The 51,733-nt window shown below is 37.1% G+C and overlaps 11 protein-coding genes across 19 annotated transcripts; 9 read left to right on the top strand and 2 right to left on the bottom strand.

Annotated features, from left to right (window-relative positions):
* The first annotated feature begins 7,394 nt into the window (after positions 1–7,394).
* Positions 7,395–9,240, top strand: LOC115959655. Of its 2 annotated transcripts, XR_004084950.1 has the most exons (3): positions 7,395–7,479; positions 8,139–8,478; positions 8,583–9,240. XR_004084950.1 is itself a non-coding variant. In XM_031078151.1 (2 exons), the coding sequence occupies exons 1-2, from the start codon at positions 8,156–8,158 to the stop codon at positions 8,638–8,640; spliced, it is 381 nt and encodes a 126-aa protein (XP_030934011.1). In that variant the 5' UTR covers positions 8,090–8,155; the 3' UTR covers positions 8,641–9,240. The 2 variants fall into 2 exon arrangements, 1 of the variants encoding a protein (XP_030934011.1); XM_031078151.1 differs by lacking the exon at positions 7,395–7,479 and having other exon boundaries at positions 8,090–8,478.
* Positions 9,241–10,504: 1,264 nt separating this feature from the next.
* LOC115973909 lies at positions 10,505–11,383 on the top strand. The gene has a single exon (XM_031094151.1). It carries the CDS (start codon positions 10,505–10,507, stop codon positions 11,381–11,383), a length of 879 nt encoding a protein of 292 aa, XP_030950011.1.
* Positions 11,384–13,731: 2,348 nt separating this feature from the next.
* Positions 13,732–14,229, top strand: LOC115973908. Its single transcript, XM_031094150.1, has one exon. The coding sequence runs from the start codon at positions 13,732–13,734 to the stop codon at positions 14,227–14,229; it is 498 nt and encodes a 165-aa protein (XP_030950010.1).
* A 1,574-nt stretch (positions 14,230–15,803) lies between these two features.
* On the top strand, positions 15,804–16,250 carry LOC115973907. Its single transcript, XM_031094149.1, has one exon. It carries the CDS (start codon positions 15,804–15,806, stop codon positions 16,248–16,250), a length of 447 nt encoding a protein of 148 aa, XP_030950009.1.
* Positions 16,251–16,308: 58 nt separating this feature from the next.
* LOC115973906 lies at positions 16,309–16,683 on the top strand. The gene has a single exon (XM_031094148.1). It carries the CDS (start codon positions 16,309–16,311, stop codon positions 16,681–16,683), a length of 375 nt encoding a protein of 124 aa, XP_030950008.1.
* A 2,143-nt stretch (positions 16,684–18,826) lies between these two features.
* Positions 18,827–19,705, top strand: LOC115973905. Its single transcript, XM_031094147.1, has one exon. It carries the CDS (start codon positions 18,827–18,829, stop codon positions 19,703–19,705), a length of 879 nt encoding a protein of 292 aa, XP_030950007.1.
* Positions 19,706–21,428: 1,723 nt separating this feature from the next.
* Positions 21,429–22,307, top strand: LOC115973904. Its single transcript, XM_031094146.1, has one exon. It carries the CDS (start codon positions 21,429–21,431, stop codon positions 22,305–22,307), a length of 879 nt encoding a protein of 292 aa, XP_030950006.1.
* An 832-nt stretch (positions 22,308–23,139) lies between these two features.
* On the bottom strand, positions 23,140–25,349 carry LOC115959644. Of its 3 annotated transcripts, XM_031078131.1 has the most exons (3): positions 25,161–25,349; positions 24,811–24,916; positions 23,140–24,696 (listed from the first exon to the last, which is right to left on the bottom strand). In XM_031078131.1, exon 3 carries the CDS (start codon positions 24,687–24,689, stop codon positions 23,376–23,378), a length of 1,314 nt encoding a protein of 437 aa, XP_030933991.1. In that variant the 5' UTR covers positions 24,690–24,696; positions 24,811–24,916; positions 25,161–25,349; the 3' UTR covers positions 23,140–23,375. The 3 variants fall into 3 exon arrangements, with proteins under 3 accessions (XP_030933991.1, XP_030933983.1, XP_030934001.1); XM_031078123.1 differs by having other exon boundaries at positions 23,140–24,916; XM_031078141.1 differs by lacking the exon at positions 24,811–24,916.
* Positions 25,350–29,905: 4,556 nt separating this feature from the next.
* Positions 29,906–30,784, top strand: LOC115973903. Its single transcript, XM_031094144.1, has one exon. It carries the CDS (start codon positions 29,906–29,908, stop codon positions 30,782–30,784), a length of 879 nt encoding a protein of 292 aa, XP_030950004.1.
* A 1,651-nt stretch (positions 30,785–32,435) lies between these two features.
* LOC115973902 lies at positions 32,436–33,296 on the top strand. Its single transcript, XM_031094143.1, has one exon. It carries the CDS (start codon positions 32,436–32,438, stop codon positions 33,294–33,296), a length of 861 nt encoding a protein of 286 aa, XP_030950003.1.
* Positions 33,297–34,072: 776 nt separating this feature from the next.
* Positions 34,073–36,264, bottom strand: LOC115959604. 6 transcript variants are annotated; one of them, XM_031078066.1, is made up of 3 exons: positions 36,124–36,264; positions 35,899–36,001; positions 34,073–35,626 (listed from the first exon to the last, which is right to left on the bottom strand). In XM_031078066.1, exon 3 carries the CDS (start codon positions 35,617–35,619, stop codon positions 34,288–34,290), a length of 1,332 nt encoding a protein of 443 aa, XP_030933926.1. In that variant the 5' UTR covers positions 35,620–35,626; positions 35,899–36,001; positions 36,124–36,264; the 3' UTR covers positions 34,073–34,287. The 6 variants fall into 6 exon arrangements, with proteins under 6 accessions (XP_030933926.1, XP_030933943.1, XP_030933950.1 ...); XM_031078083.1 differs by having other exon boundaries at positions 35,932–36,001; XM_031078090.1 differs by having other exon boundaries at positions 35,932–35,997.
* Positions 36,265–51,733: the final 15,469 nt, after the last annotated feature.

Raw genomic sequence — 51,733 nt, 5'->3', positions numbered from 1 at the left:
TCTTTTATGTACTTGGTTTCCCCATAGGCTTGAGTCCGAGGACCATGCAAGGCCTTGGTTCTGTCCAAAACTTGTGATCTTTTTATTTGTTTTATTTTTCAACCACCAGCCCCTACACTAAGGCGGGGACAGTTGGCCTGAGGCTGGAAGCCCCTAGAGACGCCCGCGCCCTTAGCACTGCGAGGCGTAGTCCCTAGCAGAAGCTTACGTCGGAGCAACAACTATATGTCGCCGGAGACGGGGGAAATCCCAGAAATTTCTGCTTGCTAGAGAGCTGACTCCACCGCCACCTGCGCCAACGCGCAAACTTTCCCACAGACGGCGCCAATTGTAAGGACACAGTTCTCCGGCGGCCCAATAAGGATGTTGGGCTCGCACATGAAAGATCCCTCACAATATGATTTGTAGAGAGTGGGCTTGAAAAGCTAGCCGTTGGTCACGGGGCGGTGCCTGATCCTGGTTTTAGAGGAATTCATGTAGAAAAAGGAGTTGGGCTTGAACATTTAAGCCCTAAGGCATCGCACCCTATGGGATGGGACTCCTCGGAGTCGATCCGAGGACCATTGAGGCCTTATCCCGGTTACCCAACGACGGACTTTCTTCAGTGAAGTCCGGTGTTGTTGAGATGTTCTCCCCCATGTGATCTTTCTTTTTCGGAGGTGAGATAGGATCCCTCTAGATTTACTTACTTTCTTCTTTTATACTCCTCTGCGTTAATTGTCCTTCGTCCACGTGTAGGGTCAATCTTTGCAAGACGGATACTTGTCCCATCCGTCTAATCCCAGAATTGTTGGGGATGGTTGATAAGGCTGCAAAGTACGGCTCTGTCATGTGTTGGGTCTTATCTGGAAGGGTAGTAAGGGTAACTTCCCCAAGATATTTTGGATCTCCTTACAAAATTCGTCCCTATACCAGTTTTACCCCTTTATTCCGGTGGGGTTTTGGATCTGCCGAGGACCAAACTGTCCTCGGCTGCCTTCCAAAATTGTTTTGTGCTCTGTATTGTAGAGCTTGGGCCACAGCTCTCCTCGGATTGGGCCTTCGGATTTTCCAGGAGCAATCGGGCTTGGCCCTTAAATTATTGGGCCCCACACTTAGATTTTGCTAATAATTGTTTATTTGATAATATGTTTTGGGCGGCCAAAATTATAATTTCTACAAAGAAAATAACCTTAATAGATTATCAAAAACAAAATTTTATCATAATATTGGTTCAATTAATTATTGTTAAGTTTTTTAAATTTTTTTAGTTTACATTTTTTTGGTGTTTTGGATTGTTCCTGTATTACATTTATGATTGTTCCTATAATAAATAAAAATATAATTATGAAATACATTACTAATTATTAGATTAGTTTAAATTGTAAAATTTTTTTAATAAAACTACCATAAAAATAATTATCACACACAACGCGCGGGTTTGCGTCTAGTGAAATTAAAAGTGGAAGAGTTCAAGAAGTTGGAAAAGGGGGTGGAACCAAATCTCTTAATCTTCTGCATTATTGGCTTCATTGATAAGAAGATGGGAGACGTGAAGGGATAAATGAAATACTACTCATACAAAGCGCTACATGGCAGAACCTCATACTCTCCTATATGAGGTCTCTACTTATATATATATATATATATATATATATTGAGTTCGTATCTGGTACTGATTGTGTATATTCTTTTTAATTTTTAATTTTTTTAATGTTATTTGTATGAATGGGTACATGTATAGTATAAATATAACCTAACTTTATATAATTTCATAATTAGGAAATTTAATGTGTTTGTTACATGTTTGTGTATTGTTATCATGTTATTATAACTTTTTGTTATGAAGTTAATGATTCAAATAAATAAATAAAGTTAATGATAGTTCAAGCATTTGATTAGCTTCTTGTTCACTTATCATAAAATCAGATTTGTTAGGATAATGTGGCCCAACATGATATTTTATGATGTCTCTATTATCAATAATTGCTTATTCAAAATTTCTTGTGAAATTTTGCAATATTTTTATGATGTAAAATATTGGAATATTGAAATATGTCTACTTGATATTGTAGACTAAGATTATGAATCATTTCATTATAGTCCTTGACTTGACCATATCCATCATGATGTAGCCTATTCTGATAGGTACATTGTTGGACCATGATGGCAAGGAGGTGCAAGTTAAAATTGCTGATCAGACTATGGAAGACAATAAGGGCTAGTCTTTCGATGGTTAGTGCATAATAATCTCGGAAGTCCTTCCATAATGAGATTCATGCACGTTGAGTGTTGGCCTTAATAAATCTATCATGTCATTGCCAGTAACTTGGCCTTCTATAAGAGGTGTTGTCATTATAGTGATTCTGGATATGAACGATAGATGAATCCATGTGCTAGTATGGAGTTACAAAATTATTGACACATTAATGAACTTATTCATTAATGAATCTAATTAATGAAGTTGTTTATTAGTGAATGTAGCATATTTGTTACACGAATTGTTATTACAATAGAAATGATTTTATAACTGGTCATGTCCTTTTTGAATATTATAAATATTGTCAAGGCCACACTTGCAAGGGGTCTGAGAAGTAAGAGTCATCAAATAGCCCATGACCCATGGGCTGGCCCAGTAGCCCGCTAGCCCACGAGGCTAATGGGCAGTCCAGCCCGGTAATATTGAAGCCCGTGGGCAGCCCAGTAGCCCAATGGGACAGGCTATGGGTTGGTTTCTTTACCCATGGGCGTCCGGTGGGCCGGCCCGTTAGCCTAGCCCAGTAGCCTGACCCGTTAGCCTGACTTATTGCCCAAAATTTATAACAAAATAATTTGGTGGTTGGGTGGGTGAGGGATTGAACTTTAGACATTATAAAAACTTTAAGACCACACACCTAACCACTAAATACTTGGAATGATTGTGATACAATATGCATAATAAATATATATTTTGGTATTAGTCTAGTAGTTTTGATTTTTAAAACAAAGTTACTAAGATGACTGTTGCCCTACCTTTGTGCCTCTGGAAAGAAAGTCATTCTTTCCTTTAATAAATTCCAATTCTTTCCTTACAAGTTACAAATATAGAAGAAATTCCTTAAAAAAAAAAAAAGCTTACCGTTGGTTGGAAGAAATTCTTTCCTTAATGAGTTGATATTTGATTCTTCATATATTTCCTTTAAGAATTGATATTTTATTCTTCAAATATTTCCTTTAAGAGTTGATATTTAATTCAATGTACTTATTTATTCTTATCAATAAAAGTTAATTAATCTTATTTTAGTACCTTTTTAAGAGGTATGTCTTAGTATTTTTTTTAATAGAATCTTTTTAGTAGATTTAATTGTTCAATTTGATAGTTTGTAATAATATATAATTATAATTTTTTTGGTTAAATTTTTTATAACCCCATTGAAGATCTGTTAAAAATGCCCATGGGTAACCCATTAAACCCACCTCACTAGCCCAGCCTGCTAAAGCCCAAATGGGCATTGCCCATGGGTAGGGCCATGGGCTAGGGTTTTTCCATCTAGCCCGGCCCGACCCAGCCCATTGACTAGTCAACAACCCGTTAAGCCCAGCCCATTAGACCCATGGGCCAAATAAAAACGGGTCGGGCCGGCCCGGCCCGGCCCATTGACAAGGCCTACTGAGAAGAGAGAAGAGGAAAGAAAGCTCTTATTAATCCTAACCAGTTGGGGAGAGCATCCTAATTACTTGTGAGGTCCTTGAATAATATAATTTAGCAGATAAATTTCTCACATCTTAGTGTTGATTTTTATTACATATGCACATAATATAATTATTAATTGATAGATGTATTATATTTGTTTCTTTTAAATTATTACTTTTTAAGTATAATTCCTACAACATTAAATCATCAAGAACAGGAAAATTTTTTTCATATATTTGACCAAACTACTGTCAAATATATTAGCTTCTTGTTCGTGCTCACTTAAGTCACTTGCACCCATGCACCTTATCTTGTATTTGACCAAGCTACTGTCAACTTTGTACTTTTTATTTGGTGCTTACTCGCTCTCGCCTTATCTTGTATTTGACCAAGCTACTGTCAACTCTGTACTTTTTATCTGGTGCTTACGCGCTCCAGCAATGCCTTTCCTTCCGTAGTACAAACGAAAGGGAGCATCTAGGTTTATACGGATTTTCACACTCCACTTGTGGCTCATTCCAAAGTCATGTGGAACAGAGAAAACTTAATGGTTAAGGTGGATGCATTATTGGCCGCCGCAAGAGAATAGAGACCGTAAAAATGGCTTTATATGACTGAAAATGAGGGAGGTTATATTTACAATATTTTTACAGTATTTTCATGATAAATTTTAAATAACATGATCTTGGCATTTAATAATTGCCAAAAAAATAATTTCATTAATGAATTCAAAATGTGATGAAAATATTGCGAATGTAGCTCTAAAAAAAACATATATATGAATGAAGTACTGGATAGTGATGCTGCAGTCATTGCTATGACAGCAACGATTGAGAGATATGCTGATTGATCATGAAATCCTGGTTGGTTGCATTCTTTTGAACGCAACCTTGAATCCAAATTATACTTCAAAAATGACGGCCTTCTAGAACAGAGAATGTGTATCTTCTTCTGTCTTGTAGTTCATTGTTTTCAACACTTGTTAAAGATACTTGGTCTATAACCGTTTCAATTAAGCACATGTAATTATCAGATTAGATGATCCACTTTTATAGTCTTTATAAATAATTATAAGGACAAAGTTTAGTTATAAAATTGGTTGTAACCTAAAGCTATAACTTTCTTTAATAATATTAACATTACTACAAATTTTGAAAATCTAACTGTTGAATTGTATATTCATTACTCTTAATTCACATGTCAAATTTTGTGTTAATTGGATATTATTTACTATATAATCTATAAGCTTATACATAATTTTAAATAACAAAACTTATAATTTAAACAATTTATTGATGATATAGCTATTGATCTTTAATTTTCTAGAAATTTTGCAAGTATGGAGAATATAAGAAAAAAAATGTAACCAATGATGAATTTGTCAAAATTCACTTCTAATAAAAAGATATTGAGTAAGGTTGTAACCTTAAGTTACAACTAATTTTGTAACTAAATTTTGTCTTAAATATAATAAATAGGTTATGCTTCATTGCTTTAAGCTTATAAATCAGCCATTCTAAGATTCTATTCATTTTCCTTCAATTTTTCATATATATATGACTCAAAATCAATATTATACAAAGTGCTGTGAAGCTGAGAGCCTCTTCATAAATTTCTTAGAAGTATTTTTAAGTAAATTACGTATTTGATCCCTAACATTTATGCTATGTGTCAATTTGGTCATTAACCTTTTAAATGTGTTGATTTAATCTCTAACTTTTTTGACATTGTGTGAAAATGATCCCTACTGTTAAGTGATGGATAAAAAATGCTGATGTGACTAATGGACAAAAAATTATATTATTTCATGCCGCATAAAATGCTACGTTGGCATAGTATTAAAAATTTTAATTCAACTGTTAATTTTTTAAGGTTATGCTGAGAAAATTATGTTTCACACCTCATTGAGATTCCTTATGTCCACCTCACCCCCGCCAGATAAATTGAGCATATGCTATCTAAAGGAAAGAAAATTGATACACAGAATTGAAAATTAAATTAACCTAAATAAATATTAATAAAAATTCCTATTGTAAACGTCATTCAAAATCTAATATAAATGTAAATTTTAGTTTGTTTTTTCATACCTACTTTTGTTTCCTCAATTGGAAGATTTGCAAAATATACCTCAACACAAGTCAGTTTAGAATTTGAATCAAAATCATTATTATGATTAGGTTCTCCATAATCTCAATGAACTACAAATATATATTTCATTATTATTAAAATAAAGAAAACAAAAATAATTACTTCATAGTTATTAATGACAATCAAATTAAGAAACTAATCTTCTTCTTTTTTTTTGAAAAACTTATCTAAATACATAGGAGTTATACATGTAAGTTGATTTTTAAAATTTAAAAAAAAAAAAAAAAACATAAAAGTGTTAAGAATATAGTAATAAATTGGCAAAGTTGTATCCTCACTAACTTGAATGTTCTTAAAAGTTACACAGATTTCAATATTTTTCTTTCTCTATTATTTTAGTTAAAATTTGGGTCTATAACAAAAATATAGAGTATTTAGTGTGATTTAGGAAGAGAAAAAAAAGTTAAAAGATAGAAGAGAAAAAGGATTAGTGGAAGTTAGGGCTTTAGTGTGATTTAGGACATAAGTATTTGTAAGGACCAGATTTGAGTCCTTAGCTCAAAGGATGAATGAACTTAGGCCCAAAAAGCCCAATACAATGAATTTGTAGAGAGTGAGTTGTAAAACTGGGCTTTAATGAATCAAACAACAAATAAAGTGGATTCAGGTGACAAAAAAATGAAGATAGATTGGTTTAATCTAAAGAAAATTGTCCTCGGCACAGTTCGAGGAGATCAGTTCTTATATATATTTCTCTCAAGTTTAATTGCAAGTTCAATTCTTGATTGCTACAGTGTTTTTCTCTTAATTTCTCAATCCCCTTCTCTCAGGGTATTTCTTCTATTTTATATTATCTTCCCCTTTGATCTCCACCTTCCACGTGTAGATCAGATTGTTGATGTTGATCTTTATCTTATCAGCACCTTCCTGAAATTTTTGGGTAGTTGCTGTAAGGCTGAAAGTTATTGTTTAGGTATCCCTCCCTCATTAATGTGGCTAGAGAGTTAGCTGCAGAACATTTAATGCAGTGACAGCAGTTTTCCTTTTAGATATTTCATGACCTCCCTTTATCTTGTTCCTTCTTGATACTTATCCTCATTAGTAGAATCGTCCGGAACGTTACTCTTGATGTCAGACTGCATTTTCTGATCTCGACTTTGCCTAGTCGAGGAAGCATTCATCCTCGAATCACTTCCCTAGAATCATAACGCTTAAATCCATTCCTTTATTTATCAATGCTGACCTCTATCATATGTTTATCCCTCCTTGGATTTATGAGATGTCTTCGGATTAGACCCCAGGCCCAATACATTATACAGGGTATCCCTACCGTATTTTTTTTATAACTATTATTATAATTATGTAATATTGATGCCTTTAGAACATTTATTATTAAATTATTTTAAGAAAATTTTAATATTACTTTTACGATGGATTATTTTGCTTTTCACACCTGTGCAGCTTTCCAAAGTCAATGGCATGTGTGTAATGTCCATGACACGAACCTGACGTAGCTCTGAAAAACAAAGCTGACGTAGCAAGCTGACGTAGCTCTGAAAAAACAAAGCTGACGAAGTAATGGCTAGCATTATGCTGCAGTTTTTATAAATACAGTACTAAGTAGGCCATGCTTCGTTGCTTTGATCCTCTAAATCAGCCATTCTGAGATTCCACTCAATTCTCTCCAATTCTTTCTTCCTTGTTTGTTGCTCCTTCTACACCCAATTTAACGCTCACAAGTAAGTGGTCAAAACTATTCTTTCCAGATTTAAATTTTAATCTCAGTTTTATTTAATTTTCATTGCTTCTGGAAAATTAATTCTATGATTATGTTTAGGCTTTTAAAATTGATTCAAGAATTTTCATATTTCAATTATAATTTATTAAAAGATTTCTTATTAAATCATGTAATTGAGATCATCGAGTGAAGGTTTAGTAATCCATCAATTGAACTGGTTGTTTAATGAGTTATTAGAGATTTTAAATCTTAGAGCTAGCTTTCATATCTGATTTAATTGGGGGATTTTGTGTTGTGAGTATTTTATTAAGTTGAATGCTCAAAAAATGAAATTAAGCTTTCAAATTAAAGATTGGAACTCTCAATTTGATCAGATTATAACTAGATTATAGTGATAGTGATAACATCAGAACTATTTTCTTTTTGGAACCAGAACATTAAGTTGTTAATGTCCCTTATAATTAAGTGTTTCTTTAGATTATTAAGTTGTTTTGCTTTTTTGTTAGAACCTTTTTCTCTCTTTCTTGTACATGTGTTTGTTTCTTAAAATAAATAATAATAAAAAAATGTTTTGCTTTTGTTGAACCGTCAAAGTCAAGCATACATAGATGATCAATGCGCCTACTCTCCTCTGATTATTTTGCTCTCTCTCTCTCTCAGAGACTTGTATTAATTCAATGGCTAGCCTGTGGTCAAGGAACACTAAGGTTGAAAATGAGTCTAACGAAACTATGGTGGTGAAAGTGACCCGGGATCCTGGCAACTTTGAATTCAAAGAATTTATAATCCCAGCTGGTGATCACATATATATGTGCTACAACGATTTCGGCATTGAACATAATCCAGATCGTCCTGTCAATGTTAGAGTTTATGTGGGAGATGAACAAAAGTTATATGTAAGAGCATCCAGAATAAGGGACAGTGGGAAAATTGTATTGGGCTACGAGAATGGCATGGTCACCCCCACTTTTATTGACATATATATGGTTGCCAGGATTGGGTACTTTTCTAGACTAGCCTTTGAATTTGATTATTGTGTGCTTTTTTCTTTTTTTTTTAAATAAAAAAAGTTCATTGCTTACTTGCTTTATTATGGTTTCACAGATTAATTATCAAGATGAAAGGCGCAACAAAGAAGATTAAAAAGTTGTTGGGGAAATAGTTAAAAGGATAACAGATAGGAAAGGTTAGGAGGACATTGGAGAAACTTTGAATGTATATATGTATATATAATTTGGTCATAGAGCCCCCTTCTGTCCAGTCTGCCCTGTTGTAGATAGAATGTGTTGTGGACCTGTGTTGTACAGATATAGAATGTTCATTGATTTCTATATTTATTGCGATTACTTGGAAGTCATTTAATTCACACTAGACATAGAGGTGATTTTATTTATACTTCCCCAACGCTTAAATGAGTGTGGCATCAATAAGGAGGTCTTGTTGTAGTCTGTAAAAAAGCACAAAAGAACCTAAATTCACCTTGGATGTAGGCCACAATACCATGGCACCCGAAGGAAGTTGGGAGGAGTTTCTCTCTTGCTATGTTCGCATCCTTCTGTACCCAAACCAGCGCATTACAAAGGTGTAGCATGTGAACAAGAAGTCATACGATTTTTGTGTATTATGAGATCGGATGATGCACTTTACACAGGTTGCAAGACAAGTAAGATGGGTGTGAGAATGAACATTGTTGGACAAAATAGAGCTAGCAAGTCAACATTTCAAGGAGGATTAGAGTGCCTGATTATGTTTTAAACTTAAACCAGAGTGTTACATATGTACTTCTAAAATCTCATATATATATATATATATGGATCCACAGAAACTTCATAAATTTCACAGCAATTTTTTTCTACGAATTTGTGATTGTGGAACATATCTTTTAGGTCTAACTTTGCATGCTTCTGAACAAATCAAGACCGTTCTCAATAGTTTTGACATTTCCTCTAGTGCACTAGAGTAAGGTGGCATAGACAAAATGTAGCTAAAGTACCATTCAATAGATTGCATCAACAATGACAAAATGTTCCAGACTTATTTGGCTCGAAAAAATCAGCCTTGAATGACAAGTGCTAATAATATCCAGAACAAGGGAATAGCAAAAAAAGTATGAGGCAGCAATTATAATCCTGATCAAACTATTGTATCCAAAAAGTGTTATTGATTGGAAGTTGGCCTTGATTGGACTCTCCCCAATTTTAGTGTCCCCAACTAAAAGTAAGAGATCTGGACTTGTGACCATAGATTTTTCAAAGAGCCCCGATGATTAACCACCAAAGTTTCTGTCCTTACCAGAAAAAGGGAAATATAAATGAAAATTCTCTCTACTGGTCTCTACTTTGTAGAAAAGATGAATATTTTGTGACAGTGAGAAAGAGACAAAAAGGTCAACAATGAGTTTAAGGTTTGATTAAGTCTATTATCTTCCTTTTAAGACTGTATACTACATGAATAATTAAATCATTCATCTTCCAGAGGATCATGCAATGTGTGCAACTCAAAATATTGTTAATACCATAATAACAATATTTAATTAGTAGAAACAAAAATAAATGAGGTAGCTATACCAGATAAAAGCATGAATGTCATTAGTAATTTATTAAGTGTAGTGCTGTAGCCCCATGGTTCCCAACAAGGCAGGCAGGCACAACTGGATGGAGGAGCTTTGCCTTTTGTTGTAACATAAGAGATGGTGTGGATGTCGCTGTTGCATATCATATCGATCATTGTCCAATTCAATATGTGTTATCTTCTGCAAAGATGCTCCTGTGACTTTAGAAGCTTAAAATAATTGATATTGAGTTGGGAAGCTGACATGATGGAGACACTGCATAAACAATGCTGAGAGAGTGTCTAGATCCGAATCAAAATCATGTCACAATTCATTGATATATAAAAATAATGAGATTCCCTATGTCCACCTCACCCCCACCATATATATTGAGAAGATGTTAACTAAAGCAAAGCAAATTGATACACAGAATTTTAAATTCAACTGCAAGACGTCTTTCTTGTTTTAGGAAAACATGGCTGCATCTCCTGTCAACCAAACCTCCCTTCATCATTTTCGCTCCAAAAGTTTTCCCACAAGGGCACACCCACTCATTTCAGAATTCAATGAACAATTGAGCAGAGTGAGAGGTTCTGAAACAACCTCTTCATCATCAACATCATTAAGCCAGAAACTCATTGGCCTTCGAGGTTTGCATGACTGTGTTGAAAACTTGCTGTTGTTGCCATGCACTCAAGCCTTAGCTCAAGAGCAGCATCAGAAATGGTTTAATGAGCTATTGGATGGATCTCTCAGGCTCTTGGATGTGTGTGGTATTGCAAGGGATGCATTGTTGCAAACAAAGGAATGCGCACGTGAACTTCAATCAACCCTGCGCAGAAGATATGGCAATAAAATGGAGCTTGTGAGGGAGATTGAAAAATACTTGGCCTCAAGGAAGGTTGTGAAAAAGGCAATGCAGAAGGCCTTAAAAGGCATGCAAACTAAGTTGAACGGTAAGAAAAATGAAGATCTAGCCATGGTGAGCTTGTTAAAAGAGCTAGAAGCTGTAACTTTCCTGGTCTTTGAATCACTATTGACCTTTATAGCTGGACCAAAGTTGCAATCCAAATCAAATGGTTGGTTTGTGGTTTCCAAGCTGGTGCACCAGAAAAAGGTAGTCTGTGAGGATGAAGAAACAGATGCAAATGAATTTGACAAGGCAGATTCAGCATTACAATCTCTCAATAGTCACAAGACAAGCAAATCCGATTACTCCATTCTTGTTCAAAATGTGCAGAACTGGATGGGAAAGTTGGAGTCAAGCATTGAAGATGTTGAAGAGGTGCTTGAATGTCTTTCTAGGCATCTAGTCAAAACCCGAGTTTCCTTTCTCAACATCCTCAACCACTAGCCCTAAAATCATTATGGGCATGAATTTTGTCTGTAAAGTTTTACATGATAGACCTTCTCTTTTTGTACACATTAATGAATGAAATACAAATATATCGTGTCTTCTACATCTATGTCAATTCACTCTCATTAAGAAATAATTGAGTATTCATTCCTAGCACAAGAATGGTTCAATTTTAATAAATTCTAGAATATTGGATCTCACAAAATACCACGTAAAAGTTTAAGTCTCAATACCTCTGTACAAAATTTGGTAATAAAAATATAGTAAATGATCATCTCACTTGAATCCATTGGACCTTGTGAAATAAATAATAGGAGGTGGTTTGAGTCACTGAAATTTAAATTTGGTGCCTCAGGATGTTTTAACATTCTAAACTATGGGTTCCCTTGATATACACTGCATTAAGAGGATGCAGGGCTTGAATCTGGTTGAGGACCAAGCTCCTCCACTTAGAGAGCTGGAACAGAAAATCAGAAAAGAAAAACAAAAACAAGAGATATAAATGTTCTGACTGTTTCAAATAATTTGATTAATACACATTTAAAATCATTGACACTCACATGGTTTACTTGAATTTTGTATGCTTAAGCAATTAATAATCCTGACTGTCTCCCTTTGAGAGACAACCCATGTTATTAATGAATCAGCCTATAAAATTTTCTACATTATGAACAGAAATGGAGAAGTCTCTTATGCAGATCTTGCCTGTCTACGGCACAACAATCACATAGTCAAGTCAATAATATCATTAAGAAACGAACTATCATATACAGGTGTATGTGATTTAACTTATAAAATCACACGAGTACTTCCCTTCATGACATAAAAGTTTGATCATTGATATATAAAATATTCAACATACGTGTGGTAACAGCACCATGTTCTCAAATAAGAAATAAGCATTAGCCATTCTAACAATAGCTCAGCTTGAGTTTTTGGGAGACAAGATGGTTATGTCACTCGTGCGCACATGTATTATAAAATTACTATAACTGTGTAATATGTGTTACATTAATTACGATCAGGTTGTCTTGTCTGCTATATCCATTAAATTCTCATTAGAAATTCATAGATTTTTAAAATTTAGTTATGTTAATTATTTACCATAATTGCAAACCTATGTATATGCATTTCTTTCTAAATTCATATGCATACTTATATTGTAAGAAATATATGAATCCTTATGGTTTCCAGCAGCAAAAATTAATAATTTGCGTAGTACTACTGAATAAAGAAAGGTAGGACCATAATATTGGTGGTTAGTACAGTAAAAGGGAACATGGTGAAAGGCTTTTCTTGATGTGAAACCCACCTTCCTTCCAAGGATGTTTCCTTTTATTGTACTTGACCAAGTTTTCAATCCGTGAGAGATTATCAATTTATGAGAACAAGTGACAATGCAGTCTTGTCTATCATAAATGGATACACCAGCAAACAAATGGGGCATCACTCTCTCAATAATTTCTGCAACGTCTGGTTTATCTGTAATTGTTTTACAAAATTATATAAGACATAATATCTTATTATCAGGTGGCACTGCAATATTGTCTCCCATAAGTTCATTTCCCAGCTTCATATATAGCATCATTGGTGGCATAATTATTTATCAAACATTAGGTCATCTAACTTCAATTGCAATTTAATAACTTCATATTTTATCAATCATTTTCTAATTCAATATGTAGTGTTATCTTCTACAAAGATGCTCCTGTAAGTTAAGAAGCATAAAATAATTGGATGTTGAGTTGGGAAGCTCGCTAGAGGGAGACACTGTGTTGACAATGCTGAGAGAGTGTCTAGATCCAGATCAAAATCATGTTACTACTCATTGAGATTTGAAAATATTGTGATTCCTTATGTCCACCTCACCCTATCATATTTATTGAGAAGATGTTAAATAAAGCAAAGCAAAGCAAGCCAATTGCTACACAAGATTGTACATTCAACTGCAAGAAGTCTTTCCTGTTTTAGGAAAACATGGCTGCCTCTCCTATCAACCACCACTTTCGCTCTAACAGCTTACCCACTAGAGCACACCCACTCATGTCAGAATTCAACGAACAATTGAGCAGATTGAGATGTTCTGAAGCAACCTTTTCATCATCAACATCATTAAGCGAGAAACTCATTGGCCTTCAAGATTTGCATGACTGTGTTGATAACTTGCTCCTCTTGCCTTTTTCACAAGCCTTAGCCCAAGAGCAGAATCAGAAACGGTTTAATGAGCTGTTGGATGGATCTCTCGGGCTCTTGGAGTGTGTGGTATTGCAAGGGATGCATTGTTGCAAACAAAGGAATGCACTCGTGAACTTCAATCAACCCTGCGTAGAAGACATGGCAATAAAATGGAGCTTGCAAGGGAGGTTGAAAAATACTTGGCCTCTAGGAAGGTGGCAAAGAAGGCAATTAAGAAGGTCTTAAAGGGCATGCAAACTAAGTTGAACTCTAAGAAAAATGAAGATCTAGCCATTGTTAACTTGTTAAAAGAGCTAGAGTCTGGAACTATCTTGGTTTTTGAATCACTCTTGACCTTCATATCTGGATCAAATTTACAATCAAAATCAAGCGGCTGGTTTGTAGTTTCCAAGCTGGTGCACCCCAAGAGAATAGCATGTGAGGGTGAAGAAACAGATGGAAATGACTTTGAGAAGGTAGATGCGGCATTACAATCTCTTGTTAGTCACAAGACAAGCAAATGTGATTACTCCATCGATGTTCAGAATGTGCAGGACTGGATGGGGAAATTGGAGTCAAGCATTCAAGATGTTGAAGAGGTGCTTGAATGTTTGTCAAGGCGTCTAGTGAAGACCCGAGTTTCCTTTCTCAATATCCTCAACCATTAGCTCAGAAATTATCATGGGCATCCATTTTTGGCTGTAAATATATACAAGTCGATAGGCCATCTCTTTTTGTACAAATACACGAATGAAAAACACATATTTTCTCTTCTACTTTTAAGTCAATTCACTGCCTCCAAATATTTTCCCATGTCACTATTGAATTATATTCTAAGAGTATTAATTTCTAGTTCAAGAACGGTTCAATCTTTATTAATTCTAGGATATCAGTCTCACAAATTACCTCGTAAAATTTAAAATCTGAAGTCAGCTGTACAAAATTTGGTTATAAAAATATAGTAATTGGTCATCTCACTAGCTGAATACATAGAACTTGTGAAATTAGTTAACAGAATTTGAGTCATTGAATTTTAAATTTGGTGCCTTAGATTGTTTTAGCTCAAGGAATTGAACATAAAAACAGAAAAGGAAAACATGAAATCCTAGCTGTCAATATTTTGATTGTCTTAAATAAATTGATTAATACACATCTAGAATAATTGTGACTCATATGGTTTACTTGAATTTCTGTGCTTAAGCAATTGAAAATCCTGACTGTAGGGACAACCCATGTTTTTAATGAATCAGCCAATAAAATTGTCTACATTATGATCAGAAATGTAGAAGTCGCATATGCAAATCTTGCCTGCCTATGGCACAAACATGATGTAAATAAATTATTAAGTTGTACGTGTGATTTTAGACAGCTGTTGCTGCATGTGGACAAAGTGAAAGTCCAAAGAAGCTCCAACATGGTAAAGATATACTAAATACTAAACATTGCCACTAAATATGGGTGAAATTATAGTTTCATTAGAAATAACAGAGACCATGACATACTCTTATCTTGTAAACATGATAATTTTCAGGCCGAACAAAGAGTATGGAAGAATTTGATACACGTATTTATAATTAAAAATCTACAGGAAGTAAGTAGTACCAGGATGACCAACAGTTAATACACTGAAGAAAATTTTCCAGATTTTAGGAATTACTGCCTGATTGTAATAAACATTATTTTTCATTGCATGAAACTAATAATTTAATAATATTTATGTGTGCACGAGGGGTACAGACTATCTGCCTGAAAGGCAGGCGTGTAGGCTGGATATAATGGCTATTTCCTTTTCTTGTCATTTGTTATATCGTATATTTTAAATAAATGTAAGAAGATTCTCTTCTGATTTTTGAATTTAAATGTGATTGAATGTGAGTTGGAGAGCTGGTGAAAGTAGACATTGGAAAAACATTGCTGCAATAGTGAGTTAGAGTGCAGGTTCAATGCTTCTAATATGTAGTGTTCTCTTCTGCAAAGATGCTCCTGTAATTTAGATGCTCAAAATAACTGGATATTCAGTTGGGGAGCTGGCAAGAGGGAGACACTGCATAGACAATGCTGAAAGAGTGTCTAAATCCAGATCAAAATAATGTTACAACTCATTGATATTTGAAAATATTGAGATTCCTAATGTCCACCTCACCCCATCATATATATTGAGAAGATGCTAACTAAAGCAAAGCAAATTGATACACAAAATTGTACATTCAACAGCAAGACGTCTTTCTTGTTTTAGGTAAAAATGACTGCCACTCCTGTCAATGAAACCTGCCATCACCATTTTCGATCCAACAGCTTTCCCACTAGATCACACCCACTCATTTCAGAATTCAATGACCAGTTGAGCAGATTGAGTGGTTCTGAAACAACCTCTTCATCATCAACATCTTTATTCCAGAAACTCATTGGCCTTCAAGATTTGCATGACTGTGTTGATAACTTGCTCCTGTTGCCTTGCACACAAGGCTTAGCCAAAGAACAGCATCAGAAATGGTTTAATGAGCTGTTGGATGGATCTCTCAGGCTCTTAGATGTGTGTAAATTTGCAAGGGATGCATTGTTGCAAACGAAGGAATGCATACGTGAATTTCAATCAACCCTGCGCAGAAGACATGGCAATAAAATGGAGCTTACAAGGGAGAATGAAAAATACTTGGCCTCTAGGAAGGTGGTAAAAAAGGCAACATAGAAGGCCTTAAAGAGCATGCAAACTAAGTTGTACTCTTAAGAAAAATGAAGATCTAGCCATGGTTAGCATGTTAAACGAGCTAGAAGTTGTTACTGTCATCGTCTTTGAATCACTCTTGAACTTTATAGCTGGAACAAAGTTGCAATCAAAATCAAGTGGCTGGTTTGTGGTTTCCAAATTGGTGCACCCAAAAAAAATAGTATGTGAGGGTAAAGAAACAGATGCAAATGAATTTGACAAGGTAGATGTGGCATTGCAATCTCTCATTAGTCACAAGACTAGCAAATCCGATTACTCCATCCACATTCAGAATGTGCAGAACTGGATGGGGAAGTTGGAGTCAAGCATTGAAGATGTTGAAGAGGTGCTTGAAGGTTTCTCTAGACGTCTTGTCAAGACCCGAGTTTCCTTTCTCAACATCCTCAACCACTAGCCCAGAAATCATCATGGGCATCAATTTTGTCTGTAAATTTGTACAACATTATAGACCTTCACTTTTTGTACAAATACATGAATGAAATACACACATTTTGTCTTCTACTTCTAACTCAATTCATTGTCTTAAGTAAATATTTGCTATTATCACTTTTGAAATATAAGCAGTGATAGTTATATGGTGTGTACAGGATGCACAGTTGAAATCATGTTTTGAACACACGATTTAGAGTCTGTGTGTATAGTTGGGTGCAAGACAATGTGTGTAACAATATTTTTCCTTGAAATATATTCCAAGAGTATTCAATCCTAGTGCGAGAATGGTTCAATTTTAATAAATTCTTGGACAGTGGACTCACAAAATGCCTCATAAATTTAAAATTCTAAGTCCAATATACAATATTGGTGATAAAAATATAGGAAATGATAATCTCACTAGTTCAATCCATTACTACTTGTGAAATACGTTAAAAGAAGGAGGAGGTTTGAGCCTTTGAAATTTGAATTTGGTGGACTAGACTGTTTTAGCAATCCTGCCTATGAGTTCCAATTTCTACTTGCCCTAAATTAGGGAAATGTTAATGGATGTTCTAAGGGCATTTGTTAATTAACCATTTCTAAAATCTTCTTGTGAGAAAAGAAAAAACCAATTGACTTTTTTGACAACTTATTATATTTCCTATGAAAGTGGTATCAAAAATTTCCTAAAATGGTTCTTTAAAAAAATGTCCTAAGGGCATCCGTTAACAGGTTGAACACAAAAACAGAAAAGAAAAAACAAGACACTAGAGAGCTGTCAATATTCTGCTTATCTCAAATAAATTGATCAAAATACATCTAAAATCATTGAGACTCTGACTCTCATGGTTTACTTGAATTTCATATGGTTAAGCAATTAAAAATCCTGCATGTCTATCTTTGAGGGACAACCCATGTTTTTAATGAATCAACCTAATAAAATTTTCTACATTATGAACAAAAATAGAGAAGTCATGTATGCAGATCTTGCCTGCCTATGGCAGAACAATCGTGTTACTATCACATATAATAACCAATTAAATCATTAAGCAACATGCTAGCGTTTACAAGTGTACTATGTACACGTGTGATTTAACTTATAAAATCACACGAATACTTCCCTTCATGACATAAAATATTGTGCAATAATATATCAAATATTCAACACCCGTGTGTTATCTGCACCAACTTCTCTAATAAAAGATAAGCATTAGCCCTTCTAACAACAGCTCAGCCTGAGTTTCTAGGAGACAAGATGGCTGTGTTACTTGTTCACAGATGTACTATAAAATAACCACGACTGTGTAATATGTGTTACATTATTTACAATCATGTTGTCTTGTCTGATAAATCATCCATTAACTTTTCCTTATCATTTCATAGCTTTTTAAAAATCTTATATTCATCATTCCATAAAATAACATGAGTCACAACAAAATAGCTTGAAACCGGATCCATTCATAATGGTTATTGTTTGGTAATTTTGTGTCGGGGAGACATTGAGCAAACATTGGCAGGCACAGCATTTAGATCCAAATCAAAATCATATTAGGACTCATTAATATCTAACAGTGAGATTTCACATGTCAACCTCACAAATAATATATATTGAGCAAACTTGAGAAATTAGGTAAATTTTAAGACTAAGTTATACATAAAAGAATAAGTTATAACCATGACCATCAATTGTAATTTATTAAGTGTCACGCTGTAGCCTTCTGGTTCCCAGGAAGGCAGCAGGCAAACTGGATAGACAAGCTTTGCCCTTTGTTCTGCTAGAAGGGATGGTGTCAACACTGCTAATGTGTTGCATATTTAATGGATTATTTTCCAATTCAATATGTAGTGTTATCTTCTGCAAAGATGCTCCTCTAAGATAAGGAGCATAAAATAATTGGATATTGAATTGAGAGTTGGCAGGTGGGAGACACAGCACAAACAATGAGAGTGTCTAGATCCAGATCAAAATCATGTTACAACTCACTGATATTTGAAAATATTGTGATTTCTTTTGTCCACCACACCCCATCATATATATTGAGAAGCTGCTGAATAAAGCAAAGCAAATTGCTACACCAGATTGTACATTCAACTGCAAGAAGTCTTTCCTGTTTTAGGAAAACATGGCTGCCTCTCCTGTCAACCAAACCTCCCTTCACCATTTTCGCTCTAACAGCTTTCCCACCAGAGCATACCCGCTCATTTCAGAATTCAACGACCAAATGAGCAGATTGAGATGTTCTGAAGCAACCTCTTCATCGTCAGCATCATTAAGCCAGAAACTAATTGGCCTTCAGGATTTGAATGACTGTGTTGATCACTTGCTCCTGTTGCCTTTTGCACAAGCCTTAGATCAAGAGCAGAATCAGAAATGGTTTAATGAGCTGTTGGATGGATCTCTCAGGCTCTTGGATGTGTGTGGTATTGCAAGGGATGCATTGTTGCAAACAAAGGAATGCACTCGTGAACTTCAATCAACCATGCGCAGAAGACAGGGCAGTAAAATGGAGCTTACGAGGGAGGTTGAAAAATACTCGGCCTCTAGGAAGGTGATAAAAAAGGCAATGCAGAAGGCCTTAAAGGGCATGCAAACTAAGTTGAACTCTAAGAAAAATGAAGATCTTGCCATTGTTAGCTTGTTAAAAGAGCTAGAGGCTGTAACTATCTTGGTTTTTGAATCACTCTTGACCTTCATAGCTGCACCAAAGTCGCAATCAAAATCAAGCAGCTGGTTTGTAGTTTCCAAACTGGTACACCCCAAGAGAATAGCATGTGAGGGTGAAGAAACAGATGCAAATGAATTTGAGAAGGTAGATCTGGCATTAAAAACTCTCATTAGCCACAAGACAAGCAAATCTGATTACTCCATCCATGTTCAGAATATGCAGAACGCGATGGGGAAGCTGGAGTCAAGCATTCAAGATGTTGAAGAGGTGCTTGAATGTTTGTCTAGGCGTCTAGTCAAGACCCGAGTTTCTTTTCTCAACATCCACCACCACTAGCCCTGAAATAATAATGGGCATCCATTTTTGTCTGTAAATTTGTACAAGTTGATAGACCTTCTCTTTTTGTAAAAATACATGAATGAAAAACACGTTTGCTCTTCAACTTCTAAGTCAATCCACTGCCTTTGACAAATACTTGCTCATGTCACAATTGAATTATATTCTAAGAGTATTCAATTCAAGTGCATGAATGGTTCAATTTTTTTATAAATTCTGGGATATTTTTCTCACAAAATACTCGTAAAATCTAATATCTCAAGTCAACTGTTCAAAATTTGATAACATAAATATAGTAAATGATCATCTCACTACCTCAATCCATAAGAACTTGTGAAATTAATTAATAGAAGGAGGTGGTTTGAGTCATTTAAATTTGGTCCCTTAGAATATTTTAGCAATCCAGCCTTTGGGTTCCAATTTCTGCTCCACATACAACACTGTCCATTTAGAGAATGCAGGGCTTGAATCTGGTTAAGGGCCAAGCTCCTCCACTTTAGGCAGTTGAACATAAAAACAGAAAGGACAACAAGACATCAGAGCTGTCAATATTCCAATTGTCTCAAATAAAATGATGAATACACATCTGAAATCATTGAGAATCACATGGTTTAATTGAATTTGTGTGCTTATGCAATTAAAAATCCTGACCGTAGGGACAACCCATGTTTATAATGAATCAGCCCAATAAATAAAATTTTCTACATTATGAACAGAAATTGAGATGCCGCATATCCAGATCTTGCCTGCCTATGGCACAAAAATTATATAGCAATCAAATTGACTAACCAATTAAATCAGTAAGCAGCATACTAGTGTTTACAGTAAAGTTATATATGTACATATGATTGAAGACAGAAGCTGCAGCATGTGGATAAAGTGAAGGTCTTTTGAAATTCAACTTGGAACATATATAAATGCTAAATGCGGGGGAAATTATAGTTTCACTAGAAATAACACAGACCATAACATACTCAATCTTGTAAGCACAATAATATTCAGGACAAACATAGAGTATGAAAGAATTTGATACGTGTGTATATAATTAAGAACCTACAGGAAGCAAGTAGTACCAGGAAGACCAATACTATATACAGTGAAGAAATTTTCCAGATTTCACATTGCATGAAACTGGTAATTTAATGATATTTATGTGTGCATGAGGGGTACAGACTACTGTCTGCCTGGAAGGCAGGCATGTAGGCTAAATATAATGGCTATTGCCTTTTCTTGTCCTTTGTTATAACGTATTTTTAAAGAAATTTATGAAGATTCCATTGTGATTTTTGAATTTAAAAGTAATTGATTGTGAGTTAAAGAGCTGGTTAGAGGAGACATTGCAAAAACATTACTGACATAGTGAGTTGGAAAGCAGGTTCAATGTAGGTCAACACCACTCCTGTCTTGAATATTCTATGGATTATTTTGCAACGTATTGTATATATGATTATCTGATATGAAAGTAGTACTGTGATTTTAGAGTTTATATAATGAGTTGGAGAACTGGTGAGAGGGAGACATTGCAAAAACATTGCTGAGTGTGTGTTTATATCCAGATCCAGATCCCAATCTCAATCATGTTATGACTGATTGATATTCCAGGAGGATGAGATTCCTCATGTTCCCCTCACCTCAAAAAATATATATTGAAGGAAGGCCACTGCAAATTGCTAAACCAAATTGTACATTCAACTGCAAGGCCTATTTCTTGTTGAAGGAAAACATGACTGCCTCTAATTTCAACTCAAAATCCCATCAACACACTCGCTCAAACAGCTTACCCACTAGAACACACCCTCTCATTTCAGAATTCAATGACCAATTGAGAAGATCAAGAGATCTTGAAGCAACCTCTTCATCATCAACATCTATATGCCAGAAGCTAAATGGCCTTCAAGATTTGCATGATTGTGTTGATAAGTTGCTCCTATTGCCATTCACACAAGCATTAGCCCAAGAGCAGTGTGAGAAATCAGTTAATGAGATTTTGGATGGATCACTCAGGATCTTGGATGTTTGTGATATGGCAAGAGATGCCTTGTTGCAAACAAAGGTATGCACACGTGAACTCCAATCAACTCTGCGCAGAAGACAAGGCTATAAAATGGAGATCACAAGGGAGGTTGAGAAATACTTGGCCTCAAGAAAGGGAGTAAAAAAGGCAATGAAGAAGATCTTAAAGAGCATGCAAATTAAGTTTATTTACAGGAACACCGAAGATCTTCTCATTATTAGCATGTTAAAAGACCTAGAAGCTGCAACTCTCATTGGATTTGAATCCCTGTTGACTTTTGTTGGTAAATCGAAGTTGCAAACAAAGTCAAGCAGCAGGTCTTTGGTTTCCAAGCTAGTTCACCACAAAAGAGTGGCATGTGAGCGTGAAGAAACAGATGCAAATGATTTTGAGATGGTGGATGCAGCATTGCAATCACTCATCAGTCACAAGCCAAGCAAATCTGATTTCTCTTTGCTTATTGATAATGTGCAGACTGGGCTCGGGAAGTTGGAATTAAACATTCAAGATCTTGAAGTGGTGCTTGAATGCCTTTCTAGGAGTATTGTCAAAACTAGAGTTTCCCTTCTGAATATCCTCAACCACTAGCCCGAAAATTGTCATGGGCGTACTTTGTCTGTAAACAATTACAAAATCATACAGCTTATATACATGTACATGAATCAAATTTATTTTCACTTCTGATTCTAAAGCTATTCATTGGCTTAAAAATTTTCTCGCTTATTTCTTGCTGCTTAACTCTCTTCCTAGATCATCTAATTTTAGTACAAGATTTTATTTAATTCTTGAATACTTGATATTAAAATACTCTTGTCAGCTTCCAATTTTGGCTAGGATAAAAAATATGCAGATAAATCTATTTTAAATGATCTCACATTTTTGGGATGTCCAATAGTCAAGATCATGAAAGGCTTGAACCTGGTTAAGGCCAAGCTTGACCACCTAACTGAATTTACACAATGAAAGAAAATATTATTTATTTAACAGTTAAAGATAGAAAGTCTTAAGGCAAACAATATTAATTTATAATTGATATCAGAGCTGTAATGATTCCGATTTTCTTTGGGAAGTTGAATAACAAAGAACTAAAATTAATTAGATTCACATGCACTCTCAAATCTTCTTTCCCTATGAATTTAAAAAACTTGAATGCCTTTCTCTGGGGGACAGTCCAATTTTTTATTCATTTAGGGAATGATTAATTTGTCTTTCTACAATATGAAACGAAATAAGTAAGTTACATAGCCTACCACCATTTCAATCATTGATAAAAATTGCTCTGCTTGCATGCTTACATGTAAATAATAGGATGGTCCCCTGGAAGTTACATGAAAGTAATTAAAAGTGGCAGTTGGGCAAAAAAAAAAATTAATTCTTGGGAATTTTAAGGCCAAATCAAGAAAAAAGAAAAGTCTGAAAGAAAATGAAACGTATATTTGCAATATTTGGAACCAACAGGAAGCAAGGAGTATAAGGTACAGTCTGTTTTAAGAACAAAAACAGACGGTTATATCTAAACATCAAAGTTCAAAAGGTACAAAAATCTGAAAGTTCACAAAGAACATAGATACATCACTAAATTATCAACTCCTAACACCCTGAAAACAAAAAGCCAAACCTACTCCCCTTTTTGTTATGAAATGAGAAAGGGATATCTCAATGAGCTCTAGTCTGATGCTCCTTAATCTCTTTAATATCTTGTTCAATACGATTTAGGCGGGGTAGAATCTGATGCAAGCAAGGTAGAATCTGCTGCAGGAGATCCATCATATCAGATAATGTAGGTTGTGCAGCACCAGATGTAGACGGTCTGGACTCAGCAGCCATAGCATCTGCAATCTCATCAATATCTCGATCTAAGTCATCATCGGAGTCACAGACAATCTGGTTAGAACGTTTTACATGAGATGAACTGAGCTGAAGTGTACTACTCCCAGTGGCAAATAAGGGCTTTGCCAGAGCAGCTTGAGCACCAGATGTAGACAGTTTGGACTTAGCAGCAACAACATCATCAATCTCTCGATCTAAGTCATCACCAAAATCAGATTCAGATTGCCTTGCACGTTTAGATAAGGGCTTTGCTAGAGTAGCCTGAGCACCAGATATAGATGGTTTGGACTCAGCAGCAACAGCATTAGCAATCTCATCAATTTCTCGATCCAAGTCATCATCAGATTCAAAATCACTTTCTTTTGCACGTTTCATGTGAGATGAGCTCAGTTGAAGTGTATGACTCCCAATGGCAGATAAGGGCTTTGCCCGAATGTCCTGAGGACGAATGGGAACCATTTTGGCTTTAATAAGTTGAGTAATGACACAAGGGAAGGGGAGTACAGTACGCGACGACTCAAAGGCATGTATGATCACTTGACATATATGTCTACAAATGTCAATGGGTACATCAGTGATGAGGGCATACAACAATTGAGCCCTAGGTACATTGAGTGTATGCAAGTGAGCAATAGGAAAGAGGTTGGTGCACATGATACGGCTCAGCCACTGATATTCAGGGATAAATGATGCAGATTTAACATTAGAAACCCCATTAGGCCAAATGGTTTTTTCTCCACAGAATAGAGTCAACATATCTGTTTGGGATGGCGCAGTCTCAGCAGTGTATGGATATGGAGACTCCATGACTCGAGGAATTCCTAAAACAGTGGAGACTAAATCAGGAGTGACCTCAAATCTGATATTCCGAACCATGACAGAAAAAGAACCATCCTTTTTTATGTCATGGATGTTTGAGTAAAACTCATGTATAAGGTTCATGGGCGGTGCAGGAAAACCAGAAGTCAATGAAATCCATCCACGAGACTCGAAAACACGAGGAATACAAGTGAATTGGAGTTCAGACAAGGTGACATCACGTTCCAGGTAAAGGCGACGTTTGGAAAAGACACCGTGGTACGAGGTTTGGGCATCGAGGCCATTGGATGCAGATACAGTACGCCTACTGCGAAGGGCCATAATGCACCTGTGATCAGTCAATGTCATATAACATGAGCTAGATGTGATTATGCAAGGTTGCTAGACTCTAAGCTCAAAACACATGAGTTTAGAATTTTGTCAAACACTTGTCGTATATTACCAAAAGAGGGAGCTAGAAGTTTTCTTAGATTATCTGATTCAAGATTATGGCACGTGGGGTCGTGTATTCGCGGTTCACTCTTCAGGGGTGGTCCAAATAACACTGCCTGAGTTCCACGACATAAAAAATTTATTAAAAAAAAAAAAAATACCAAAAGTGAGAATAAATTAATGCAACGATGCTTGAAAAAAATCTCACATTGAATGATAAAATACTATCTTTAAGTACAAAATGCAATACCCATAACACAAAGCCTAAGATTTGAGCTTAGAATGAAAGAAATTGGAAGTACTGACACATTCTAAATCCTAGAGTCTTAGAAAGAAAACAAGGAGAGAAAGAAAGATTACCTGATGATATTGGGTGAAAAATCGTAGCAGAAGAGATGGGATTGGAGATTTCTCACCGAAAGTTGAAAAAACACATGGGAAAGTGGCAGTGTTGTTTTCGAGCGAAAACGTAAAAGAAAAGAAGAGGAGCCATTTTTGAACTAGGCAAAATTCCTTTATGTACACGCTCGAGCGAGTTTAGTTAGACTACTTTCTACTTTTGGAAAGCCCAGATAGACTACCTAAGTCTGGCATATTTTATAGATTATTTTGAACCATATAATTGTATAGGATATATATATTGATTATTTTGCATGGGAATCATGCTGTGACTTTGAATTTAAAAGTAATCGTTATCTTGTTGTGGCCTACTAATAATTTGATATGTCCCATAAAAAGAAATTTTAATATGAAAGGGATACCAATTGAGCAAATTGAAACACAACTTATTTAATGTCGATGTCAATATATGAGAAAAGGAAATTCTTTTTTTATATTGTACAGTATAATATAAATTTATATTGTAGAAAAATTAAAAATGGCAATATTGTACACATTTGAAAAAAAAATGGTGACTATTATACACTTTTTGCAAATGTGTACAATTTTTGCCACGTTTTGTTAAATTTACATCGCAAGTACAATGTAAATATATAAGAGTTCATCTGTCCATATAGAAACTAAATGGCCTTTAAAATTTGCATGGTTGTGTTAATAAATGGCTCCTATTCTATTGCCATTTACCCAAGCCAAAGGTAAAGAGGAGCAGAAGAAATTGGCCGGAACTTCGCAAAATGAAGGTTCTTAAGAGGAAGTGATGAAACAGGGCAAAAATGGAGAAGATGGGGTAGACATTGCCTTAAGTAGAACAAGATACAAGCGGGAAAAGCAAACCATGTCGCTTGGGTTTCCCCCACTACACGCTCCACCTTTTGGCATCTACCACCCAAATACTGACAAGTGGCACAGTAGTTTGGAAATCAAAGAGCATTAGCATGTGTAAAGTCTCGCAAAATAGAAAAAATTGCTCATTTTACACCTTTTGAGCAAAAAAAAATTTTTGTGCAATAATGCACAATTGCTACAGTAACCGTACATATATGCACGGTTACGGTAACTCTTCTATTTGTTATTTTATGTTTTTTTCTCTCTCCTCTCCCTTGCCTTGTCAGACTCTCTCTCACCCACTCTTCAATGCGAAGAAGCAGCAGTCGACCATCACAACTAACCAACCACCACCACCACAACCAACCCATTATAACATCAATTTAATCCAAACACAATCAACCCAAAATTAATGAGAATCATCACAAACCCAACTTAAAATCAACTCAAAATAAAACACAACAAAAAACCCCTTTGGCAAAATACAAATCAACCCAAAACCCAAGCTTGCTACCGCCATGAGAGAGAGAGTATGAGTGTATTGAGCTTGGTAGAGAGATTTTTTTTTTCAGATTTGAAGAGAGCACTGATTTGATAGAGAAAGAGAGGGGGAGAAAGAGAAACAATTTTTTTTAGAAATGAAAAAGAAGAAGAAGAAAGAAAGAATAGCAAAAGAAAAAGAAGAAGAAGAAGAAGAAAGAAAGAAGATGCTGAAGAAGAAAAACATAGAAGAAGAAAGAGGCAAGTAGAAAGAAGGAGAAAAAGAAAGAGAGAGAGTGTTTTAGAGAAGTGAGGTAAGGTGGTGGGGCCGAGTAAGGGAAATAATAATAAAAAGGCGAAAAAGTATTATTTTAATAAAAAATGGTGTATTATAGATAGTCTGATGCGGGTGCTTTTGCAAATTGATTGTGTAAAATAGAAAAAGTAGGTTTTTATTGTAAAAGAGAAAGAAACTTTTGCACATACTGATACTAATGCTCTAAACTGCTACACTCATCAATGTCAAATACGAAATTTCGGAGCGACCCCCGGTATTTTGCCTTGATCTCATCCCATGAAGTAAATGGGTGTGAGATCATGGCGACTATTGTAAGGAGATGGTTTCATTTAAGGCCCAAACAACCTTGGGCCACTTGGGCCATGGGCGAAATAAGCCCAACACAAGCCTTTGAGGGCAAGCCCTAAAGACAAAGTCAAAGTCAAACCTCGGACCCCCAAGTGAGCAATATATCACCTTGAGTCCAAGGACATAAATTTGACTAGAACCCCATTCAAGGATAAGACAATTATCGAGTCGATTAGGATGAAGCATTATCCAAGCTTCCAAGGAAGGATTATGGGACATATGAGATTGTCTAAGGAAGCTTCCTAATGATTCTATAGTCACCTCCACATTAATGAAGCTCACCTACCTGATACAGTCGCATTTATTACTGAATGACTGGCCTGACAGTGCAAAGAGCCCCAAAAGTCTCCATTCATCATGAAAAATCAAGAAGAGACTAATTTTTGATAAATGATTAAGTAAAAATGTATTAAAAAGTTTTTTTTTTTAATTTTTTTTTTTTGGGTAATCATATTGAGATAAACACCTTGGTTTATTTTAACACCATATCCCTGGCCACTATATATTTAGATTTTGGAATCACACATGTAAACAGAATTGCATACTATAATTGATTATAGCTTCGAGAGGCCTAATTGATTCATAATGAGATAAAACACAAAGTTATCATAATTAAATTTAAATATTTAAGGTTTTTTTTTTTTGGAAAATAATTTCAACGTAAAATAATTTCCAAAAAAATCAAGTGTTTAGTTGCGCTAGCTCTTGAAAATGTTATGGAAAATATATTTTCCACTACTCTTTCACATTTTTTCATCTTTCAAACACATATAATAATAAATAAATAAAAGGAGATTTTTAGATTTAAATAAAAAAAAACAAAAAAAACAAAAACGTGATCAACTATTGGTGCTGGCGGCTGTAGTTGGTGACTAGGGACTTGGAACATTAGTGGGCGGTGGTCGTGGCTGGGTGGCTAATAGTGGGTGGTGGGGTGTGAAGGTTAGTTGATGAATTTTGGGTAAGTCGGAAAATGAAATGATTGCAAATGAAAGTGTAAATGTTAAAAAAAAAAAATGAGAATTTTAAATAAAAACAATCATGATTGATAATCGATGGTGGTTGGCAACTGGAAACTAGGGACATTAGTGCGGGATGGTGGTTGGCCATTTAGGCGGTTGGGGGATGGAGTGTGGAGGTTTTGTCGATGCGTTTTGGGTGAGGCGGAAAATGAAATGACCACAAATGGAAGTGTAAAACATTTTTTGCTAGACCAATTTTCGGTTGGTTTTTATTTTATAGTTAATCAAAAACAATTTTCGGTTGACCAATACTTTTAGTCACCCCAAACACTTGCAAATGAGGAAAATATTTTCTAAAAAACAATTTTTGTCGAAACAAACATACCCTTAATACCCTGACTCCCAAAAAATAAGTGTATGTAACGAGATGAATTTACAACTGGGCATTATTATTTGTTGGATTTCTTTTATGCTGCAAAAAATTTTCAATTACAAGAAATAAATTCTTGGTTTAGTTAACATATAGTAGAGTTATTTATTCTTAGCTGAACTCCTAATCTTCAGAAGACAAGTGGATATTTTTGGAAGTGATGAATTAGCTTATTAGTAAACAAGTTTTATTTGCAAGAATTCACACACTTGAATAACTGCTATTGAACGCAACATATAACTTCACCATTATGAGAATAATGAGATTCGACACCTTGAGTCTTTAACTTCAAAAAATTGTTTACATATTTTTTAATAGCTACAGTGGCTAGTAAGGACTAGAAAATCAATAAGTTACCATTTTGTTTATAGAGTGCTTGTAATTATCCTTACAACTGCTAGTAAAATCCAGAACAAGGAAGATGGCCTGATCCTCATTAAACTATTGTGTCCAAAAAGTGTTATTGATTGGAAGATGGCCTCAATTGGAGTCTCCCAAAGGTTTGATCTCCCCAATAAAAAGTAACAGAATTTGACTTGTGATTTTAGATACTCTAAATATATGAAGTTGTTCCAAGAATGACTACGATACAAAAAACAATGAATCTGCATACAAAACAAGGGGAGATATACATTAAAGTTTCCCTCTAATTTAAAAAATCTACATATAGAGAGAAAGAAACAAAAGGGACAACAATGAATTTAAGATTGGATCAAGTCTGTACCATCTTCCTTTTAAGCATGTATATTACATAAATTGTTAATTTATCTTTCACCATACAAAGCACCATGCAATGTGTTATGTGTGCAACTATAATATAACAATATTACAACATAATTACACCATTTAATTATCAGAATTATAGAAAAAATTACATTACAAAACAAAGAAGTTCTTCCATATATAACCATGACCATCACTAGCAATTTAATAAGTGTCGTGCTGTAGCCTTTGGTTCCCAGGAAGGCAGGCATGCCAAACTGGATAGACGAGCTTTGCCCTTTGTTGTGTTAGAAGGGATGGTGTCAACACTGCTTATGTGTTGCATATTTAACAGATAATTTCCCAATTCAATATGTAGGGCTATCTTCTGCAAAGGTGCTCCTGCAAGAGAAGAAGCATAAAATAATTGGATACTGAGTTGGAAGGCTGGCATGAGGGAGACACTGCATAGACAATACTGAGAGTGTGTCTAGGTCCAGATCAAAATCATGTTACAAATCATTGATTTGAAAATATTGTGATTCCTTATGTCCACCTCACCCCATCATATATATTGAGAAGCTGCTAACTATGGAAAAGCAAATTGCAACACAAGATTGTACATTCAACTGCAAGAAGTCTTTCCTTGTTTTAGGAAAACATGGCTGCCTCTCCTGTCAACCAAACCTCCCTTCACCATTTTCGCTCTAACAGTTTTCCCACCAGAGCACACCCACTCATTTCAGAATTCGATAACCAATTGAGCAGATTGAGATGTTCTGAAGCAACCACTTCATCATCAGCATCATTAAGCCAGAAAATAATTGGCCTTCAGGATTTGAATGACTGTGTTGATAACTTGCTCCTGTTGCCTTTTGCACAAGCCTTAGCCCAAAAGCAGAATCAGAAATGGTTTAATGAGCTGTTGGATGGGTCTCTCAAGCTCTTGGATGTGTGTGGTATTGCACAGGATGCATTGTTGCAAACAAAGGAATGCACACATGAACTTCAATCAACCCTACGCAGAAGACATGGCAGTAAAATGGAGCTTGCAAGGGAGGTTGAAAAATACTTGGCCTCTAGGAAGGTGGTAAAAAAGGCAATGCAGAAGGCCTTAAAGGGCATGAAAACTAATTTGAACTCTAAGAAAAATGAAGATCTTGCCATTGTTAGCTTGTTAAAAGAACTAGAGGCAGTAACTATCTTGGTTTTTGAATCGCTCTTGACCTTCATAGCTGGACAAAAGTCGCAATCAAAATCAAGCAGCTGGTATGTAGTTTCCAAGCTGGTACACCCCAAGAGAATAGAATGTGAGGGTGAAGAAACAGATGCAAATGAATTTGAGAAGGTAGATGCGGCATTACAAACTCTCATTAGTCACAAGACAAGAAAATCTGATTACTCCATCCACGTTCAGAATGTGCAGAACCGGATGGGGAAGCTGGAGTCAAGCATTCAAGATGTTGAAGATGTGCTTGAATGTTTGTTTAGGTGTCTAGTCAAGATCCGAGTTTCCTTTCTCAACATCCACAACCACTAGCCCTGAAATCATCATGGGCATCCATTTTTGTCTGTAAATTTGTACAAGTTGATAGGCCTCAATTTTTATAAATACATGAATGCAAAACACATATATTTGCTCTTCTACTTCAAAGTCAATCCACTGCCATTTACAAATATTTGCTCATGTCACTACTGAATTCTATTCTAAGAGTATTCATTTCAAGCACATGAATGGCTCAATTTTTATAAATTCTAGGATATTGTTCTCACAAAATACCTCGTAAAATAAAAAATCTCTCGTCAACTTTCAATCCATAAGAACTTGTGAAATTAATTAATAGAAGGAGGTAGTATGAGTCATTGAAATTTAAATTTGGTCCCTTAGAATATTTTAGCAATCCAGCCTATGGGTTCCAATTTCTGCTCAACATATAACTCTTTGCATTTAGAGAATGCAGGGCTTGAATCTGGTTAAGGACCAGGCTCTTCCACTTTAGGCAGTTGAACATAAAAACAGACGGGACAACAAGACATCAGAGCTGTCAATATTCCAATTGTCTCATATAAACTGATGAGGACACATCTAAAATCATTGAGAATCACATGGTTTACTTGAATTTCATGTGCAAATGCAGTTAAAAATCCTCACTGCAGGGACATCCCATGTTTATAATGAATCAGCCCAATAAATAAATTTTTCTACACTATGAACAGAAATGGATAAGTCACATATCCAGATATTGCCTGCCTATAGCACAAAAGTGATGTAAGAATCAAATTGATTAAATCATTAACCAGCATACTAGCGTTTACAGTTATACATGTACATGTGATAAGAGGCAGGAGCTGCAGCTTGCGGACAAAGTGAAGCTCTATAGAAGCTCCAACATGGTACAGATATACTAAACACTAAACATTGCCGCTAAATGTGGGAGAAATTAAAGTTTCATTAGAAATAACATTGACCATGACATACTCTATCTTGTAAGCATATTAATATTCAGGACATAGAAAGAGTATGAAAGACTTTGATACATGTGTATATAATTAAGAACCTACAGAAAGCATGTAGTACTAGGAAGACCAATACTATGTACACTGAAGAAATTTTCCAGATTTTGCATTGCATGAAACAGGTAATTTAATGATATTTATGTGTGCACGAGGGGTACAGACTACTGTCTACCTGGAAGGCAGGCATGTAGGCTAAATATAATGGCTATTGCCTTTTCTTGTCCTTTGTTAAATCGTATATTTTAATTAAAGTCAGGAAGATTCCATTGCGATTTTTGAATTAAAAGTAATTGAATGTGAGTTGGAGAGCTGGTTAGGGGAGACATTGCAAAAACATTGCTGAGATTATTTCAATGTATGTCAACATCACTCGTGTTTTGCATATTCTATAGATTATTTTGCAACATATTGTATATATGATTTTAGAATTTATTTAATGAGTTGGAGAACTGGTTAGAGGGAGACATTGCAAAAACATTGCTGAGGGTGTGTTTATATCCAGATCCAGATCCAGATCCCAATCTCAATCATGTCATGACTAATTGATATTTCAGGAGGACGAGATTCCTCATGTCCCCCTAACCTCAAAGAATATATATTGAAGGGATGACACTGCAAATTACTAAACCAAATTGTACATTCAACTGCAAGGCCTATTCTTGTTGAAGGAAAACATGGCTGCCTCTACTTTCAACTCAAAATCCCATCAACACACTCGCTCTAACAGCTTACCCACTGGAACACACCCTCTCATTTCAGAATTCCATGACCAATTGAGCAGATTGAGAGAACTTGAAGCAACCTCTTCATCATCAACGTCAATATGCCAGAAGCTAAATGGCCTTCAAGATTTGCATGATTGTGTTGATAAATTGCTCCTACTGCCGTTCACACAAGCCTTAGCCCAAGAGCAGTGTGAGAAATTGGTTAATGAGATGTTGGATGGATCTCTCAGGCTCTTGGAAGTTTGTGATATGGCAAGAGATGCCTTGTTGCAAACAAAGGAATGCACACGTGAACTCCAATCAACTCTGCGCAGAAGACCAGACAATAAGATGGAGATCAGGAGGGAGGTTGAGAAATACGTGGCATCAAGGAAGGGAGTAAAAAAGTCAATGAAGAAGATCTTAAAGGGCATGCAAACTAAGATTAATTACAACAACACTGAAGATATTCTCATTATTAGCCTGTTAAAAGACCTAGAAGCTGCAACTCTAATTGGCTTTGAATCCCTGCTGACTTTTATTGCTAAATCAAAGTCAAGTAGCTGGTCTTTGGTTTCCAAGCTAGTTCACCACAAAAGAGTGGCATGTGAGTGTGAAGAGACAGATGCAAATGAGTTTGAGATGGTAGATGCAGCATTGCAATCTCTCATCAGTCACAAGCCAAGCAAATACCCTTTGCTTAATGGTAATGTGCAGACCTGGCTTAGGAAGTTGGAATTAAACATTCAAGATCTTGAAGACGTGCTTGAATGCCTTTCTAGGAGTACTGTCAAAACTAGAGTTTCCCTTCTGAACATCCTCAACCACTAGGCCAAAAATTTTCATGGGCATTCATTTTTGTCTGTAAAGAATTACAAAATCAAACAGCTTATATACTTGTACATGAATGAGACAAATATATTTTCACTTCTGATTCTAAAGCTATTCATTGCCTCAAAAATTTCTCACTTATTTCTTGCTGCTTATCTCACTTCCTAGATCATTAATTTTTAGTACCAGATTTTATTTAACTCTTGTATACTTGATATCAAAATACCCTTGTCAGCCTCCAATTTTGGATAGAAAATATGAAGATAAATCTGTTTTAAATGATATCACATTCTCAGGTTGTCCAACAGTCGAAAGCATGCAATGCTTGAACCTGGTTAAGGCTAAGCTTGTCCACCTAACAGAGTTGACCCAATGGAAAAAAAAAATTATTATTTAACCGGTAAAGACAGAAAGGCTTAAGCCAAACAATATTAATTCATAATTGATATCAAAGCTGTAAGGATTCTGATTGTCTTTGGGAAGTTGATTGATTTACATGCCAATCTCAATTCTTGTTCCCTAATTTAAAAATCTTGAATTCCTTTCTCTGAGGGGCAACCCAATATTTTAATTCATTTAGGGATTGACTAATTTGTTTCTTACATTATGAAAAGAAATAAATATGGTAAATAGCATGCCACCATTTCAATCATTGATCAAAATTGCTCTGATTGCATGATTACTTGTAAATAATAGCATCGTCACCTGAAAGTAAATAGAAGTGGCAGTTGGGAAAAAGAATATTAAATTCTTCGGAATTTTAGGACCAAATCAGAAAAAAGAAAATTATGGACAAAATTTGATATGTGTATTTACAATAATAAGTACCTACAGGAAGCAAGAAGTATAAGGTACAGTCTGTTTTAAGTACAAAAACCAGCAAGTTCACAAAGAACACTAGTACATCACTAAATTATCAACCTCCTAACTCCACAGAAACCTAAAAGCCAAACCTTCTACCCTTTTTGTTACAAAATGAGAAAGGGATGTCTCAGTGAGCTCTAGCCAGACACTCCTTAATCTCTCTAATATCTTGTTCAATATGATTCAAGCGAGGTAGAATCTGATGCAAGAGATTCATCATATTAGATAACGTAGGTTGTGTGGCACTGGAAGTAGATGGTCTAGACTCAGCAGCCACAGCATCAGCAATCTCATCAATATCTCGATCTAAGTCATCATTGGAATCATAGACAATGTGGTATGAAAGTTTTACATGAGATGAAGTGAGCTGAACTGTATTACTCCCAGTCGCAGATAAGGGCTTTGCCAGAGCAGCCTGAGCACCAGGTGCAGACAGTTTGGACTCAGCAGCAACAACATCAGCAATCACATCAATCTCTCGATTTAAGTCATCATCGGAATCAGAAAAAGATTGCCTTGCACATTTAGATAAGGGCTTTGCATGAGCAGCCTGAGCACCAGAAGTAGATGGTCCGGACTCAGCAGGAACAGCATTAGCAATCTCATCAATTTCCCGATCCAAGTCATCATCGGAATCAAAATCACTGTCCCTTGCACGTTTCATATGAGATGAGCTGAGGTGAAGTGTACAACTCCCAAAGGCAGATAAGGGTTTTTCCCGTACATCTTGAGCACAAATAGAAACCTTTTGGGCTTCAATGAGCTGAGTAATGATGCAAGGTAAGGGGAGTACAGTACGCGACGAGTTAGACTCGAAGGCATCAATGACCGCTTGACAAATATGTCTACAAATGTCAATGGGTACATCAGTGATGAGGGCATACAACAATTGAGCCCTAGGTACGTTGAGTGTATGCAAGTGAGCAATAGGAAAGAGGTTGGTGCACATGATACGGTTCAGCCACTGATATTCAGGGATAAATGATGCAGATTTAACCTTGGAAATCCCATTAGGCCAAATGGTATGTTCTCCACAGAATAGAGTCAACATGTCTGTTTGGGATGGTGCAGTCTCAGCAGTGAATGGATATGGAGACTCCAGGACTTGAGGAATTCCTAAAACTGTGGAGACTAAATCAGGAGTGACCTCAAAGCTGATATTCCGAACCCTGACAGAAAAAGAACCATCCTCTTTTATGTCATGGATGTTTGAGTAAAACTCATGTACAAGATTCGTGGGTGGTGCAGGAAAACCAGAGGTCAATGAAATCCATCCACGAGACTCAAAAACACGAGGAATACAAGTGAATTGGAGTTCAGACAAGGTGACATCACGTTCCAAATAAAGGCGACGTTTGGAAAAGAAACCATGGTATGAGGTCTGGGCATCGAGGTCATGGAAACGACACTCATCAAATTCATTGGATGCAGATTCAGTACGCCTATGGCCAGGTACCATAATTTACCTGTGATCAGTCAATGTCATATAACATGAGCTAGAAGTGATGATGCAGGGTTGCTAGTCTCTAAGCTCAACACACAATGGTCTAGCATTTTGTCAAATACTTGTTGTATATGACAATACCTAGGTACAATATCTTAGGTATTATTCCTTAAGCTTCTCACTTAATATTGAGTCATGGGACTATTTAAATAAAAAAATACACTTCAATCTTTGAGGAAAAATCCATATGGCACAATCTTAAGAAGGAACCTAAAGAACAGTTTTGCCAATTACCAAAAGTGGGAACTAGAAGTTTTCTTGAATTACATTCAGGATTCTCGCAGGTGGGGTCATGTATTCGTCGTTTACTCTTTAGGGTGGGTACAAATGACACTGCCTTATTGAGTTCCATGACATGAAAGATTAAAAAAAAAAAAAAACCAAAAGTGAGAGTAAATGAATGCAACAATGCTTGAAAAAAAAAATAAAATAAAAAATAAGGAGAGAAAGCAAGATTACCTGATGATTTTGAGTGAAAAAAACGTAGCAGAAAAGTGGGGACTGGAGATTTCTCCCCAAAATTCGAAAAAAACACTTTGGAAAGTCGCAAGGTTCTCTTCGAGCGAAAGTGTAAAAGAAAAGAAGAGGAGCCGTTTTGAACTAGGCAAATTCCTTTATATACGCTTGACCGAGTTTGGACTTTGGATAGAGATAGAGCCTGTTTGGATCACACTGAATTTGAGCGATTTCACTCTGTTTTCATCACTGGGTTTCCAAAACACATGGGTCTCACAAAATATTTTATATTTGACTTGGTTTTGAGTACTTGTTTCTATCACTCAAAACTTAAAAATTTGAGTTTGAGTAATAGAATTCGGAAACAACATTTGAATGTTTTCAAAATCTAAGAACTGATTTTCAGTGGATGGGGTCCATAGTTTTGGCAAAAAGTTGAGTTATTAGAATGAGATATGTGGCTGAGTTTTTAAACCAAACAAATGTTTTGCAATTTTTGAGTGAATGTGAGATTTGTGTTAAGAGTTATGAGATTTGTGTTAAGAGTAATTAGTTTTTGGTTTGAGTTATAAGTTTTGAAAACTGAGTTATTTCTAAACGAAACGAGCCTTTACTTTCTATTTTTGGAAAGCCTAGATAGACAACTTATGTTTGGCATATTTTATTGATTATTTTGAATTATATTGTATATGATATATGATTTTCTTGCATAAGAATCTGAATCATACTGCGACCAGTATATAATAATAAAAAAAATTTAGATATAAAAAAAAATCGTTAAATAAATAAAAAACTGTGATGGCCAGTGGTGATTGTTGATCAAAAACGGGGGACATTAGTGCAAGATGGTGGTTGGGGGTGGAGTGTGGAGGTTTTGTTGATCAATTTTGGGTGATACGAAAAATGAAATGACCTCAAATGAAGGTGAAAAAAATTTACGCTAGAAGTGCCTTTATTTTATAGTTAACCAACAACAAATTTCGGTTGACCAACACTTTCAGGCACCCCAAAACACCCACAAATAAGGAAAATATTTTTCCAAAAATCAATTTCTATTGAAACAAACACAGCCTTAATACCCTAACTCTAAGAAAGTGGAAGTGTGTATGGGTCGGGTTGGGTCGGGCTAAAGGGTTTTTTCAACCCATCCCACCATGGTGAGTTAAAAAAATCTAACCCAGCCCAACAAATTACAAGGATGCAACCCATATAGATCAAGTTGGATTGGGTTGGACAGCTTTTTTTTTTTTTTTTTTTTTAAATACTATTATTATTATTATTGTTATTAAATTGAGCATTTGAAAAATACCACCATAAATAAAAACAAATTTATAACCAAATAATCCTTAGCATGTCACCAAACTAACACAAACTATATTAGGAGAACTTAGAGTTTTGATTTTATTTAGGAAAAGGGGCAAAAGAGTAAATAACAAACTTGTTTTTATATATTTTTAAATATATATTAAATATAGGTAGCTCGTGCCGGGTTAGGTGGATTTGTAAATCTTATGGCCCGAGCCGAACCTGACCCATTGTAAAAATAAATCTGTATATATCTAAAAGCTAAAGCATAGCATTTATTGTTACTATGCTCAAGTTAAGCCACATTAGTGTCCACCTCATTATCATTTTCTTTCCAATTTTCCTATAATTGTTTTTAACATTTACTTTTTATTTTATTTTAATATTTACACTTTTTTCAACCTTTCTCCACCCTTACATTTTCATCTCCTCGCTACCCTCTACATAAATATTATTATTCTTCTTTTCATCTCCCCACTACTCTCTACATAAATATTATTCTTCTTCTTTCTCTTCATCTTCCTTTATTTTGTTTCTTCTTATTTATACTCTCTTACGATAAATTTGTAACTATCTATTCCATCCTATGCATGGTTTTCTCTCACAAAAAAAAGTTCTCTCTCTCTCTCAATTTTTCGATGATTTTTTTTTATACATTCTTTTATTTCTGTCAAATTACTAATCTTTGGGAATCCTTTCTTTTCTTTTCTTTTCTTTTCTTTTCTACAGTAGAATCATTATGCTCATTTTCTCACTTAATTTAATCAAGTAGTTTGCTGGAATTCAAAAAAAGGTTCTCTCTCTCTCTTTCTCTCTCAATTTTTCTATGAATTTTAATACATTCTTCTATTTATGCCAAAATACTAATCTTTTTTTTCCCCTACACTAGAATCATTATGCTCATTTTCTCACTTAATTTAATCAGGTAATTTGCCGGAATTCAAGTAAACCCAAACAATAAGGAATTTTACAGCATTGGAGAATGCCTGAACATATACCAGCCAAAAGTTGAAAGTCAGCAAATTAGTGGAGCTATGATTAATCTTCAAACGGGATTGATGGTATTGCCAATGTTCTTTAATTAGCATCCTTATTTCTATTTCTCTATATATATTTCCTAGAATTAGTATTAGTCTCATTTTTATTTTCTCTATTATATTCTAGGTAAACCAAGAGTTCTTTAAAACTCCACATTGGTTAATGCCATTTAGATTTTTTTTTTTAAAAAAAATTCTCTTTAATTGTTAAATGTTATCCTATTTTTGTTCTTTCTTATAACTCTAATTAATGTTGATGGTTTTTTTTTTTTTTTTTTGGGTTAGTTAAGGTTGATGATTCTTTCTTATAGAGAAAAAAAAAATTGAAAACAATTGAATTCCATATAAACCTGTACCTAAAGGGGACATGAGCCTTTGTTTATTTGATTAGAGACAAAATATTAAAGGGACGTATCCTTTGGCCATTGCATTGCATTTCTTAGAGGTTAAAAGATAAAACTTGTCATTATAAGAAAACATTTTGGGTGGGGATAAGGGTGTCATTTTGTTTGTTCTAAGAGTAACAAAGGATCCTATTATAAAGGAAGCCCACAATCATATCACATGCTTATTACACTAAGCATGAGCACAACCCATTATTCTCTCTCACCATGTTTCTACTACATTTGCATTTAGCAACCTAAGATTAGAATTTATTCCCAATAGAAGACTTGTAGAATCATTCAGCTTTTATAGGAAACTAGCCGCAGACTTGCGCGATGCGTGGAAATGTAAATATTATGCAATGAAGTATAATATATAAAAAGTAACAAATTACTTCAAGCACTGTATTTTTTTCATCAAAAAAAAAAAAAAAAAAAGAAGATTTTTTACACTTTTTTTTTTTAATCTTTTTATCTCTACAAATATATCATTTTAAGATTTTTTTTTATTATTATTTTGTGTGTGTGTGTGTGTGTGTGTATTTCATTAATATTTTTTAAGGTGAACCATATTCTTCTAACTTTGTTGTAGTGTGTTACATTTTCTTAATATACAACTCATCTCTTAAGGAATAGGGAAATTATCATTGTAGGGACAAAGACTCCAAATCATGTAAGGGGCTTTGGGCCTAACCTGGGACAATTGACAAAGTCCAAGGAGAGGAAATGGTTGCAAAAAGGATTTCCAATTTAGCTCTCATAGGCAAGGAGCATTTGGAGGACGATCCGAGAAGGAATGCCTCCTTGGACGTGATGAATGTAGCTCAAATGTGCACTCTGGCAATTAGAAGGACCCCCCAATAGGCACTAGCAATAGGAACGTGCCTCACAAACCCGCGGGGAAGAAGGAAACGCAAAATATCTGAGGAAAACTACTGCTACCATATTAAATGCATTGCAGCTACTTTTCTGGTCGCATTTATGTGGAGAGTGCCTCTAAACAGTGCTACCTTGGCCACTACAACTCACAGAAAACTGAAGAAGGGTGTCTGATGGGACTGACACTTAAGTAAGGACTCAGATGATTAACAAGTTTAGGATCAAGATAGCTCCAAAAAGGCTATATAATGAGAGAAATCCCCAGAAAGGAAGGGTTATGCTGTAGCAATCCAAACTGTCATAATATTCGACGATGATCAATATATTATCATTTACCCTCCTCGTACTAAAAATCTATGGATATCAGTGTGTTTTATTTGTGTTTAATCATTGTATAGCCCAATACTAACCGTTGTCCAATTCGCTAGGACCTAGTTCTATGACCCATTCTCTACAAATTCATTGTTTCTGAGCTCGTTGGACCAAGACCCTATACCTCTTGGGCTTGGGCCCCAAATTGTGACCCTACAATTGGTGCCATCTGTGGGAAGAACTTGGGCCTCAGCAAGTGCAACGGTTAAATACGGTGGGATCAAGTCCACACCAAACGGAGCCTGTAGGTTCTCAACGGCAGGACAACTTTCTTAACCTCGAGCAGGAAAGAGATCAAGACAAATGTCGAGAGGGTAGTGTACGTACCACCCATACAAGCAAAAGCCATTCAAGGGGGAGAAGTCACGTATCCCAAAAGCAGGACGATAATAGAGCTCTAGAGTGGGAGATTGACGACTTGAAGAGGAAGTTACGCCGAGCGCAGCGGAAGCGTCCCCCCTCTAGCCCAGACACTAGTAACGAAAAGGATGACGATTACAAGCAAAGGTCAAGAACTCCACCAAGTGAAACCTTCTCCTATGAGGAAGAATGCCATCACAAACGCAGTCACAGAAGTCTGTCCTATAAGGGCCTAGTGAATGACGCCATGATCAAGGCCTTAGATCAAATCTCCAAGTCACCCTTCACGCGCAAGATAGAAGGGGCTGAACTTCCTCAGCGATTCCATCAATCTACTTTCACTATATACAACGGTCGATCGGACCCCGTAGAGCACGAAAGTCTGTTCAACTAGAGAATGGCCGTCCATTCCAAAGATGAGGCTTTGATGTGCAAAGTATTTCCGTCTAGTTTGGGACTGATGGCGATGAGATGGTTTGATGGCCTCAGACCAAACTCCATAAATTCCTTTAAGTAGCTGACCCAAGCCTTTGGCTCTTGCTTCATCATGAGCAGCAGGATTCCTCGACCCTTGGATTCCCTTCTGTCTTTGTCCATGCTAGAAGGGGAGACCCTAAAAGCCTACTCGGATAGGTATTGGGAGATGTATAATGAGAAAGACGGCAATTATGATGACGTCGCCATCAGTACCTTCAAGAGTGGCCTGCCAACTGAGCACGGTTTAAGAAAATCCCTAACGGGGAAACCTATCACCAACCTACGTCAGCTTATGAAACGAATCGACAAGTATAAGAGGGTGGAAGAGAACCAGCAGTTGGGTAAGGGTAAAGCGAAGGTTGTCCCTCAGGAGAAGAGGAACTTCAGGTCGGACCGATTTAACAATAACCACCGACTGAGGAGAGACTACACAGAGCAATCCAGATCTGCCAGTGCGCAGGCAGTTCATGCTGTGTTTCGAGATCCGATACATCAGGTTATGGAGAAAATCAAGAATGAGTCGTTCTTCAAATGGCCAAATGAGATGGCAGGAGACCCCATGAAGTGCAACTAGAACCTATATTGTCAGTACCACCAAGAACCGGGGCATACCACTGAGGACTGCAGAAACCTAAAGAACCACTTGGACCAGCTGGTCCGAGAGGGAAAATTAAGTCATCTCCTACATCACTTCAACGGCCAACAAGGGCAGGTGAATGTTGAGACATGGGGAGACACCTCCTTAAGACCGCCTATAGGCACGATAAATGTCATTCTTGCCGCCTTGGGAAGGACTAGCTGTCATCCTTCCAGAGTAGTGTCTGTTACCCGACTTTCTATCGAATATGACAATCGGGAGTCTAAGAAGGCTAAGAGGATAGCATCACCCGTGCTGGGCTTCTCGGATGAAGATAAGGTCGGAACTATCCAACCCCACGATGATGCCCTGGTCAACACACTCAAGATTGGGGGATATGATGTGAAGAGAGTGCTAGTTGATCAGGGCAGCGCTGCGGAAGTAATGTACCCCGACCTATACAAAGGGCTGAATTTGAAACCCAAGGATTTAACAGCATACGATTCCCCTTTGGTAAGCTTCGAAGGAAAGACCGTTACTCTAAGAGGCTAGATCAGATTGCCCATACAAACGGATTCTGACTTGGTGTAGGTGGACTTCATTGTGGTAGACGCTTATTCACCCTACACGACCATTGTAGCTCGACCTTGGCTTTACGCCCTAAGGGCTGTCTCCTCCACCCCGCACCAAAAGGTGAAATACCCATCAAAAGGCCAAGTCAAAGAGGTTATAGGGGACCAGACCATGGCCAGACAGTGCATGGTGTCCGCTGTCGCATGACGACCCAGTGCCGAGCCCTCAACTTCTAAGGAGAGTGGCTTATAACAATCAATAGCCTTGGCATTGCCTGGTGGGGGATCAATCGAGGAAGCAAAATGTGAGGATCTGGAAAAGGTCTCTGTGGGTGTTGATCTGGAAAGATTCTTTCAGATCGGCTCGGAACTACCTTCCCAAGAGAAAGAAAAACTATTTGATTTTCTTAGGAAAAATGTGGACGTGTTTGCATGGGATGCCTATAGGCCCCGGGGGTTGATCCGGACTTCATATGCCACCACTTAAACGTTAACCCATCCGTTACACCCAAGAAGTGACCCCCTCGGCGTCCATCGAAGGAGCATGCTAATGCAGTCAGGGAGGAGGTGATGAAACTTAAGAGAGCAGGGGCTATCAAAGAAGTCTTTTACCCCGAGTGGCTAGCCAATACTGTAGTGGTGAAGAAAAAGAGCGGAAAATGGCGAGTCTGTGTAGACTTCACGGACCTGAATAAAGCCTGCCCAAAGGACCCATTTCCTATGCCTCAGATAGATCGGTTGGTAGATGCAATTGCCAGACATCCTCGAATGAGCTTCTTAGATGCCTTTCAAGGATACCATCAGATATCCCTGGCCATAGATGACCAAGAAAAGACAGTTTTTGTCACCCCCGTTGGAAACTACCACTATAAGGTGATGCCTTTTGGTTTGAAGAACGCGGGTTCCACCTACTAGAGAATGATGACCAGAATGTTTGAGCCGCAAATGGGTAAGAAAATCAAAGTTTATATAGATGACATGGTGGTAAAGAGCAAACTGGTGTCCGAACATGTGAAAGACCTCGGTGACATCTTTGAAATTCTGAAGAGACACAAGCTATGTCTCAACGCATCCAAGTGTTCATTCGGGGTGGAATCGGGAAAGTTCTTAGGCTATATGGTGACCCACAGAGGTATCGAAGTTAGCCCCGATCAAATTAGGGCTATCCACAGCATGCAGCCACCTTGGAATCCCAAGGAGGTCCAAAAGCTTACCAGCATGATTGCCGCATTAAATCGTTTTATTTCTCAGTCGACGGATAGGTGTAGACCTTTTTTCCTCTTGTTGAATAAATGGAAATGATTCGAATGGACTGAAGAATGTGCCTCGGCCTTCCAACAACTTAAAGAGTATCTGTCTCAGCCATTAATCATGTCTAGCCCTGAGGCCGATGAAGTCCAATTTGCTTACATTGATGTGGCCCATCATGCTGTAAGCTTAGTGCTGATACGAACAGACAACGGTGTACAACGACTGGTTTATTACGTAAGCAAATCATTACACAATGTTGAGATTTGCTACCTTCCAGTGGAAAAGGCCATCCTGGCAGTGGTTCAAGCTACATGAAAGTTACCCCATTACTTCCAGGTACATACAATTATTGTTCTAACCCAACTCCCGCTCAGGTCCATACTTCGAAATGCTGATTATACAGGGAGAATTGCTAAATAAGGCACAATTCTAGGGGCTTTTGACATTAAGTACATACCTCGTACTGTTGTAAAAGGCCAAGTCCTTCCGGATCTGGTGGCTGAATTTGCTGAACCTTCACTAGAAGAAGAAGAAGGGATGCAAAGTATGGATGAAAAATCGGTTGGCACAATCTCTCTACAAGGGCCCACTTGTTGGAAGGTATATGTAGATGGCGCGGCAAATCAAAGGGACTCTTGGGTGGGGCTAGTCCTGGTTTCCCCCGAAAGGATTACCATTGAAAAATCGCTAAGACTAGGCTTCTTGGCCATGAATAATGAAGTTAAATATGAAGCCCTACTAGAAGGAATGTCCATGGTCCAAAAACTGGGAAGGAAGTCTGTAGGCATATTCTCGGACTCAAGACTTGTTGTAGGTCAAGTAAATGGGGAGTTAGAGATAAGAGATGAAAGAATGCAAGAGTACTTAGACCAAGCTAAATGCCTGCGGTCACATTTCGATTCTTTTAGCCTACTACACATACCTAGGCGTGGAAACACACACGCCGACTCCCTGGCCACGCTGGCCACCTCCTTGGCTCAATGTTTACCTCGGGTCATCCTTGTGGAAGATTTACACAAACCCTCGCTGATGAAGAAAGAAATGATCCATGTCCACAACGTCAGAGTGGGGCCTAGTTGGATGGACCCTTTGGTAATGTTTCTAAAAGAGGACACCTTACCTGAAGAGAAGTGCGAAGCCGACAAGATAAGAAGAAAAACTTCTCGGTTCTGGCTATCCGAGGACCTGAAGCTGTATAAACGCTCATTTTTGGGACCATACCTACTTTGCGTGCACCCTGAGGCCATGGAACTCATCCTGGAGGAATTGTACAAAGGAATTTGGGGAAGCCATATCGGAGACAGGTCCTTATCCCATACGGCCATCACCCAAGGCTACTGGTGGCCAAATATGCAGAAAAAAGCACACGAATATATGAAGAAGTGCGACCAGTGCTAGAGGTTTGCACCAAACATACATCAACCAGGGGGGATCCTCAATCTACTGTCCAGCCCTTGGCCATTCACCCAATGGGGCTTGGATATCGTAGGGCCATTTCCTAAAGTAGCGGGGAACAAAAGATATCTGCTCGTCGGCACTGATTACTTCATTAAATGGGTTGAAGCCGAACCTCTAGAAAATATCAGAGACGTGGATGCCAAAAAGTTCGTTTGGAGAAACATTGTCACTAGGTTCGAAGTCCCTCATACCCTAATCTTGGACAATGGTCTTCAGTTCGATAGTAAGGCTTTCAGAAGGTACTGTGGCGAATTGGGAATTGCAAATAGATACTCTACACCAGCCTACCCCCAGGGGCATGGGCAGGCCGAGGCCATTAACAAGGTCATATTGAACGGGCTGAAGAAAAGGTTAGACGACGTGAAGGGAAGATTGGTAAAGGAACTGCCGCATGTGCTGTGGACGTACCGGACCACGCCTCACAGATCAACAGGAGAAATGCCCTTTTTAATGACTTACGGAGCCGAGGCTGTTATTCCACTGGAAGCAAACTTTCCAACACTAAAAACTAGCTCATTCTGTCCCAGCAGCAACAATGAGCTGCTAGAGAAAAGTTTAGACCTTATCGAGGAAAGAAGGGAAAAGGCAATGGTCCAACTTGCCTACTACTAACACAAGCCTAAGCAAAGTTATGATGCTAAGGTAAAGCTAAGGCCACTAGTGCCTAGGGACTTAGTATTGAGGAAAGTTCTGGGCACTGAAAAAAATCCCGCATGGGGAAAGCTTAGGCCAAATTGGGAAGGACCGTATCGTATCACCTCAATGGTTGGCATTGGGGCATATATTTTAGAAGATTTAGATGAGCATGTAGTAGCACGCCCTTGGAATGTAAACAACCTGAAAATATACTATTATTAATGAAAGTTCCCATTCTTGATAAATCCTTCTATTGTGAAAAGCCCTTGCGCTTCTTATTTCTCGTTCATCAATTCAAGTATTAAACGGAACCTAAGTCCTGCATTGCTCTTCGGACCACAAGTTCAGGGGAAATTAATTACTTTTTACATTCACTCAAGTATTAAACAGAACCTAAGTTCTGCATGGCTCTTTGGACCACAGGCTCAAGGGAAATTAATCACTTCAAATATTTACAAGTATTAAATAGAACTTTAATTCTGCATGGCTCCTTGGACCACAGGTTTAAGGGAAATTAATTATTTTTTACATTCACTCAAGTATTAGACAGAACCTTAGTCCTGTATGGCTCCTCAGACCATAGGCTCAGGGGAAATTAATTACTTTTTACATTCACTCAAGTATTAAACAGAACCTAAGTCCTACATGGCTCCTCGGACCACAGGCTTAGGGGAAATTAATCACTTGGTATATTTACCCAAGCATTAAACAGAACCTTAGTCCTGCATAGCTCCTCGGACCACAAGCTTAGAGGAAATTAATTACTTTTTACATTCACTCAAGTATTAAACAGAACCTAAGTCCTGCATGACTCCTCGGACCACAGGCTCAGGGGAAATTAATCACTTCGTATATTTACCCAAGTATTAAACATAATCTTAGTCTTGCATGGCTCCTTGGACCACAGGCTCATGGGAAATTAATTACTTTTTACATTCACTCAAGTATTAAACAGAACCTTAGTCCTGCATGGCTCCTCGAACCACAGGCTCAGAGGAAATTAATCACTTCGTATATTTACCCAAGTATTAAATAGAACTTTAGTCCTGCATGGCTCCTCAGACCACGGGCTCAGGGGAAATTAATTACTTTTTACATTTACTCAATTATTAAACAGAACCTAAGTCCTGCATGGCTTCTCGGACCACAGGTTCAAGGGAAATTAATCACTTCGTATATTTACCCAAGTATTAAACAGGACCTTAGTCCTCCATGGCTCCTTGGACCATAGGCTTAGGGGAAATTAATTATCTTTTACATTCACTCAAGTATTAAACAGAACCTTAGTCCTGCATGGCTCTTCAGACCACAGGCTTAGGGGAAATTAATCACTTTGTATATTTACCCAAGTATTAAACAGAACCTTAGTCCTACATGGCTCCTCGGATCACAGGCTCAGGGGAAATTAATCACTTCATATATTTACTTAAGTATTAAATAGAACCTTAGTCTTGGATGGCTCCTCGGACCACAGGTTCAGGGGAAATTAATTACTTTTTACATTCACTCAAGTATTCACTATATAAGAATTAACTATATAAGAATTAACTCTCACCACGAATGTAAAATATCCCTGTTCGGATTAGATCTCTTGGAAAACGAATAATGAGCGATAATAAAGTTGAAAACAGCGAAAATAAAAACCCAAAAAATAGAAAAAAAGTTCATTCATTAACTTAAAGGTAATTCATATTACAAACGGTGGCAAAGGCCACAGGAAAACAACAGTAAAATAATGAAAGAAAATCCTACATCTAGAAATCTTGACTTTATCCTTAGCCATGTCTTTCCTAGAGTTAGCAGCCTCAGAGCAAGTGCCTTCAGTTCTAGACTTCGATTCAGCCTCCTTGGCCTACGAGATGACATCTCTGATATTGAGGGAGTCTTTGGATGGCTTGTCCTTCGCTGGTTGCTGAGCTTCCTTGTCTGCTCCTTCCCCTCCTAAAAGCGTTAGGATCAAGGAGGGCAGCCTGGGCAAGAAGAAGTGTCTCGGTAGGAGTGTCCAAGTTAGGAATCTCTCGAATATCCTTTGGGAAGGAGATATTCTCAACCTTCCTAAGCTCGGAATTTGCAGGGACTCCCTCACGGTCCATCGCTACTCCTTAGGACTCAGTGCAATAGTCCCTGCAGACCACAGCCACCTCTTCGGTCAGCCTGGTTTCGGTGTCAAGTACCCCACGCTCATACGACGCCTTCATGGTGGCCTCAGCTGCTTCCCTAGCTACTCGAGCCGCAGCCTCAGAACGTAGCAGCTACGCCTTGAGGTCCAAGACCGCTTGCTTCTCGGTAGCCAGGTTTATCTCCGTTACATGCAACTTCTGGTGCATATCCTCAACTTGCTTCTTCGTAGTCTTCAGGCTCGCCACAACGCTATCCCTGGCCTGAATAACCTCTTTGACCTTATCGGCCAGGCTATCCTTCTCGCTTAAGGACCCCAGCAGCCTTCTCAGCTGCAAGTCGGGATTGAACCTCAACATTTATTTCCTCGCAAGAGTTCTTGACCCATTCCTCGGCCACATAAATTTGTTGAGTCACCTGTACAAAGCAAAGGAAGGGTCATCAAAACACGGGTGACAAATAGATCAAAGCGGAATTTAGAATTTGTGCGATGAAGGGTTTCTTTTTTCGTTTTACCATGGCGAGGTCCCTGCAACATGAAAAGGTCCGGCTGCCTTGTAGTCCTGAGCCCGTCCATGTCACGAGGCAGGAGGAGGGGTTGCTGCAGAGCCTCGGCAAGATATGTTACCTGCCCCCGTTGGGACTCCCAAAGTGTCGCATCCCAAGGAATGGGAACGCCGTCCAATTCAAGCTGAGGAGACTAGGTGCGCTGCCCCCTCCGTTGTGCAGCCTCATCTCGACTATCTATGGACTTAGTCCTTTTTATCTTTAGGCTCATTGCCTTTCTTCTGCTGTTTAGCCTTTTAAGGTTCGACCTCACCCTCCTCTAGTTCATCAACTAGCCTTTTCCTCCTCAGGTTTGGATTCGCCTGTAGTTCGAGGTCAGTGGGAAGAGAAGGTGAAGGAGGGAGGCTGGCAAGAGCTTGCTCCTTAGGGGCATCCTTGGAGGATTGCCCTTTATTCCTATTAGACATAAGGCCCTTTAGACTAGATCTCGGCTTTAGATCCATGCCTTCTTCTTCAATCTCTTGGCTGGAATCGATCCGAGCAACTATTAGTCTCGGGGAATGAGCTGCAAAAAAGCAATCAAGATCCAAGTCAAAGTCTGAAAGCTCTATGGGCCTTGTTGGCACCTCACCCTCTTCGTTAAAGCAAAAGTGATCGATTTCGGTTTCGAAGGATGAGTGTGTAGAATCAATCTCCTCCCCTGGAACGGCTACCTTCTGGGGAACGCGTTGAGCGGGCGGCTGGACTAGTGGCAAGTCTCTCCGAGCTAGAAATCCCGGCTTAGAAACGTCAATATAAGCCAATCGGGGGCTCTTGGCCCTTATCACTTGGCCCACGTCCTGGAATATACGAGATAGAGGCTCGTAGTCCAAAATGAGGTGAGCGGCCTGTAACTACTCGTCCTCGCTCACAAAGATCTCCGACCTTCAAAGGTAGTTGAGAGCTTGGACATTGACCAGACTAATCCTCGAATTGACGTGTACTTTGTCTGCAAAACATCTAAAAGAAAGGTTACGTCAGTTCGAGAGAACAAGCGACCAAAACGAAGACCAAATAAGTAAGAGGAAAGCTTAAAAGACTAAAATCCCTGCTGAGGGACCTGATCCTAAAGTGTCCGACCTAGTGTTCCTGCCCTAACTAGGTAGTGAAGACCATCATGCCATTTCCCGGAAACGACCAGATAATCATCCTTCAAGCCTTTGTTGGACTTGGGAAGGCAAGATATTAGCCTCACCTCATCGGACTTGGAATTTAGGTAATACGTCCCAGAAAGGCAGTGGCACTCACACAAGTGAACAACATTGTGCCATGAGAGGCCGAGGTTCATCTAGTCATTCAGAGCATCTACGCACCTTAAGATTCAAAACATGTTAGCGGCGCACTGGTGGGGGGCCAGCCTATGGCTATGCAAGTAATCTCTAGTTATCCTACCCATAGGAATCATCATCCCTCATTCTATGAAAGCAATCATAAGAATGACGACCTACCCCGTTTCTCTGTTAGTTAGAATTTGGTCTGAAGGGCAATACTTTAAATCCATTCCTTACAGGATATGGTACCTGGCCCTAAAACCCTTCATACCGGCCTAAAAATCTACTAGGTTCTTAAACTTACCCATCCAGGTAACCGGAAATGGCACAAAGAAAGGTTTATAAATGAAAGAAGGCCAAGGAGAACAAAAAAAAAAGGGGAATATAGGGAAATAAAAACTTACGGGAATACGTATGCTAAGTCTCTCAAACTTTCAAAAGATTCACAGGGAATCCTTATAGAAACAACTATGAAACTTAGGGACTTAGAATATTTTGTGAGAAGAGGCATTAAAATTCTCTGGAACACTTGAATGTTTTTTTCCCCCCCTAAAAAAAGAGGAAAGTGATCTCCCTCAGAAGCCTTATATAGTGAGGGAAAATAAATGGGATTACTCTCGCTCAAAATTTTAGAAGAATATCTGCCGTTGATTTAGCGTCCTACCGTTGGATGTGAGGGGACATAGAGCCACCTGGAGCAATTAATGGTGCCTCGTGGGCTACGAAGCGTCAATAGCAGTTATGAGGTGCGTGAGATAGTGCTCCCACATGTGTGAATCAAAGAATTGGAGGGACTTATCCGTTAAATATCAAAATCCCACTTTTTTCTCCTTGGATAAGAGGGAAAAACCGGAATTTTGAGGGGCTATTGTAGGGGCCAAGACTCCAAATCATGTAAGGGGCTTTGGGCCTCACCCAGGACAATTGACAAAGTCCGAGGAGAGGAAATGGTTGCAAAAGGGATTTCCAATTTAGCTCTCATAGGCGGGGAGCATTTGGAGGACGATTCGAGGAGGAATGCCTCCTCGGACGTGATGAATGTAGCTCAAATGTGCACTCTGGCAATTAGAAGGACCCCTCAATAGGCACTAGCAATAGGAACGTGCCTCACAAACCTGCAGGGAAGAAGGAAATGCAAAATATCTGAGGAAAAGCTACTGGCACCACATTAAATGCATTGCAGCTACTTTTCTTGCTACATTTATGTAGAGAGGACCTTTAAACAGTGATGTCTTGGCCACCACAACTCATAGAAGGCTGAAGAAGGATGTCTGATGGGACTGGCACTCAAGTAAAGACTCAGATGATCAACAAGTATAGGATCAAGATAACTCCAAAAAGGCTATATAATGAAAGAAATCCCCAGAAAGGAGGGGGCATGCTATAGCAATCCAAACTATCATAATATTCGACGGTGATCAATATATTATCATTTACCCTCCTCGGACTGAAAATCTATGGATATCAATGCGTTTTATTTGTGTTTAATCATTGTATAGCCCAATACTAACTGTTGTCCAATTCGCTAGGACCTAGTTCTACGACTCATTCTCTACAACTTCATTGTTTCTGGGCTCGTTGGACCAAGACCCTATACCTTTTGGGCTTGGGCCCCAAATCATGACCCTACAATCATAATAATAAAAAATCATCACAAAATTACATTGTTAACTTAACCAAAATTAAAATAAAACTAAAGAAAAAATTAGATTTTATAATATTTTATTAGTCAAAAAATTGGTAGGCATATTCAAATTCCTATTCCCAAAAACAACTAAGTATTAATCCAAACCAAAATTCAATCAAAATTATAAAAGGAAAAGAAAAGACTTTATTTCTGATGGGAAATTAAAAAAAGACAATACTAAAACACATATTTAAAAAAAAAAAAAAAAAAAAAAAAAAAAAAAAAACCATCAATCTTAATTAGAGTTATAAGAAAGAACAAAAATCTTTTATGTGCAATTGTTCTCTTTATTGGTATTTATTGTTATATATTTTACTTTTACGTTTTTTTTCTCATCTTATGTTATTCAACATTTAAATTCATTCACATCTTCCACATCATTAAATTATTTATATTTTCTCTTTTTTTTTTTTTAATAATTAAACATGAAATATTTTATTTAAATTCAAATCAATAAAATTATCCTTAAAAAATTGTACTTTTTTTTTTTTTAACATTTACACTTTGTCCAAGCTTTTTCCTTACCTTTATCTTTTCATCTCCCCACTACCTTCTACCTTAATATCACTATTCATCTCCCCACATCTTCTATATCATTAAATTATTTATATTTTTCTCTCCTTTTTATTTAAAATAAAATTAAAATTTTAAAATTTTACTTAAATTCAATAAATAAAAGTGTCC

Source organism: Quercus lobata, chromosome 2 (assembly GCF_001633185.2).
Source record: "Quercus lobata isolate SW786 chromosome 2, ValleyOak3.0 Primary Assembly, whole genome shotgun sequence".
Classification (NCBI taxonomy): Eukaryota; Viridiplantae; Streptophyta; class Magnoliopsida; order Fagales; family Fagaceae; genus Quercus; species Quercus lobata.
Note: the sequence above shows the minus strand (reverse complement) of the source record. Positions and strands in the feature narration are given on the sequence as shown.

Excerpts from the sequence above, each read along its gene's own strand:
- LOC115973905 (XM_031094147.1), top strand. The coding sequence starts at position 18,827 with ATGGCTGCCTCTCCTGTCAACCAAACCTCCCTTCACCATTTTCGCTCT.
- LOC115973906 (XM_031094148.1), top strand. The coding sequence starts at position 16,309 with ATGGTTAGCATGTTAAACGAGCTAGAAGTTGTTACTGTCATCGTCTTT.
- LOC115973908 (XM_031094150.1), top strand. The coding sequence starts at position 13,732 with ATGGAGCTTGCAAGGGAGGTTGAAAAATACTTGGCCTCTAGGAAGGTG.
- LOC115973909 (XM_031094151.1), top strand. The coding sequence starts at position 10,505 with ATGGCTGCATCTCCTGTCAACCAAACCTCCCTTCATCATTTTCGCTCC.
- LOC115959655 (XM_031078151.1), top strand. The coding sequence starts at position 8,156 with ATGGCTAGCCTGTGGTCAAGGAACACTAAGGTTGAAAATGAGTCTAAC. Across the intron at positions 8,479-8,582 it reads TATATGGTTGCCAGGATTGG|ATTAATTATCAAGATGAAAG; the intron begins GTACTTTTCTAG and ends ATGGTTTCACAG.
- LOC115973902 (XM_031094143.1), top strand. The coding sequence starts at position 32,436 with ATGGCTGCCTCTACTTTCAACTCAAAATCCCATCAACACACTCGCTCT.
- LOC115973903 (XM_031094144.1), top strand. The coding sequence starts at position 29,906 with ATGGCTGCCTCTCCTGTCAACCAAACCTCCCTTCACCATTTTCGCTCT.
- LOC115973904 (XM_031094146.1), top strand. The coding sequence starts at position 21,429 with ATGACTGCCTCTAATTTCAACTCAAAATCCCATCAACACACTCGCTCA.
- LOC115959604 (XM_031078051.1), bottom strand. The coding sequence starts at position 35,619 with ATGGTACCTGGCCATAGGCGTACTGAATCTGCATCCAATGAATTTGAT.
- LOC115959644 (XM_031078123.1), bottom strand. The coding sequence starts at position 24,716 with ATGACATTGACTGATCACAGGTGCATTATGGCCCTTCGCAGTAGGCGT.
- LOC115973907 (XM_031094149.1), top strand. The coding sequence starts at position 15,804 with ATGACTGCCACTCCTGTCAATGAAACCTGCCATCACCATTTTCGATCC.